Source organism: Agelaius tricolor, unplaced genomic scaffold (assembly GCF_023055355.1).
Source record: "Agelaius tricolor isolate 1412-34295 unplaced genomic scaffold, bAgeTri1.0.p SCAF_7, whole genome shotgun sequence".
Taxonomy (NCBI): Eukaryota; Metazoa; Chordata; class Aves; order Passeriformes; family Icteridae; genus Agelaius; species Agelaius tricolor.
This window is the reverse complement of record NW_027269267.1, coordinates 43,935,006-44,007,094: the sequence shown is the minus strand read 5'-3', so window position 1 is coordinate 44,007,094 and position 72,089 is coordinate 43,935,006.

Below are 72,089 nucleotides of genomic sequence, written 5' to 3'. Positions count from 1 at the left end.
CCTCTATTTCTATTAATATCACAGTGCTAGGCACAACATTTCCCTTTTCACACAGGCTGTTGATACTATTGTGGAAACACCCATTCAGTGTTCAGATTTTAATTTCTAAAGGCAACTTGTCATGTGGGACTGTTTCTATAGCCCAATACATTTCTCTAATATTGTTTAATTCCTATTAATTTTTGTTTTCCTAGGTTAGCTGCTTTATTTTCTTAGGTATTTCTGCAAAAAGAATTCTGTGATATTATGTGTATGCTATCCAGAACATAAGAAAACACTACAGATAGAAGGAACTTTATTTAGTTAAAATGTTGCACATAGTCTTAATTTAAAATGCTCCAAGAGGAACCCCAGCATGAATGCAAGTGCTCATTTGAAACATGATCATAGAAAGCAACAGAGAAAAATAATTTTATGATCATTATTTCCTCATCAATTAAAAAATGTGTTCCAAATAAATGTTATTACTACTAGACCTTCCCCTTACTAGAAATACATCTTTCTCCTAAAACACTTTCTGGTCTAATTCCTAAGAAATCCTGCTAGTGATTAGTAATAGCTGAAATTACAGAAATATCCTGTAAGGAATTATTATATTTCATTTCCCTTCTCTTTCCAATTCAAATGAAAAGATGGAATTTAAATAATTTCCTAGGAAATCGGACACTCAGGAAAATGCAGTCTGAAATTCTATGGAAATACATAATTTGAAAGTCAAAATTACAGAGATCAAAATGAAGTGATTTTGCTCTGCTGAAGTAAGTGCCCTAATTAGCTCACTTCCAGGAAAGGTTCTGGGAGTTGGGAGGGATGGTTGAGGGTTTTCTTGTCTCAACCAACAGGTCCTTTATGATAGAAAACTCTTCTAACAGGGATGATTTTTTTCTTATTTGTAGTTCTAACTATATTAGCCAGGACAAAGGGAAGAAATAAATGGACAGAACCAAAACATAAGTCTCTTTCAAATCTAAACACATTTTCACCTACCTCAGGGAACATTCCTACGCTGCTCCGATTCTATAGCTTCAGATCATTTCTATGGAGTTTATTTGTCGCTCACTATCAGCTAAACTTGACACAATCAGGAGAGTTTCCCTTAAAAAGAAATGTGTAGGATGGTATTATTCCCTCCTGGTGACTGCAAAGTTCTTCACAGAAACTTCCTTAGCTCTGAATGCCCAGACATTCCTCCTTGGAACACATTCATCATCAAATACTGTTGCATAAACAGAACATCGAAGTCATTCTCTGAATACATCATTTCTCACACTCATTATTGGTGAGTTAAAGGTTATCAATAACTCAAGGAAATACAATAAGTGACCTATCCTTTGTCAGACTGTTAGATATCCTTTGCACGTCCTGTAGTGGCAACAAATTTCTGAGACTTGCTTGCTGTGATCTTTTGTTATAACATTGCTACATACTGTACATAGAAAAAAAGGACTACAAACAGCCCAACTTCAGTCATGCCACTCTTCATAAAAAATAGCTAACCCCCACAATGACTTTTGATTTAAAAACAATAATTCTGAATTCTTATTTTTGCCAGATTTAAAAACGAGGGTTACTCTGTACATTAAATGTAAAGATGCCTATAGTGGATGCCTAATGTAAGCACATCATTGGAAGGAATACACACTCCTAAACTGTAGTCCAAGCATGCTGTGTTTGTGTTAGGAAGAGTTTCTTCACTGAAAGAGTGGTTAAGCATTGGAATGGGCTGCTTGGGGAAGCGGTGGAGTCACCATCCCTTGAAGTGTTCAATGAACGACATGGAAGCGGCACTTCGTGATATGGTTTAGTTATGGTGGTGGTAAAAGGTTGGACTTGAAGATCTTTTTCAACCATAATGATTCTGTGATTCAGAGGAGAGGAACCACATATCAGGCCTACCCTGTGCTCCTCAGGTTTACCCCTGGGAGGTCTGGCTTGAGGCAGCCCATGTCTAGTGAGATAAATCCCAGACAGGAAGTCAGTTCAAGCAGTAGGTGGAAGGAAAGTGAATCTCCCCTTTCAGAGCATCTTTCAATTAATATAACTTTTGCTGTATCGTATTCACTTAACAAAATAAAGCCTGGCATATTTTGAAAAGCTGCTTAGTGTTTCTTTCCTGTGGTATTATGTGGAATAAGCTCTTCTCAGAGACACTCATCTAGAATGATTTCTAGTTATTGCATGTGTCTTTCTTATCAGATCTCTCTATTCCTTTCTTTAGTACTTGCTTTGATATCAGAAGGGGATGGCAGTAGATGTTCCTTGAATGATGGAAGAAGAGGATATGATTTTATAGCTGCCTATGTTCATTCCAACAGGGAAAGCCTGGACATGTCTAACAAAGGCATTGTCTGCTGATGAGAGTTTTACTCTACTGAATCCTTTGAGAGCCTGCTGAAGTGCTAACATAGTAGTTCCTATGCACGGTGTCCCTGCATGCTTTGCCCTGTACATCTGTGGTTTGCAGAATTGGGCACACAGCATGTACCTTCAGCTGACCACATTCTGAGCTGAAATCACTAACCATCTCAGACTTTTCCCTGTGTCTCTTAGAAGAAAAGAAACATTTAAATCAAGGAGTAGGCACATGCAGTAAGGAGATGCATGTATTACAGAGGGGGAACAGAGACAGAGTAAAATCCCGCTGTGCTTGTCCTTTTTGTGGTACACGTGGAGAAGCAATGTTAAATCAGAAGAGTGAGGAATAATTAATGCTAGTTTGTAGGGAATAACTAAAGCAATATCACTGCAATCTCGAATTGCACAGAAAACCAACTGTGTAGTTGGGAGGTAAATAAATGTCTTCCTACACTCTTCTCAAAGAATAAAGCAGTTTTGACAACTCGTCCTCTCTTTCAAATGTCACTAATTATTAAGGTGAAGGGAATGTTTGTTTTTACGGACCAAGAAAACCTGCTTTGCAAGTCTTGGATGCTGGAAGCATTGTAAAAATGTGAATCCCACTTTATAATACATCAAAACATCCCTTCCAAAACATCGCTTCTTGTATTCGTGAGGGGTCTGCATCACATACATAATAACAGTTTTCTGAATATATCAGGTGGAATTGTTCCTCACAATTTCTGTTCCCAAAATTAATTTATATGTCTGTTTGTTGTATATATTTGAACACTTACCTTCCCTGGCAAAGACAGTCTTGTCTGATGAGTACCTCATATTTTGTCTCAGTCAAATTCTTTCCTCTTAAAACCAACTGTGAACCATCAAAAATGTTAATGTGGAAATCAGCAGTATTACACAAAATCATTGTTTCATAAGAGAAAAGAGAGATTAACTTTAATAATTTAAGACAGTCTCTAAATTAACAGAGAGGAAGTGGACAGTGTTACCATGCTGTACCTTGATGGATGCCTTTTTCCCCTTTTTTTGCTTTTCAGATTCATAGTGGTGTCTCTCAAGTTTCGAAATCCAGCATTACCAATTGCCATCATTGCACACAGCCCCACATGCCCAGAGCAAGACACTAAGGCTCATAGCTGCAGCTTTGAGGATGAAGAGCTTTTGTGTCAGACTACACCAGATAATTGGACCCCTGTACAACTCAGATCAAACCCTGACTTTTGGAAACTAATACAGTTTTAACCAGGAGTCTGGGGGTTGAGGAGGAATCCAGGTGATTACTAGGCACCAAATCTGAATATGGGTTTATTATCCTAATGAAACAAGGTAATAAAGAAGATCATCATCAGATGAAAATATTTTGGTAAGAGTCTGCTACTAACCCATCAACTTGCACAGCTCTATCCATACCTCCATACTTTCTCCAGGAAGTGCAAGGGTCTCGGCAGCAAAATACCATGACAGGGATCTTAGAATCACCCTGATTTTTCTTTTTTGTTAAGCAATTCATCTGTGAAGAAGCAGCAATATGGGAATGGGAAAGAATGGGAAATTACACAGTCAATGTATTACCTCAGTACTAAAAGAAGCTTTTAATTTGCTGTGTTAAAACACATTCTGAAAACTGATGTTTTCTTTTGAGTTGAAAAAGGCATTTGGGCTATTGACTATAGGGTGCATATACAGGTCAAAATTAATACTCCTTGAAAATAATACTGTTGCTGTACTGACAATAACTTGGCACTCCTGATTGATGGAGAAGATGCTCTAACATCACATTATAGTTCCTTTACCTAAGGGAAGCACAGGCTGCCTAGTGTTCGCTTGGAATATTTTTCCTAGAGATCGAGTCATAGAGATACAATTATAATGGCTCAGGAGAAAAAGAAGTATTTTGCCTTGTTCAAAAACATTATGGACCAGAGATTTGTTCTTGGAGAGGAAGATATGAATGGCTCACATTTTGGGGAGCCAGCCATATCCTCACTTTCAGAAAGAGAATCTCAGCGGTGACTGGCTGTCTGCTTCAAGAAACTAAACTTAGGAAATAGAGCTGGCAGGATGGCAGCCTCCCCTGATAGTTTTCTGCTCTTCAAGGACACGTACTTGGAAACTCTGAGGCAGTGAGCCAGTTTTCTGTTTCAGCTTTATGTGCTGCTCAATCGGTGCACATAGAGTTTTTAAACGGAGGTCTCCACCTTGTCTGAAGGGCAGTAATTAAGTGGGGTTTTGGTTGCCCCAGGCTGCCAGATAATAGGAACTTTCCTGTCCTGATGAGCAGTCCCAGAGGATCTGCTCTTTTGGTACCTCCTGATTTGACTGCTGCAATGCACTTGATATGGGCCAACCTTGCAAACTGCTCAGAAATGCCCGGTCTGTGGCAGGGGGTGGTCTGCTCGCTGAGCCCTGTGCCACGAGGAGGGGATTTCTGCTGGCTTTGGGCTGAGTTCTTCAAGTGACTTCCTGCATCTTTTGTCCCAGCAGCAGCAACTGGCAAAGGATGCTCCTAGCTGTCTTCAGGTTTGGCTTTAGAGGTGGTAAGTGCAAAACACATTTCTGTTGAGAGCTGGTTTGGGGCTGGTCCAGAGAGCTGAGATGTTGTATGATGATCATTATTGTATTGAGCTCATCATAGCTCAATAATTCCATCATTAGCACAATGTTTTAACGCCAGATTTCTAAAAGCAAGTTGTTTGGCAACTACACATTTACAAGGAGTAATTATTTTCTGTATTGATTTTTTTTTTTATTTTTAATTAAGTTAAATTGTGTTCGTTCACCCTGAAATTATGAGATTATACTAATTGCACAGTGCATTGTTACAATCAAAATCAAAAGTTCTAGTTTGAAAACCAGTGGAGAACACAGCTGGAAATAATGGTCAGTCAGCTTTGAGGAGGCACTGTCATGAAGAGGATTTGCTGATCTGTAAGGCTTATATTAGTTCAACTTTGTAATGCAGCGGGATCTTGCCTAAGAATCTTAAGTTAAAAAGAAATGGTAAAATAGTACTTTTAAAAATTATTTCTTCTTTGGCAAACTTAATCCAGCCTCTGATGTTAAACAAAACTTCATCTACATCAAGGTCTTCATCCCTCTCATGCTAGTGGTCTGACACAAATGGTAGGGTGATGAGAAGAAAGAGACATATCAATAATATTCAATACTTTATTAAATGCAAAATCTAGTTAATTTTTTCAGGAATAAAACCGAAACAGCATCTAGATGGTCAAAAGTTTGTCAGAGATTCCAGAATTACACATCTGCACAGATAATACTTAGGTGTTTTCAACAGGGATTGTGGTGAATTTGGAGATGCTACCATGAGAAACTGGCAGTCCTGATATTTTTTCATTGTAACATTTTTAAAAACCTGTTTCACTGAAACCTAAATATTTCACAGAAATTCTTGTCCAATAATTTCAGTGAGCAGTTTGAACTTTGTATTAAAACAAAAGGAAGGAACCTGAGTTCTCCAAGAAACAGAGACAGGAAAGACAGTTCTGTTCATTACCCAGCTTAATTTAGTTAATCTGGTTTCTTATCTAGAGGATTTTTCACTCTTTTTTAAAATAAAAAATGTCCAATTGCTTCCACTTCACAGTATGAACCCTCAAGATTTATTCACAAAGCACAAGAGATGTTTTCCACGTGGAGTTGCTTGAGGGATTATAGGGGAAAAAAATGGTACTTTACTCCAATTAAGCCAAGCAGAGCTGAAGATAAAGGACTTCTGAATATCTGACTTAGTGCCTCATACTTTTAAACAGTTTTTCTCAACAAGCTGCAAAGAGAAACTTTTACATGGTATAAATGTAAGACTTTCTAAAACCGAGTGAAACAGTCTGAAAATTCATAACTCAGCCTTTCATTTGTTGTAGAAACACTTTTTTTTTTCTTTTCCTAAAGAGCTCATATGTCAGGCATTACGATTTCAAAACAAAAATTTCAGGCTGTTTATTTCATATTTACAATCAAGTTTTATTTCACTTTTTCTTTTTTAGGTCTCTAATAGATCCAGTAATTGTGGAAATAGGTGTGTAGAGTTATTTTGCAAAACAACTTTTTAATACCTTAGTTCATTCTATCATAGAGTCATAGAATCATTTATGTTTGAAAAGGCCTTTAGGGTGCATCCTGCTCTTAACCCAAGTTAAGCATCCTGCTCTTAACCCAAGCACTGCCAAGTCCACCACTAAACCATATCCCCAAGGGCCCCATATATACCCCTAAATACCACCAGGGATGGTGACTTCCCAGGTCAGTCTGTCCCAGTCTTTGACAAACCTGCCAGTGAAATACTTTTCCTAATGCCCAGTTTAAACCTCTCCAGGTCCAACTTGAGATCACTTCGCCTTGTCCGATTGCTTGTTATCTGAGAGAAGAGACTGACCCCCACGTCACAACCACCTCCTATCAGGGAGCTGTAGAGAGTGATAAGGTTCCTAATGAGCCTCCTTTTCTCCAGGCAAAACTCCCCCAGCTCCCTCAGCTCCCTCATCAGACTTGTGCACCAGACCCTTCACCAGTTTCACTGCCTTTCTCTGGACTTGCTCCAGCACCTCCATGTCCTTCCTGAATTGAGGGGCCCAGAACTGAACACAGCACTTGAGGTGTGGCCTCCCCAGTGCCAGGTGAAGGGGGACAGTCACTGCCCTGGTCCTGCTGGCCACACCATTGCTGATACAGGCCAGGATGCCATTGGCCTTCTTGGCCACCTGGCCACACAGTTGGCTCTGTCCAGTACTTCAATCTGATCTAAGATCTAAAATAAATCACCTGTGCTTTCACCTGTTTTTTTTTTTCTCCAAGGTTAAATTTTGCATTTGAAGCTAGCTGAAGAATAAAAGTAAATTTTTACTGTCTCTCAGCATTCTATCAGCAGAGTGGGTAAAATACAGCATATACGTAGCTGCCAGCTGTTTTGATGGTTATGTTACCTAAAATTTCAACATTTAAATTTAAAATTAGGCCATGCGCTTTTAGTTCAGCAGAATAAAAAAAATGCTGACAAAATGTCTAATTCATTTACTTCTCCCTCCCTATTTTGACAAATAACTGCAGGAAAGAAAGTCAATACTAGAAATTCTTAGAAACATCTATTAAATAGTTTGGGGGGTGGGCAGGTTTAAAAGGGAACTTCTGTCTCCCTTGCATGTTTCTACACAAAACTGGAAGGTTCAGGGCTTATCATGATTTTCCCATCACAACATAGTGCAATATTATACAAAGCTAAAACCTGCTTACATGGATTATCTTTGTTTTATCTCTTCTTTTTTTTTTTTCTTAAAACTGAACCACATATCCCAAGAACTAGTGAAATGTGATTTGGATTCCCAGTGTAAACCCTCTCCAGTACTCTTTGCTTGTTTAATGTCTGTGATAGCAGTGTGCCAGGTGTGTGTCCAGTCTGTACAGAAAACAAAAGGCATTACGGGTGACCACTGCCTCTGGTACCTGCTAGCTAAGCAGAGAAAAAGCAAAACAGACATTCCTACAAAACCTTTGGATAACTTTCTCTCATTGCTATGAATACTGATAATAAATTACAATTATTTCCTACATTTAAAGGCCTTTCATTCCCAGATTTGGCTCCATGCTGAACTCAGTGCAGGGAAGTCCTCCAGCAGCAGTTCTCCTGTGCAGGTCTTACTGAAGCCAAGGAGGTTGCACAGAAATTTTGGGCCCCTGTGCTTCCTCTGTTGCCTTCTGTGCCCCTTGTGCTGCCCTTCCCCTGTGCCCAGAGGTGTGAGATCCCTGCCTGCTTTCAGCAGACCTGGGCTGTGCCAGAAAGAGTCAGTGAAAGGCACAGAAATATCTCTTGTTGATCTAGAGAGCCAATAATTAAATGAAAATGGTGACACTCAAAGAGCCGTTCCTCTAAATCTTCTAATGGATTAAAAAAAAAAAGAAAAGGAAAAATCTAGAGGAATGATCCAAAGTCGCCTTGCTTGTTGTAGATTAACTCTGTAAATGCATTATCATGTTGCACTTTCTTTCCTTTTAGATGGTTTCTGCTAAAGCATACAGGATCATCAAATTACAAAAGTGCAGTTAAAGAAATCAAATTCAGAGACAAAATGAAGTTGCCATTCCCTGCATTATATTCTTCTTACATAAAGGTAATACTTCATTGAAAGGCAATTTAAGAGTAAATTAAAAGATCCCTATTTCTGTAGGAAACAGACTGGGCCATTGAAGAGTCAGCTTCAATATTTTGTTTTTAAACAGCATACTTTATGTTACACTTCCAAAGGTAAGAGAAGAAAGAACTACAAATGCTTTTTGCATCTTAGTCATTGTAGGAAGAGATCAGGGGAAAATGTCAATGCAACTGATGACAAGTTTCAGGAATTGGTCCCTAAATTTTCTGGGAAAACATGAGACAGAAGGTAACAGGCTTGTTACCCCAAAGTGAGGCCTCTTAGTTTAACAGCATAGCATGGTCTATATATCACAAATTGCTTGGCACCTCCCTCAAGAAATACTCTTGAAATGTAAAAAGTGGAACAAATTAGTATCAAGTGACTCTAAGACTGCACCTAAGCACTCTGGGACAGCTGAGCAAAATTCCTACTGACCCCAGAGGTCCAGGATCAGGTCCATAATGACTGAAAGGCAGCATGACTCAGTTAACAATGCAAGACAAGGTTGATTATTTCGCTCTGCGACGAAAAATAGAGATGACTAACCTCCCTACTGAAAGTTAAGGGAAAAAAATCGCGTGGTGCGTTTGACGACTGACACTAAAACCTAAGTAGGTGGTACTGCTGAAGCTGCCGAGAGCCAAGAAGCGCCTTTGGCGGCGGTGTAACAAGGCTCCGGCAGGAGAGGCAGCCCCGTGCGGGGCCGGAGCGGCAGCTCCGAGCGCTCCGGCAGCATCCATCCCGGCCGTGCCGCTCCTCTCCGGCAGCATCCATCCCCGCCGTGCCGCTCAGGCTCCGGCAGCATCCATCCCCGCCGTGCCGCTCAGGCTCCGGCAGCATCCATCCCCGCCGTGCCGCTCAGGCTCCGGCTCCGGCAGCATCCATCCCGGCCTCATCCATCCCGGCCGCATCCATCCCGGCCGCATCCATCCCGGCCGTGCCGCTGCATCCGCGCAGGGACCGCGCCACCTCCCGGCGCCTCCGCTCGCGGCACCGGCCCGGCCAGAGCCTGATGCTGAACCTCCTTCCTCTCCAGGCCCGAAAAGTGCCCCGCTCTTTCCTTTCTCCTTCTCCGAAATGTTCTTCAGCAAATGCTTCCGACTAAATGCCTTCCCACACCGTGACGTAGAGGATAGTATAGTGTAAGGCATCTTGTCTCGGGCAAGGGACAAAGCAATGGGGTATTTTTTCCTCTGTTGGGGAAGTTTACTGCGCTGAACATTGGTCCAACATCTGTTTCTTATCTTCAAGTCAACTGAGCTGGAAGAACCTAGTGTGGCTCTTAATAACATGACAATCCTGCTGTGCTAATCCCTGGATAAATGCTAAATATACATTGCTCCTCAAATTCCAAGTCGGGTAAATTCCATTTGAGCTGCCCAATTTTCCATAGCTATTCTCTAGTGATCAGTATTGTTTTGTACAAACGGCAGGGAATAATAGATGCTGTGTTTTTTCCTAAAAAGAAATGCATTTTTTCCCATGGAGGCAAATTACTTTTAAAAATCACATCGGCTTCAATTATTGTTCTGGAAAGTAACCCTAAGACATGGTAGAATGTGGTACAGATTTTGTTCCCAAAGCAGAAATTCTAAGGCTGAATTATTTGGAAAATGTCTTAGGGACAAATGCTCTTTTTTTCTGATTCCAGTCGGGAGGATTATATGGCAAGAGAGATGATTTATGCATCATTTCAAATAGGAGCCAGACAGACCTAACATTTCTTTCTCTTGAGTTCCTTTTGTTTTCATGCTGCCAGGCTTCTCAAATTCTACTTATGCTTATATCAACCAATCAGTTTAAAAAAGTTCTTCTGTCGGTCTTGATCACCTTTCTCTGCTCTCATTGCTGCATTTTGAGATGTTAGGAAGCCCTGGGGAAACACAGTACCTGTGCATGTTGCCACTAATTGACTTCCACATCACTATCTAGTGGTGCTGCCTACCCTTATGTGTAAGGACTGCATGAATGGATTGTTATTAACTCTCCTCCTAGCCAATATAGGCAGGAGATCTAAATAAAACTCAAATATTTAAATCCACTTGGGTAATTTGGATTGCATACTCTCAGTGTAAGTTCCCAAAACACATCTTTGCAATACTTATTTCCCATTTGTTTACCATCCTTCTTCTTCAGACCTTAATGATGTAAGACAAACCATTGATCTGATTTGTACAGTCCTAAAAGGTAGCCATTGTTTTCAATTATTTTTCACATTTTTCTCTCCAATCATTTATTTCTTTTATGTTTAGTTATGCTAATTAGGTTAAAAACCTCTAGTTGTATGCTGTATTTTTCTTTCACAGTGCTTGAAAATTATTTTGTGTAGGCTGTGACGATCATATCTTTATAAATTAACAGGGTATAATATTCTAAATGGTCCAGCCAGCAGAGAATAAAACAATAATGGTAGGTATTTTTTGAATTTCATCTGAGTGGGGAAAAAAATCCTGTAAGGACAGAATGGAATTTGCATAACTAGCAATTAATTGAGTAGAGTAGCAAACTAAATATTGAAAAGATGTTTAAATAACACATCCCTTTCATGGACTGTCAAAATTGTTCTCACTGAGTCAAATAGAAATGAATGACTCTTTCAGCTGTTGCTCCAAAAATATATCTATGAATCCAGTTCTTATCAAAGTTTAGGTGATATTTGCATACAAAAAGACATTTCCTGCTCAGGAAAATGTTGGATCCAGTGTTGCACATACTAAATTGTAAAAAGTTTGATAACAGAGACAATTACATATGAATAATGGTAACTCAGTATTATGCATTTTTGTTGTGTCCTTAGCCAAGGCAGAGAGGTTTGCTGAGGTGACTGTATTGCTGCATAGGTGTATGCAATTCTAAATTGTTTTTAGAGCTCAGCCTTGCATTAATACAAAGCCAGGTCACTTGAAGATCCGCCTAGAATTTGCTTGAAACAGGAGTTAGTCTCCAAGGTCATTTAAGATGAAGAATCACAATGAAAGTCAGAACTTTCTAGCAAATAATCCTCTGTTATAATTTTGAATATGGAATCAGGCTTTTCAGACTTGCCCTGAAATGCTTTGTTTCCAGTTACCTGAGATCCTACAAAAGCTTGAGATGTCAATAGTTCTCCTAAACTCACCAGTATCATGGATCATATTATATCCACTTTTAAGACATGTAACAAGGGTAAAATGTAAAGAATAAAAGATAAACACAGGGACAAAATGTGTCAATTCTGCTCATGTAGAAAATCATTAGATCAAGTGTGTTAATTTAACCTCAACTTCTTAGATCTGCATCTTAAAAATATCAGTGAAGACCTGGTCTCTCTACAAGAAAAGAGTAAAATAAATTTAACTAAATCTTTGAAATTATTTAGTTTCTACTGTCCCCAGATTTTGGAATCTCAGACATCGTGTGCCTCTCCGTAGGATGCCGGTGGCTACAATTTTCACTTCCATTGGTACATCTCTCCTTGTACATGGGACTGCCTTTTTTATCCATACATACTTTGAAGTCCAAGTGTCCCTGAATGAAACTTCAAAGCCTTCCTGTGCCAAGTGGGTGAGGCTGGGTTGCACATTTGCTGGAGCTGATGGAAGACTGCCCAGTGGCGCTCATGATGCTGGAAGAAGGCCTTCAGCAATCTGCCTAAAGAAGAGCTGCAGGATGCATCTTCAAACATTGCAGGACTTCTCTTATGGTAAAGGGTAACATTTTTTCAGGGGGAAAGTGGGAAATCAGCTCATGAATCTTGGATCATCGAGGATACCACTGGAGGTGACAAAAGAACTCCATTCTCCCTGTTTAATCAGTCTTATATTTGTTAAATACACAGTGGAAAACAAATATAAAATCCCCAGCATGACAAAATGCTTTATCATGATTTTCCCAGCACAACATAGTGCAATATTATACAAAGCTAAAACATGCTTACATGGATTATCTTTGTTTTAGCTCTTTTTTGTTTTCTTAAAACAGAACCAGTTCACTTCCTCCCCCCCCCCCCCAATTAAAATAAAAGCCCCAACTCTGTCATGACTGTTAGATTTCCAGGTGATCTGTGACATTTGACAGAGCACTGTAAGAAAAGGCCAGAAAGCAGGCAGGGATTAATGACACTTTTGCCCAGTGATGAATTCTGCGGTCCTGGAAACCGGGCATTTTGCATTCTGTCAAGATCAGAGCCGTTTTAAGCTGTTTAAGTTGTGATTATTTTCTCACATCTGTTTCCTTGAAAACTAATTGTAGATCTGAAGTTGCCTTTTTTAAATAATTCATAAAAACATAAATCCAAAGGAGAGTGGCAAAGGTATACAGAAACCCAGTGAAGTACAAAGAAAAGGGTCAAGTCAGCTGTAGTCATCTGAGCACTTCTCGACTCCTGAAGTACTTAATTAGGCCCGTCTGACTGTTTGGCCCTGGGTTGATTTCTTCTTTCAAGAGAGCTGTTGACCTGATGGTATATTAAAACACACTCAGCTGTAGCTTCAAAATGGTTACAGAAAACATTTGTAAATGCTGCTGTTTTGGCAGTAGGGGGAAAAAATGTAGGCTAGCAAGTGAAACTCATGCATTTATAATTTTTTTTTTCATGTTACTGAATAGCCTTTTAGCTCTACCAATTACACAGATCAGCTAGACAACATCATTTAATGTAGGCAACAAAATGCCCAGAAGATCCTTATCTATGAAAACAAGAGCTTCCCCAAGTTTTGGAGGGTCTCCCAACCAGGCAATTAATTGAACTAATTCAAACAAGCCTGTATAAAGTTTATAGCTTCTGGAATTATTGCTGAGCTTACAGAAGCATTTTAAAGATTACATCCTCAAAACTTTTAGATCAATTATTTTACAGAAGGAGTAGATCTCTTGTTTTAAAATGCCTCTTTGTGCTGATCCATCATTTTTCCTAATATAGGCTATTTTTGCAGAACTAATTAGTAACTTGTGCCCTGGAGAAAATTCTGTCTGTTGGTTTGTCCTCTTCTTAGAAAAGAGAATTTTTATACTTTTATTCGTTGGAAGAAAATCCTCTTCTGTGAAGACAGAAGGAAGGAAGGAGATGTTAGAAAGAAGAATTAAAAAGAGAAAAAAACCCGCAAACCTAAAAAACAGCCAGACTCAGTAGAGCTGTCGCCACAGCTGTTTTCAGAGGAAAAAGAGTTTTCTCTTTTGCTTGTTTGCCAGTCCAAGGCTTCCCCACTAAGAGCTGTTCAAATGAGCAATCCTGTGATTACTAACACCCTCCTCTTAATAATTTGGATGTGACTTGTCCCTTCTCCCCCTCAGCGTGGTACCGAGCAGGCTCCCGGTTTATATTTTGTTGTTGAAAGGGAGGCTGTCAGGGTTGACATTCTGAAATATCCATCTGGCTCCTTAAATGCTATCATGTCTCTTTTGTTTTCCCAAGTCTCCGATGAGAAGATGTTTGTCACTTAATTGCTGCTGAGGATCACAGATGATGGTTTATAGGTTTAGGCAAATTGCAGGCAGCACTTTGTTAACAAACGGTGGAGCACAATGGTACTTCATAATTATCCTATAGAGCTCAATTGGCCCTTAACGGCACCTGCATGTACAGCATCAGGGAGCCTTGTTTCAACACAAAAGCTCCTTCTTGTTAATTAACCTGTGTGCACTTGTTACAAATGAAACCTATTTGTTTCCACTTAATATATTTGCAGCTAGTTTAAATATTCATTTATTATTATGCTTGTTAAGTGAGGAGTGGAGAAAAATAGTTTGGATCACTTTCATTAGTATGCATTGAGCTTAAAAGAGGTAGCAAATAGACCAATATGTCAAGTGTGTTCCTTTGTGCTTTCCTTCTTCCTGCTTTGTAGGTCCCCAAATTAGGCTAACAAAGATGTATATCCATTGCTGATTGAAATAATACAAAAGAAATAAAAAGTATAGGAGCCTCTGTGAAAAAATCAACAATTTCTCTGAAAAGGGCTTTGTACCAAATGACAAATACAACTCATTCTAGCTGAAAAATGCCTTTAATGGCATGTTTAAAATTTGTATGTGCACATACAGTTTTTATTTGTGTGTAAAAAGCTGTGAAATAAAACTGGATCCAGTATATTTAACTGTTATGCCTTTATTCATGCAGTTGTAGCACAGATGCCCTTTAATCTTTAACCAAAGAGGTTAGTTCTATATTATCCTTATAAGCAAAACAACCTTTTCTTTTTAACTGACAGAAATTAGAGAGAAACTGATAGAAAGGGTTGTGTGTTTATAGAGACTCTAAGTACTTCTAAAAGACCATTAATTCAAGTGCATAAAGAGATTAATAATCAGTGATTGCTGTTGTTACCTTGGATTTTTTTAAAGAACATGCCAGATGCTTTTATTCCTGTTACTGGCAAAACAAATACATTGATTTTGATAATTTGTTTCTGTTTTTGAGTAGCTTTGTGGTCTGAAGATTTTCAATGATTTTTTTAATGTGAGTAGTCACACAAATAGTACAGATTGCAGAGCAGATGCAGCTGAGCAGTCAGGAAAAGATTAAGTTTCCACATTCTTTTTGCTTGACTTTTTGAAATTATTGCTAAAGGATACCACTGCAAGGGAATCTTATCCAATACAGCAGAATTCCTTCTGAAAGGAAGAACAAAGGACAGTTGTCATTTCTTGATTAGCCAGTGTGAATCCTGAATAATCCTGTTTCCTTCTGAGTAATTTCCACTATCAGCACTGACAGTAGAATGAAGTCCAGAGAACTGGGATTTCTCTTTACATGTCAGTATCAGCAGATAAACATATAAAAGTTAGGTGGAGGAGCAAAATTTTGGCTGTAGATTAGCTTTTGTATCAGCACAATGAGCAATATAAAAAATACACTTATATATTGATGTGGGATACATTCTAACAGCTGCTGATCTATTGCTGTGATACTTCTGTTTAAAATGGGTCAAATAATGCATTTTAGAATGGGTTAGTACTGCCTCTTACCTAGAGTAATACATCTATCAGTTCATCATGATCATGTATTTTGGCCATTTTATTTAAAATTTCAACTTGCCAAGGGGAATTATTAACACAGAGAAAATTATAAGTTATGTGTATGCTGCACACAGTAGAGATAGGAGTAAATACAGCTCAATAATGCAACAACTAAATGGGGAAAATAAAACTATACATTTAGTTGTGTGTATCTGTGCATAGCTTTTTTATATGTATGTTTATATTTTAATTTATTTAGAAGGGAATTCAGTGTTTATATGACAGTTTGAGGATCAAAATGGTATAAATACTCTGTAATCACAGAATAAGCATGACGGATTTTATAGCAGAGGAAGTGTCAGCATCTCATCCTCTGAAACATATTCCTTTTTCCCATAGTGAGAATATATTTAAGATTCAAATGTTACTGTTCTCTTATTTTAATCATGCTTTCAACGCTGAGGCTTCCAGGATGTAAGTGCAGAAAAGGCCCCTGTGATGCATATGTGTCTTGTAGGCTATAGATGGCACTAAATCAGCAGCCACTTTTGGTTACCATTGATTTGCAGTGGATTTCAATAGTTGTTTAGAAGTGAAGGTGCTTATCAGGTCAATGAACGTGCAAAGCCCTAATGAACTCTCATTAAAACATCTTTCATCTTCCAGGGCCCCCAAATCTTTGCGAGTCTCCAGAATGACTTCAGTTATTTCCAAAGCAGGTGGGAAACCAAGGCATTATTTTTGCTGCTTCTGTGGTTTTGTGATATTCCCATGCCTCCTGGCAATTTGTACAGTTACAAAAGGATGGAAGCCGCTGCTGCTTCCAGCTTATATGGCATCTGTTCCTCTCAGGTCCACACCAGAATCTGAGAGAAGCAAAGCAGTAAAACTTTCAGCAGTTAAAAGTGTGTCTAGTGCTGTTACAGTGAGCAGTGTTTTAGACCCTTTTCATCTCTCCCAAATGCATCCAGCTAGTGAGAGCTTTCTCAGCCCCTCTTTAGATACACTTTTGCACAGTCTCTAGACTAGATCACTGGGCTACAACCCTCTGTTTTTCACCTGTGAAAAAGCAGCAAATCCAGCCATATTTGGTGCCTGCAAGGTTGCTTCTTCAAAACAGGGCATTATTTATTCATTGCAGAGTACACAGGTTTCTGAGAAGGGAGATAAAACAGTGGAAGGCCTATTTCTGAATCTTGCTTATTCCTGTGAGTTTAGTTAACTTTTTTTTTCATAGTGGACACACCTTTCCTAGCCTAGGAGATACAGGCAATTGCAGCATCCCCTACTTTCATTGCCTCTCTGCAGCATTTTCTTATAAATAAACACTCCCTTCTTTAGCCAGAGATTTATTTCTTTCTAAAAAATTTGGTTTTCTTTTTCTCTGAGGCTTTGGTCAGGCAAAACACACCTGTTAGCCTGGCTGGAGACTAGCAGGTGCCTGTCTCATAATAGTTCCCTGCCTTCTTCCTTGTCATGTGGCTTTTCTCTGGAGATAGCTCATCTCTGCTCTTGCTTTGTTTCTAGCTTGCTTTTACCCTAGAAGCCTCTTTGATTTAATTCTCTGTAGTCAGATGGAATAACACCAAGTCAGAAAATGTAGGTACCTGCTGCATTCAGAGAAAATAATACTTCTATGTCCCTCATTAATCTCAGAGGAGTTTATGACTCAGAAGATAAAAGAAGTGGAAAGCACTTATGATAAAGGCTGTGTTCCAGAAGGGGATTGTAAGGCAGGATTTTTGCTAAGGTGAGGACCTGCTCTCCCCTACATAGCTCCCCAGTAAGTTTTCCACTACCAATGGGGCATGAGAGTCTTATTCTTCATCTCTTTCTTGCTTCAGATTCTGCTCTCCTAAACCCCTCCTCAAATGTCCATACCAAGTTGTTTTCTACAGTGGTGGGTGGTATTTTGCTCACCTGCATGTTTTGTTTTCATACCTTCAACATGTGGAGCTGTTTACATCATTTTCAGTGCAGTAATCAGTGATAAAACCTGTCTAGGTGTCTCCATTCTGCCACAGCCAATCCTGACAAGTCCACAGTCTCATTTGTATGCTTCCTCTGTCCACCAACCTCGTTTTCACATTAGGAATGATGTGTTCTGCACTGTCTGTTTTAAGCATTTTCCAGCCTGTGAGGGCTGCCCATCTGACACTGACCAAGGAAGAATCTCATGACAGGTGATGATGCAGTGTTAGTCATTGAGAGGCTGGAAGGGACCTAAAATGCTGCATATCCTGTTATGTGCCAGCTTATTTTATGACATGCACAGCCCCTACCCTTGTTTGCTGCTGCATGTGTCCAGAAGTGTCTCCTGTAACAGCACACACCACTGAGCTGTGCAGTCACTGAGGTTAGAACCTGAGTGGGCACTGGGAAGTGTGCTCCACCTTCTTGCAGAACTTCTTGGAGTCACTTGACACTGGATGGAAACAGTGCCCCTTAGATTTTCTTCTGCTACCTCATGAACACAAACACAATTGTATTATCAAAATTGACATCTCTCTCTGCTCCAGATGGACTTTCTTTAATACAGGTCTGGCTGCTAAAATCTATGTATGTTCTGTTGGTATGGGCTGACCATTCACACACAATATATACAGAAAAAAAAGTGAGTGCTTCCACAGCTGGATTCACTGCTGGTGAGCTTTCCCATAGTTTAGAATTAATTTTGGAAATGTAAAATTCAGATATATAACAGCTTGAATTGAAATCCACAGAGTCGTCTTCTGGATTTAAACCCCTCCGAAGTAGCTGAACAATGTTAGATATTTCATGTCAACAGTATGATCAGAACATACCCCCCTCAGTTTACAGGGGATCACACTGCCCTGGCTGGCTAAACTGAAACATGTAGAAGAGAAATGTGGTTTATGTCCCAGAAGCTCAAGGTCCTGCTCAATGAAGAGCCACTATCAGCCTGAACTCATAAGATAACTGCATTATATCCCTTTCAAAAATCAGTCTTTCTTGCAAAAGGTATTCACTGTGCAGGTTTCCTGTTCAGTAGCTAGAAGACCCATTTTAAAGAAGATGTGGATTTAATTCCCCTTTCATTGGCAGAGGTTCAAACCCACCCTTCCCACCTCTCAAGGGACACCCTAATCAATGAGCAACCATCTGCTCAGGATAAGCAGGGGAGGGCTTCCTCCACTTCCCTTCCTGGTGTCCTCCCACCACAGTGGAAGAAGATGTCATGACTAATCGGGCTCAGTAGCTAAATCACCCACCTGAGAGCAGGGGAGATTCTGGTTCCTCCTCCTGGTTCAAAGGCTGATTCTGCAGTAAGCCAGATGCACTTCATGTGAATCAGTTTCCACATCTTTATGTACTTTAAGAGCTGTGAACAGAGTGGACTCTGGGTGAACACCCACAGATCCATATTAATGCATGCAAGGACATGTGTGTGTTTATATATATGTATAGACATGAAATTAGCACCCTTGAATCTTTTTACATATAGTAAATATGACAACAGAACCACTAGACAATAATCCTATTAAAAAATCCCAGTAAAAAGATTTGTGGCAAAAAAAAAAAAGGATTCTCTATTTTTTTAAGACATAACTTTTGCACAAAAAGAAATTACAGAAAAAAAAAAAAGTCAGGTTTTGATTATTAAGAACAAGAACTATTTCTTGTTTTTCAGCCGACATGACAAAAATTAAAAAAGGAATATTTTGAAAAAAGTAAATGAATGTATATTTTTTAAGGAAAAAGTGTGCATGGGTGCAGACTATATTTTTTGTTAGAAACAGCATTACTTATTGAAGGTAATGTTATGAAATTAACCGTGATGTTTCTTAGGGGAACATAGGAAATCTGACGTGCTAAAAGCTGGGATACGTTTTTCTCTGTGAGAGACAACTGCTGAGTTGTTGGTTTGCCTATAAAGTGCCAAAGATAAAACACTAGGAGTTGGACAGAATAGGCTTTAAGCCATGATATGTGATTTTACACTGTTGTGTAATTTGGTAATTTCCCTGTCCCCCACCCTCCCCCCAAAAAAAACACATAAGAGGTGAAAGGCTTTTGAAAGAATTTTGAAACAATTATATATATATTACAACTACAGGAAGTGGTTATAACTTTTCTAGTGTCTCTTGGTGATCACATACCTCATTTCTGTTTATTAACCTACCATAATGAGGTTTTGTTAACCCTTTGTACAGCTGATTACCATGACTTTTTACATATCAGCTTGGACTGTCACATGGTTGACTTAGCACCAGTGAACACTTCCCAACCACAGATTCATTTTCCTCAATTTGTTAAGTGGCTAATTATAAAGGTTCACAAAAGAATTGACACAAGGGAAGGAGACAGCCACACTTCTGTCAGCAGCCCCATGAGGCCCGTACAAGTGTCACTTGTGAAACAGAGCACAAATTAAACAATGGCTATAATAAGATCTAGGGGCTGGTGGATAATGAAAGAAAACTTCCTGTGTAGATGCAAAACAGACACTAAATGTTGTTTTTATGTTTGACAACAGGGCCCTTATGTAACTCTTCATGAATTCCGAGTCTGCCGTTAAGGTAATGTTCTTGGACTCGACTAGATGGTAACAAGCTAAATAAAATGACTACTATTTATTTTGTGTCTGTGGCTGTGATTTCCAATTTAATTTCCATATTGTAGTATATCACTAAGATTTTTTAAAGCAGAGTACAGTGCATGCACTCTTTCCCAAATAAGTAGATATTTAAGATTTTGCTAGCAGATATGACTGCAAAATGTACAGTGCTGTATTTTAAGAACAAATGCAATCAATGTGTTAACAAATCATTCACTCTATCTACACTCATCAGCTCCTTATTACAAATAGTTGAATTTAAGCTAAAGAATAAATTTAAGCAGCAACCTTTTCCTCAACTGCAAGATTTCTACACAGTGAATTTAACTTTATTTGGTTGGTTTAAGTATTTAATGAAATGGAATGAAAGTCTTTTTGTGCATGTGCTGTTTCTCCCTTCCAATATAATACTGCTACTCTCTATGCATAGTGTTTGCATCATTATGTAAGACATTTGCAAATATGGTATGGTATGTTTGCCTATGGGAAAACCCTCTCTTCTAATGTATTCATGAAAGATAAATTAACAGTGCTTTAGGTATGATAGAGAGATTCATAGTATAGTCTATTATAATGCTGATATTAAAAAGCAAGCTCATCATTTAATAAGAAAAATGTTAATCTTTCACAATCATGGCAATATGTTTTATTTCTGAGAATGTCTTCCCTCCACCATTGTCTTTTTATCAGTTATAATTTTAGTTTACCATTAGTATTAGGCTGATATCTAGATAATAGTCAGGACGCCATTATGCTGACACGGTACAATGACAGCATCCCTACCAGAAATATCTTTGCTTCTATTTTCTTTTTTCTTCTGAGTTTCTTTCTTCCCTTGATCTTCCCCTTTTTTTCACAGTATAGACCCCAAGCATATCTCCTCCAGGATGCTGATATGATACTTTTGCCAGTGTCAATTAAAAAAAAAACCCAAACCCAAAAAACTAACTCACAACAACAGCTATGAAGCAATTTTCTGCAGGATGATGCAGTTCCTGATTTTCTGCAGACCCTTGATTTTCAGGTGACAAAATGTAGGCATCCTCTGGCCACCTGGTCAGAGATGCTAGAAACCTGCCTGCAGGAAGCTGTGTGCCACAGTTACATCCTGCATTTATGCTTTTCTGGCAAATACACTGATTTCCTTGGCTCTGTCTGTGCTCTTGTATCAGCTGGGATCTCAAAGTTGCACCGTAGCCCAAACTACCCAGCTGTCACCACCACAGGATTCCTGTGCCCACCCTGGTCCAGAGCAGACCAACTGCCCTGTCCAGAAGGGATGCCCAGACACAAGCTCCCAAATGTTGCATTCAAAAAACCAGAAGCCATTAGTTTCAGCTACTTCACTCTGAAGAGTAGAAGCCCAGCACAGCAGAGCTATCAGACTACAACTTTTGCAGTTCATGGAGACACACAGTGGAACAAGGGAAAAGGACAACAAAGGAGGAGTATATTGGGCAAGGGCAAACAGAAATCCAAGAAATGGAGTCCTTTGTCTGTCCTTAGACATGTAGGGTTCCTATCTATTTATCTTTCTTTTTCTATAGGTATCTCACTGTCACCTTCTGAATGCTTGCTTGTACCACATCTCTATATCCATTCTGTCTCATACCAGCTCTCCATATTTCTCATTCACTTATTTTCAATTTCATGTAATCTGCACCAATTTCCTGAATGTAATCCCCTGGGTTATGTACAACAGTCAGCAGGAACATCCTCTGTGGAAGTGCCCTGCAGTTAAATACATTTTCTTGTAAAAGAAACAGAAAGATTTAGCAGAAACTGTTGGTATCCATGATATTTCTGTCATTAGTAGATTTGGGCTCACAGATTTGGGCTGAGGAGAGAACCAGATCCAGGACCCTGTACAGATACAGTCAGAGCAAACTGTTTCACCACGCATGCTTTGGAGGCAGCCTGTAGAAGGACCTAAGGTTTCTCATAGCAGAACAGGGCACTAGTGGGTTATTATACATCCTGACCTGGGAAGTGTACCAATTCAAAAATTTTTAAAATGTGAAGAACTTCAGCTTTTTTTGACTGAGATCCTGAACACCTTTTTAAGTGTGTTTTCTTCCTCATGATTTTTGTTTCAAAAACGGGAGTGTATCATGCTTCATAAGCACATTGGCCCAAACGTAGTTCTTCAGAAAATACAGAAAAACATAGCAAAGAGTCATTCTTCATTGATTTTTTTTTCCATCTTCATATTTTACCTGTTTCTTCCCATCTTCTGGTTCTTTTTCCTTGACTGTCTCAGACACAGCTTTCTCTTGCCAGTAACAATCCTGAGTAACAAAGACAGAAAATCCTTAGAGTTTCCCTTTTGGTTCCTCATCCTGTCACCTTTTCTGATGTCATACTGATGTCTTTTTGGACTTGTTTGGTAGACCCTCCTCCCTTGCCAAAAAAGGATGGCAAAAATCTGGGCAACCTAGTGTGTGAGTCTGATTTTTAAGGATCCAAGTCATCTTAACTCCTGCTAGAGCACGCTTCAAGGGAAGGTCATTTTTCCCTTAGAAGTCAAGGTCAACATGATAGCTGAGCCTGGGTTTAGATATAGCTAAAGTCTTAAATCTTTGGGTACAAGGAAGGTTTTTCACCTGATACTTTATCAAATATTGAAAGAGAGCTTTTTGAAATTATGGAATTATTGCCATAACCTAGTGTGGCAATTTTTGGTTTTATGCTAGGGTGAAAAGGGCTTAAGGAGAGTAGGATGATAGCAAGTCTTGATTAAATCCTCCACTAAAAAGTTTTCCAGATTTATTCTACAAATTAAAGTAATGATCAGTACGTTTTCTAAAAAATGGTACTAACCCTCAGCTTCTGATTTTTCAAGATAGATTCGTAATAACTGGAATTTTAATAAAATGTATGGTTGGATAGGTGTAGACTGCATGTAAATATACAGTTTTGATTTGTGCAATTAAAATTATTGTCAGGGGAAAGACAAATCTTTTATCATATAGAAAAACCTATATAATAAAATTCATGTTTGAATTTAAAAAAAATCTTTAAATATGATTTGGCATATAAACTGAACTGCAGTGAGACTAGAGTGTCACTGTACAGAACTGCAGGTGGAAGCACCTGGCATTCCACAGCTATCAAAGGATGTCATTCAGAACTTCATAGACAACCTCACTATCACAGTTTCATAAGCACACCTGATACATAGAACAGTTTAATATCTGCCTAACCATTTATAAGTGTGGTCACTTGCATGATCATCAACATGCATGATCACTCTAAATAGATGCACAAATAATTGCACAATCACTTCTGCATGTTGTCCTGAACCTTTATAACATTAGGAATCGGGACTATGTGTTTTTTGTCTAAGTGAATATTCACTGCCCTAAGTTACATGAATTCATTTCACCTTTTATATACATTCAAAATAAATGAATTTACATTTTTAAAAGGTAAAATATTCACCATCCAAATTAATAATATTTTCATTAAAAGTATATTCTAAATATTCTCTGGGTAGCATTTGAATTTGAAGCCATCATTAGTGGATTCTGTTTCAGCTTGGAGTCTTTTTTTTTTTTGTAATGTCTATCCTATTCATTTTAAATTTTGAGCATAAAAGCATTTCCCCCACTATTTGAACCAAGCTGTTATTAAGGGATTGAAGTTTTCTGGTGAATGAAGAAGTCCAACTGCTTTTCATGACAAAGTTGGTAATTAGAAGGCCAATTTAATGGTGAATCAGGCAGAAATATTCAAACCATGACAAATTACTTTAATAATACAGCTTGCAATGCTTGAACAGAAATAAATTTCACTTCTGAAACTCTCGCCTTTTTCTGCCTGCCTGGAAGATAAAACTGTCCATGAGGTATTTTGTACCCTTTATTCAGTAAAGCTTTTACTAGAACTTAAGCAGGCCAAATAGCTTGCAAATGCAAAAACATTATTCAAGTTCTTATGATTTTTTACCTGAAGGTAAGCTGTGTTAGGAATTCTGTATAACTCAAAGATTTATTTTTTTTACATCCTGCTTAAACACTGCAATAGTGTTTTGTTGTTTTATCTCTGACTTGCAGCATTAGCAATAGTCTACATGGGCTTCAAAACTGAAAGCTAATTTCAGTGTTTGTCATAAGTTTGTTAAGGCCGCATGCATTCCACGGTTTGAAAAATTTCATTATTCTGTCCATGCTGGGGCTTCGTAATTGGATAGTAAGGATGTTCAAAGACTAATTTAGTGAATTGCACAATATTTTAAATGGAATTATGCAGGTTTATGGGGCCTCAGGGGATTGAGCTAGGAGCCTCTTGAGAAAATCTGTTTATCAGTAAATGATATTAGCAGCTTTCACCTAGCTTTTGTCTTCATTAAATTGCTGCTCTTCCAATTGAGGGTCACATCTGAGGACTGCTTTGATAATTTGTCATTATTGTCTTGTTTATTGGAGCATAAAGTTGATACAGCAAAGGTTGTGCAGTTTATATACAATGTGCAAAGAAGTTTTACCCACCAGCCCTGCCAATCTTTTATCATAGCAAAACATTTCAGGACACAAGAAATTGTAACTTGTCCAGTGTTCTAATATATTCTAAATCAGCACATCCCCTCTATTTAATTTCCTAATATTTTCTAATTGTATGCAACTTTTTATACTCCAGGTTATATAAGATTGCGTTTTCTTTCCTTCTGTCATTTTTAACTGATGGTCTGAAATATTTCTTTTTTTAAAATGAAGAATTCTTTTTTCTTGTCCACTGCCCCTTACTTTGGATTTACCCTGGTGTAAATGTGACCAGGTTTTGTCCCCATCTATTGAATTTATTTTCCCATAAAATAGTGCAGGCAGCAGACTCGATCCATATTTTAAAGCACCAAGGCCACATTTACATTATTGTTTACAGAATAGAATTTCAGTAGAAAACCATTTCAACGTTTCTATTTGTGGGAAGAATAATTGTAGATACTGGCTGTATCATCCAATCATTTGTTTCCTTTCATGTTACCAACACCAAAGAAAAATTGTGATTTCTCTAACAGTAACTATAGGTGAAATGCATCAATCCTATAGTCTATGTAGATTGAGAGACTATTGCCCAGCCTTAGACATGTGTTTTCAGGCCCCCTGTCAGTGAATTATGTACCCTTTCAAATTTTATTTATGTGTAGAGATCATATACTTTTTATAACATGTATGAATTAGGCTTATTTAAAGCACTTGAAAAGGCTTGGCAGTATTGCTACATTTTTTATGATTAAATTATCCTGCAGCCTGATGTGGGAGTGCAAGAGCACTCTTCTTGTTATATTTCATACTAGTTTTCTGAGAAAGACTGAAACTTCTGAACTGAAAATTATGCAAGTTTCTACCTAAAGCACTTAAATGTGGGATAATTTGGAGGCTTTTTTGTTTGTTTCTAAGAACCAAACATAAAAAACCCCAAACAAATATATATATATAAAAAACGTATATATATATATTTTTTTTTTTTATTACAAAGACAATATGTTCTTGACAAGCACTAATCTTCATCAGTAGTTGCCTACAATCATGTCAAATGAAAAACCCTTCTTACAGAAATTTTTTTTTCTTAGCAACCTGTGGCTGGAAAGTGATTTCAATATCAAAACAGATTTTATTGACTTATGAGATTTCACTTTTCAACACAATTTTCAGTTTTACATTTTTGTGAAGGGGATTCAGATGCTGAAACTCAGGGCAAACCTTAGACCCTATTTATGATCCGAGTAGGTCTTCCAGCCTTAAAGGTTAAGCTTGGCTGGTCTGGAGACATTATGGCAAAATATCCCGTGAGATCTCCTAGACAGAGCATCCCAAACTACCACACCAGTCTGTAGGTCACTCTTGGTTGTTATACACAAGTGCTTTGTACACCCTGGCCACAAGCCACCAGTTCATCCTTTCTCTTTTTGCCTTATTTTTCCATGCTCTGTTTTGCTTCTCTGCAGCATCACTGTTCCTTGAGACACTCAGATTTGATATCCCCATTTACTCTCTCAAATCAACTCAATATGCTTTCCCAGTTTTATTTATCATATCTCTCAAGATTAATTTATCACACCTCTCAACACTCTGTTATCTTTGCCCTGTCAGTTCCCTTTTTCTGTCTACTCTGGATGTTGCCCAGAAAACCCAACAACTTCCGTGGAGTCCATATGCAAGTGAAGTGAAGATTGCAGCTCAATGGTTGGAGTAAATGATCTTAGAGGTTCTTTTCTAATCCTAATTATTCTATGATTCTGTGGAAGCCCTGCTGCCTGGATTATATCAGTAATTCAATGAATATTTTTAGTTGTTTTATGGGCTCCTGTGCAGAATTTTATGTCTTTAAATATTTGCTGGTTTTGGCTCCTTGCTTGATGTTTTCATGTCCTGTTCTTGTGCTGCTACAGAAGGAGCCTGAGAAAGTGAAGAGGCTATTTAAACCCAGCTACGAGGTGTATCTTACTTATTTTGAGTAGGAAAACCTCTTGTAATTGACAAAATATAAATAGCAATGGTAGTGTGAATGTGAGATCCTGAAGATGTAATCTTGTACAGATTCAATTAAAAAAAGCTTATGGAAAAATGCAATGGTTCCATTATTCCTTTATTTGGAGGAGAGTACAACCAGTTCAGGCAGCTCCCACTTTTGTGTTTTCAAAGAGAACTGTCTCTCTCCAGTGACTACAAGAGGAACTGCATTGCATGCACTTTTACTGAGTAGCAGCTATAAAACCTTTAGTAAGGGGTTAGCTGGTCATGTTTATTGTTTCTGCCTATTTTCCTTTCTTCTGAGACCGGAAGAGCTCCTTCTCTAATTTTCTGTCTTGGTGAGGTATCAACTTTAGAAAATGGGAAAACAAAATGGTCCTGTTGCCCAATGACTGTTTATGTGCTCTGCATCAAGAGTTGTGGTGTAAATGACTGCAGGAATGACAACCTAGAGAAAGGTAATCTTCTCCCTCCATTTAAGTTTGATTTTTGTTGTCACTGGCAACAGGTTTCTTCTGCCTTATGTCTGAAGTCCGATGTCATCAACTTTAAATGTTTCTGAATTTTTCACACTTGACTACAGCTGAGGAGGTAACAGAACCTGTTTGGTGTGAGTTCTCCAACCATCACAGGCTGAAGGTTCCTCCAGTTTGCTCTTAGAAGAAAAAAGACAGCCAGCTATTGTTCCCCTAAGGAATGGAATTCAGGGCAAGGAGTAAGGCCATGGTCTTAGGTAGTCTTGGTTAGCTCTTGGTGAAGATGCCTAACTCCAAGAAAGGACAGGAGCTCAAATATTTCTTTCCCTTTCATGCTTCCCATTGGCTATTTCAGGCATTGAACATTTTCCCTTTTTCCACTTACCAACATGCTGTTTCTTGTGCATCCTAATCTTAAACACTAAGCATTTCCCATCCCATGGTGGAAGAAACTTAGGACCATAATTTGATTTTGTGAGTATTATGCAGGGAGACAACATATGAAAAGTAAGGATGGCATCACTGAGCATCATGGCTTTGCAACTCTTTTCCAGGTCTGCTCCCCACTAAACTCACAGCATGGCAGTGACTCCCACAGATTCAGAGACTGAGTCAAATCTTTGTTACCACAAGGGATATTTGTCACCTCTGATGCTATAAATGACACCTAAGGCATCCATACCCCAACAAAATTCAGGACTAAAGTTACTGTAGGAACTCCCTGAGTTTCCCTTGAGAGACTGGCACTTATGCCAGGAGTCATGTAATTATGGCAGAAGGGAATCCAAATCGACCTGGGACAAATTCCTGGTTGTCCTGAGCTCTGTGGTGCTGCAGGCAACAATGCAAGCCTCTCTTGTTTGCCTGCAACTTTTATGAGAGGATGCTCACACAATTTTGATAATGCATATTCATGTATAACTTGTAAGGGTCAGAAAAACATCTGTGGGGCTTCAGTGCAAATAATTTTCTTGTCTTATTAGAGCTAAGCTACAGTATGCATGATGTTTGTTTTGCATGTGTGAAAACCATTCTGATATCTGGAATAAATATTTTTAATAAAAAGGAGAGAAATATTAGACTATCTACAAATATTCTGAGCACCTGAACATGAAGCATTGTAGTAATATGTTAGAAAAACCATAAAACTTCAACAATTGGTTTGAAAGAAAATTAAAATACTTAAAGAATTTAAATATGAAAGTGAGACTATTATGGGGTACAATGAAGAAGTATAAACCTATGGCTTCCAAGTGCAGTGAGGGCAGCTGAGCCATTGTGAATACAAGGACACACACTTGTTCTCTGTGTTAATCTGCTCTGTGTTTACATACGTGTTTTTGAATTCTGGTGGGATATCAAAATGGTAATGATTTTCTATTTTTGTAAACAAATGGAAATACAGCCTTTCATGACAGCTGTTACTTCAAAAATGATTTAAAATATTTATGCAAATTACAGATTTAAAAATCTTTTCAGTGAAGGTGCTTCCCATCCTTGAGAAAGATTCTGACGATCAAAAATAAAACCAAAAAAGTGTCAGAGCCATGCCTGTTATTGTTCAGTCCATAACAAAGACAGCTGTACATACCCTTACTGTGAGTAGCTTTTATCTGAGCAACCTTGCTTAGTAAAATTGGGCAATTTATCACCCCGGTGCCTGCAGCAGTGTGCACTACACACGAGTGATTAGTTTGCCACTTCAGCCACCAGCTTCGACACACCTCTGAGAAACTTGCAGTCTGAAAGAAAAGGTCAGCTTGGAGCTTAAACTAGCTCTCAGGCACCAGATGGCCAGGGGGACAAAGACTGGGCTGTGGTGTCTCCTGCCTGTCTCAGCCGGAGCTGAGGCCTGCAGCATCTGAAGGTTGCTCTGCCCAACAACCCAGAAGAGAGGTTCTGATGCACTCTGGCATAAAAGGTAGAAGATATGAAGTTAGGCACCTACATGAGATTCCAGATGCCCCACACAGTCCACTGACCTGCAATTTATCTGTTTTCCCCTCCTGTAACTGTGTAAACTGAAGAGAAGAGCCATGTCTCTTAGTTAAACACTAACACTGGAAAGAATGAATATGAGCTTCTGGCTGTGATTTCTACACCTAATCCCACAAACCCCAGGAATCTGATAGATCTGAAGACCACAGTTTCTTTTGAGTCTTGCCCACTGCTCAGGCTAGCTGGGCAAACTCGCACTTCCAGCACTTGCTGAGTCAATATGTGACCCAAAAATTTCAATCTCCCAGGCTTTCACACCGACCCAATGCAATTGCATAATGCAAAATTATGTGTAACTGTAATTTTAGGATGCAGACAATCTTAGCTGAATAAATTCTTTACAAGTCATTGTATTTTTAGAAGCCCAAGACAAAAGTTCAAAGAAGGCTTTGCTCTGCCAAAATACAAAAAAAGAAAAACCAAGAAAACTAGAATAATAGCTCTGGTTGCCTTTGAGGGGTAACAGTGGAAGGTCTCCTTGAATCTGATAGCACCAGTAGTTATACTGTACACAGCTGGAAAGAAAGAAAAATAGAATTTTGAGTACTGGTGTAATTTTGACCAGTGAGCCAATAGAAGTAAAGGGGAACTTCACTTTATTTGAAACTGTGATAGGCTTAGAGTTAACAACCATTTAATCTCAATTAAAAAAAAAACAAAAAACCCCACCAAACAAACACACACACAAAAAAAAAAAAACAGCAAAAGAGAAAATTTTTGGCTGTAGCCTGAATGCTTATCCAACATGCTGTATCCACCCCTGTATTTCACTGGCAGCATAGGAAACTTGGACTTGGATCTTCAGATGGTTCTGCTGGGCTCCTGTATTCTGGGCACTGCTCAGATGTTTGATTGGCACCTTGTGACAGCTTCCTGCCTATTCATGAAGTTTCACAGCTGCTCTGAGTTTCACAGCACTGTTCTTACAGACACAGTTTCAGCGAGGGGGGGTCCCAGCTGCTCACTGCAAGGTGCTTTGCAGCTTAGATTTCAGTTTGCAAGGGCACTGCTTTCTGGTTTTGGTGTGTGCACATGTTGCTTAATTTGATTTCTTTCCATAGCAACTGCCTGGATAAGTTTTGGATAGTAAGCTAATAGTGCAGGTTTGAATTTAGCCAGAACATTCTGATACTGAAAGCTTTAAATATTTTTTTTTTGTCATCCTAAACAATAAATCTTGCAACAAGTTTCCTTAGATCCAAAGTTTCTTTGTGAGATGTTATATGTAAAATACTTGATTCTGTTGCAGATCTTTAATGTTTCCATACTTAATTTCATTACAGCAGGAAATTTCTTTTGAATTCTGCTCTTTAGAAAAAGGAAGTTTTAGCCCCTTGAAGACCCAATAAATTACTAAAACAGGGCAATTTATGATCTTCATGCATCTCTGCAAAGAAAATTCTCCCTCCAGGTAGACTCAGTCTGTCTAAGATTCAAAGATATTAGAGGCAATTTTATGAAAGGGATCATTAATTATAAGACATGAAATTTTAATAGGAGGCTTCTTTTTCCTGATATCTTGCATGAGCCAAGATCAAAGTAACTCCTGTATGTTGACCTAGTAAGCATGATAACTGAGCAGATCAGCTTCTCTGTCTGTCCTTTTTAACCTCAGAAAAATCACAGAAGGGATGTGTTTCAGGAGAAAGTGCATTTCAGTGTCATATATGTAACCACAGGAGATGGAAAAATGCTGCTGCATATTCCAGACAGGAGAGAGCTAGGTCCAAGCAGGGATGTTTAAGTGCACTTGTCAGGACCAGGATGAGTGTTCTGGGTGCCCTATCAAAGATGACCAAGACTTGCATGATCAGCTTGACAAGATGCCCATCTGTACCTACTCCTTTATAACAGGGTCATTGGGACTGTTTTCCTTCCACATAACATCAGATAGAAACCATGCTCCAGCCTTTCATTAACCCCATTGTGATCATCCAAACTCAGCTGCTTTTTCTGAATCCTCGTGCTCAAATGCATGCAGTTTTTTTACATTAAGGCTGAGACCAGAAGGGATTCATATCATTCTGCATCAGTGATCTTTTCTCTACATTATTGGCTGCTCCTTCCATCTTTATGTCATCTGAAAACTTTATTAGTGATGATTTAATATTTAATTCCGGTTCATTGATAAAAATGTTAAGTAGAAATAAACCCACTGGAACTTAGCTAAAAATGCACCTGGTCAACAATGATTAGTCATTTACAATTACATCTGGTGAGCTATCAATTAAACTGGTTTTAATCTATTTAAATGGTGCTATATAACATATTGTTCTAATTTCATAATCAAAATGTCACAAGTCACCAAGTCAAATGTCTCACAGGAGTTTTAGTGTATTATATTCACCCAATTACCTTTAGTAGCTAAACTTCTAATCACATTACAGAATCAAGACCAAATTTCCAAGAGCCCATATTGATTTGCATTAATTGTATTATTGTGCTTTAGTGCTTTTCTAATGAAGTTGAATATAATTTGTGACTTTGCACAGAACAATAAGTCTATTATTATCTTAGCCTTTTATTTTAGGTTTTCTTCTATGAATTTTGATCTTCAATGTAGTTTAGAGATATTGAAAAGAAAGCAACTACAGCTCAGGGAGATGCTCTTTTAGAAATATTCTGTTTTTTGCATGCCAGTCACCTGTTGATTTATTGTTGATTAATACTGGTATCTGTGTTCTATCTGACTTGCTTTAGCACTTGAAGGTGTTTCATCACCCTTTAAAGAGACTCTATCACCTGGTTTTTTTTCTCATTTATTTCTCATGCTTGTTTAACATTTCTGCCTTTTCAGTGTTACTACTCAGATTGTATAGTACCAATCAAGTAATCTTTTAGGGTTTCTTTTGTTGGTTCACTTCAAAAATTCCTTTCTGTTACATTTAATTCTACTTGTCACAGTTTCTCATTGTGTCTTTTTACTTTCCTTATCCAGTTTCTTCTGTTTCTAAATTTTCATGTACATTCAGCTCATATCAAATTCTTTTTACTTGTGTTACATAGTGATAATCTGTACTTTGAAGTTAGTGTATCTCAAAAGCACCTAATACTTTGATACTAAACAACATAACTTTGATAGTAAACAAACATAAGTTTGTGGAGAAACACTAATTTATCCATATTTAAAATTGTAACTCATTTCCAGCATGGATGTCTGATTTTGGTATTCATCTTCAAATGTAAAATAAATGTATATTTTTATACATACATATGCTTCCTAGTGCTGTATGCAGTCCTCATCTGAGGTAGAATTTCCTATCAGATTTTAAGAAAAATAAACACATGGTTAATAAATTATGAGATCTTAAATATCTATGTCTTCTTCAGAATAATAATAAAAAGGCTAAGATTTACTTTTGCTTAGCAGAAAAAGAATGGGAAAGAGAGAGAATACAGGATTCATATGTATGATATTAAAGCCCAGAAGTGATATTCCTCTGAAGAAATGTTGACTTGCCTCACTATATTGGCAGTTCATCAGGACACAGAAGTCTTCACTTGTTGAGGTCTACATGAGGTAAAGGAAACCAAAACATTAAAGGCAGCACTTCAGGGATCAATTTATTTTGGAATGAGTATCTGGATTGATAGTATGGAGATGGGACTGGGCAGGCTGAGTTGCAGCCTGGGGAGGGCTTGCAAGGATGCAGGAGCTGAGTACTAGAAGGTGAAAATCATTTTGCTTCTGCATCACAATCCACCTGTACTCCACTACTGGTCAGGGCAGCTGCTGTCATGCATGTGATCCCATGTTCCAGATGGCAATAAGGGGCAAGACAAAAGCAAGGACACTTAGATCTATTTTAGTTGTTTACCTCTGAAAGTGATTTATTTCTTCAACAGCAATGATCCCTCAAATATATGGGGGATATTCTCAAATGAGAATATCAGGATAAACTGTTTTGCAGAGATATAGCCAAAAACTCCACAACTTTTGTGAAAGTTGTAAAGCTGGTATGTTTATTACAGCGCTGGATGCATGTGGGAATTGTTCCCCTAAAATGACATGTGTACCTCTGGGAACTTCAGGTCCCTTTTTATCCCCCTCTCAGATACATATGCATACAATTTCACAATAGGTTCATACATATTCATTTTTACGAATTTCACATGACATTTGCCGCTAGTTCTTCTTTATCAGAAAGAATTCCTAGGTCATGTTGACTTGCTCTCACAGCAGTCTCTGTCTCTCTCTATCACCCTCTGTCTCCCCCCCTTATCTCTGTCCTTCACTGAAGCAACTTCACTGAGCCTGGGTTCTGCAGTCAGGCTAAAGAGCTATGGTTTCTAACCACAGACTCAACTCAAAAATGTACATTTCACCTAAATCAAAATGGATTTCTACCATGGAAAATTTCCACTTTGCCTCAAAACTCAGGAACAGGCTTGCAGGTGAGAAGTTACTCAGGCTAGAACTGCCTCAGTTTGCCCAGCCTGATAACTCTCTCTTGCTTAGCCTAACTGGTATAAAGAGAGTAGGAGTGACATCGCCTTGGAAGTGCATCCTCCAGGAGGATGAAATTTTGCTCCTTTTGTTGCTTTTCTACAGAACACTGAACACTTCCAGCAGAGTGGCACAGGTTCAGCAGTGCATGTGAAAGAGGCCAGTGGTCTCCCTTCCCACGTGTGCCTCACACATACAGGGTGTGAGGCTGCATGCCATAAGGCCAAAGAGGTTAAATCATGATCTCCCAGTTTCTGAACTACTACTGTAAGAAATCATTAATTAATTAGAGGGATAAATTAGTTTTTATGAAAGATAATGACTGTGGATTTCAGTGTTGCTGCTGCAACAGATCAGATGTGACCCTGTATCTAACAGGTCAAGCTTAGCATGGGACTTAAGCAGAGGAAACTCAGCTGGTGATGTCTCAATGGGTTTATGATGGCTGGAGATGCAGCCATCATCAGGCAACAGACCTTAGTCACTCAAATAAATTTTATAGCCAAACCAGAAGCATGCTTAATGTCTTAGATATTTCTGTGGTGTCTGCAGGCTTTCATGCATCATGCTCCACTTCTGGGACCAGGTACCCAAGCCTTTATTTGTCCTCCAGTGCTGCTAATACTGCATCCACTGTATCCCCAGCCACACTCAGCACGAGCTCTAACAGAAAAGCTGCCAGCATTTGCTCAGCAGATGCTTTTGCTGAGTCTGCTGTAACTGGGTCCTCCAGAGTATTGTACAGCTCTTTCCAAGTGTAATAATTAGGATTCTTTGGACCAGTAGGACAAGCTGATTGCCATTAGCAGTGCCTTTTTCTCCCTATTACCACATGTGCACTAGTGTTTGTTTTTGTTATTGTAAAAGTAAAGTATGAATGCATTTTCCTCTTTTCCTTTTGATCCTAATGTTCAGTTTGCCCCTGAACTTGTGATATCCCCCCTCCATTTCACAGTGTTTGATCTAGCTATCTAAAATGTGGGAACAGATGAGGTCTCAGCATCCAGAGCTCCATGTTATGAATCTAAATTGGAGAGCAGACTTCTCCTTTGCCTCAGTTTTATCACTTCAGCAGAAGGACAAGTGAGTTCATAGTGAAGGATGTGATTCAAGCTATAGCACAGCTTAGTTTCCATACATCTCTTATGGTCCGTTTCTGTAGCTGCCCAGTCTTGTGCTGCATTTCCATCCCTTGGAAGCAAAAGTTCAATTGAGGCTGCTGTAGATCCTCAGGCTTCCTTTGATACACAGCAGTGCTACACAGCCAGGTGTACAGCCAGAATCCTTGGGAACCAATTTTTACAACCTTTACCATGGATGTAAGCTCACCTGAAGATACCCCATGCTTTCATGAGATCTATATTTATGCACAAATCACATAGGAACTAGAGTAAAAGATTACTCTGTAGTCTTCTCATCTAACTGGCAGCATGATGCACAATTCATCACCACAGCATCCTCCTCCTGCTGCCCCATTCTGTGTTTAGAAAGTGCTTGAAGGACTTTAATGTCTAGGTGACTTAATATGATATTGATTTCTATTTTTCATAGAGCTTACTAAACTTATTGTTGTTTTTCTTTGTCAGTGTTATTAGCAACAACAAGGGAATGTGTCACCTGCTGGTTACCATCAGTCATGGAAAATAAGCTATTCATACTTGTTAAGCATGACATGTTTCTAATATTTTTAAAAAGTATTCTTGTATGTCTGGTTTTGTTTCTGTTCTATATTTCCAGAACATCCACCCTTCCCCCTTCCCCATTCTTTATATTTTGGTATCTTTTCATGCGTATGTTTTTACAGCAAATGAGTTCTTTATAATCAGAAGAACTTGCACCAAGTAAAAGATAAACTGCTATAAATTTTCTAGTCAAATAAAACTCCTGAAATCAACATTACACTAATCAAAAGAGGTGAGTAAACAGATAATTTTGTTAGATGGTCAAAAAGATGTGTTTTAGTAAGCACTAGGGAAAGAACAATTAGCATCTCTCTAGACATCTTTGAAGAGAGCTAAATTAAGAAATTTCCTTCTTATAAAGAAAATTTTTAAAAAGGATGGATTTAATAAAATGCTAGTAAGTGCAAGTATGATTAAAATTATATAAACTGTAAATGATGACAAAACCAATTACCTAATTCCCAAAGCAATAGTCATCACTATATTGAAACTTTTCTTATATATATTCTTATATGAATATATCTCAAAGACCAGCAAAATTAACACTGAAGAATGTGAATCCCCCAAAAAAATTCACTGGTGTCTATTTTACGCACTTTTTTCTTTTTCAGAAAAATCCTATTTTTCCTCTTAATTGTTAATATTTTAGGTAGATGAGTAACAACATGAGGGAAAACTGAACGGTGAAGTAGAAATAAAAATTACGAGATATATAGTAATATTTTTAAACTACATAAAGATGTTGAAAGAGGTCAGGATTAATGGGCTTAAATTAATGGGATTCCAGTTAGACATCTGGGAAACATTTCTAGCAATAAAGTGGTAGATTAAGTTGCTTGGGGAGGCCACAAGAGCTCCATCAATGGAAGTTTTTAAGAACAGGTTTAGCAAACCTCTGCCAAGATTGGTTCTCTTATAAGTGAACCTGCCCTGAGGAGTCTATTAAATTTGCATGAATTATGGTCACCACTCACAAGAGTTATATTAATACCACAAGAGTGCCATGATGCAAAAGACACACAGCAGAAGGCAACTGAGACTCATCACGAGGTGATACTACTGCACTGCTGAAGGAAGGCTTTGCTTTCTCCTCCTGGCCTTCCGCCCACCTTCTCACTTTTCCCAAGAAGATGTGGCAGGGCAGTAGCACTCCTGAGAGCATGGGATTGGAGAGGAGGTTAAGGAGGGATGTGCTGCCCAGAAGGGTAAGGGATGGTGCTCCTTGGTGTTTTGCACATACTCTTCCTTACTGACTTTCTTCTTCCCCATGGTTCACTCTGGCCATATTTCAGACAGGAGGCTTGGGAAATGACTTATTTCCAGACACAGATGCATGCTCCAGCCAAATCCTTTATTCACTGACAGGATGAGAACTTTTCTATCTCTGCCCCAGGAATCCTGAGCCTAAGGTTTACAAGAAAGACTGAGTCTTTCAGAAACTTCCTCTCTCTGAACACAGATGGTACCAGGATCTCAGTACCCTTCAGAAGAATCCTTACTTCTTGTTTCCTCCTCCCTCCCATCTGATTTTCACTCCTTCAGGTCTTTTCTTGATTCACTTCTTCTTCCCTTCCTTCTCCTTGTTTACCTCCTCATTTGCCAGTTACAGTTTTTCTTGATCCATTTTTCTTCTTATATCCAAAGACAGTTTTTTTTCTACTTTTATGTTTCCTCTTTGAGAAATAAATTCTCTCATTCTGCATTAGACTAGTCCAGAATAATTGAATTAAAGTAAGATGTGTGTAAATATAGAACTGCACAGTTTTACTGTTATTTATAACAATAATTAAGAAAAAATGAGAAGGATATTTGACTGAATTAAATATGGGTCACTCAAACCATCTTGTTCCTCTGTCTACCATATCACTCTGTGACAAAAACTAACAGATTTCATGTTTGCTTGTGTCATTTTGAAGTTCTAAAGCTGTCTTAGCTTTTTTCTAGGAAAACCTTTTCTTTCTAAGTATGGAATATGCTTAGTTCAATATCTGCCACCTCTATGGGACACCAGTATGGGACAATTAGTTTATAATCAGAACATGCATATCTAGGCCAAAATCTTATTTCTGTAAATATGTAGAAATATATATATATAATATAAAATATATATTTCCTTTGTAGAAAATATCTAGCTTCATCGTCTTGTAAATTATTTCACAGAACATGAAAGAAATGATGCACAGATAGACAAATGCATAACACATACATTTGTATAATCCTTTTAATAAATGTACCTGTAGCTTGATGACTATCTAGAAGAGACAGAAGAAAAAACTAATGGCAAACACATATTAAGAGAAAATACTGCAAGGTGGTCAGCTATCTCTGGAACTGTAAAACTGAGAGAAGGGGTAAATTAAATAGTGTGGAACCCAGGGATACTTATTAGGCCATCAGCAGGGAGCAAGATGGTGATGTCACACTTAGCAGAAGGAGGAAGACTCATGTAAAGTTGGATGAGATCCAGTTTGTGCTGTAGATTTATGCAGTTAATTTTGTCCCTTGGCTGCATTCTGATGAGCATTTCTCCCTGACATACACCAAGAAAATTGCTTGATTATAGCTGTGTTAATGGTAATAAGCATGCTAATGAGCACCAGAAGGTCGTTACAGAAAAGAGAGGTTCAAAGATGTATAACCTAGAGGAGAAGATGAGGTAAATCTTCAGGGAATGCAAGTGTCTTGTTTGTAGGTCATAGATTATTTGTTTTGGTCATTGTTGAGCACAGGGAGTTTAATTTAAGGACATAAAAGGATTAAGCTTTTAGAATTTTAGGAGCAGCATAACTTAATTAAATATATGCCTATGAAGTAGACAGCAAACAGCGCTGGATTGTTTTTGTTCTATTCTAACATGTTCCTTGATAGAGATTATACAAGTGTAGTTTATGTCTTTCATGATGTGAATCTAACATTTATTCATGCTTAATATAAAAATTGGAATAACGCTTACAGCATTTTGTATTTTGCTAATGAAACAGAGTAAAAGAGGAAAGGTTTTTCAGGAAGAAATCCAGAGCAAGCATGTCAAAATATAAAGTGAACATTAAAAGGCAGTGAAATCAGAGGAAAATGAAAATCTATCAATGTGTAAGAGATGCCAGTGAGATAAAAGAAACCATGCAAAATAGCAGTTATAAAATTAGTAAAAAAAGTTGAATATCAGTTACATAAATATCATAGGGAGCATGTAAAATGCTAAGCTGGTAAATATCTTCCTATTTAATTCAAGTTTCTAGTTCTGTTTCAAAAGGTTAATGTGCTCCCTGTTAGAAAAGAACATTTGGATGGTTTTTCCAGAGAGAAAATGGCACTGAATAAGGATTACATCTGCTTTAGGGGAAGCCTCAGGAAGAGGGAAATCTTACAGAAATACTGAAAGAATAGGTTTAGGAGGTTTAACACCTCCTAAGTTCTAGGCAGCCCAGATTTAGATGGAGATATTAAAAAAAAAAACCAAAAACAACGAACAAAACAAAACAAACCAAGCAAAACAAAAGAAAAAGAATCCCAAAACAGCTACTCTCCATATTAGCAAGTATTTGAAGCTCAAAGGAGAACTGCACCTCTCAGCTCCAGCAGGAAAAATAGGAACAAAGGTTTTGAAAGGACACTTGCATGTAGGTGGTTGAACAGGACACACTAAGCTTTTCTGGACCTCTAGAAGCTAGAAAATCAGAGAGCAGAAGGAAAGAAAATACCAAGCAAGCACTCCCACCCCACCTTTTCTTGTTTTGTTGGGGTTTCTTTGGTCCCTTTACTTATGGCTCTCAGAAGGAAAAGATTAATTATATGTTGAATCACAAATCAATCCTATCTTGATCTGTAGGGAAAATGGCCAAAGAAATTGGTAAGGTGTTTTGGACAGCTAGAAACTGACCACACCTCCTCAGAGGATCTGCATCTCTAACATTCAATGCCTGAAGCTCAGATGCTACAACAAAAAGGCTTTAATCCCTTCCAAGACTCATGTGTGGTGTAAAGGATGTAAAATAATTATAATACTTATTCTAAAGATTATATCTGACTTGAAGTTTTATGCGTATATATGCCACTAGTTAAAGTGGCATAGAGTTGATATGTGTGATATCACTAGAGTTGATAGTGTGATATCACTAGAGTTGATATGTCAACTCTACTAGATTATACCATTTCAAAGACCTGATGTGATTATTTAGGCCTCCTTAAAATAAACAAAGAATAAATGGTACTTCCAGGGGGCGGGCTTGCCCTAAAGTAGACACAGATGACACAACAAGGTTCCCAACACATGCAATCCATGTTTGCGATGCTCAGAGTCACCTGCACCAGGTTGGTAAAATAGGAAATAAAGGAGGTACCAGTCCTTCTGAAATGCTACCTAGAGGTCTGGTGAGAACTCCTGGGGACCTGTTTTTTGAAGTGCAGCTGCTCAAGACAAGCTGTCTTCTAGGAACACCTATCTCCAATTTGAAATTGTAGAAGGGGTTTTGCACTAGCTCTTTTTTTTACCTCTTAGGCCATTTAAAATAAAAGGAAAATACCTGGAGTGTATGTTGTTTAAAAAAAAATTCTTCTCCATAGTACTCTGGGCTCTGTTCCTGCAAGTACTTTTCAAAACTGTGAGAAGGCTGTTTAAGAAGACACATTCTTCCTATGTATCTTCTTAAAATGCTTCCCTTCTGCTCAGACAAGAGCAAAAATGGTGCGAGGAAACATTGCTCCAAAAACCATGCAATACCCACTGTGGCATTTGTATGTGAAACAGCAATGCCATTGATGGCAAAATCTACAAAGAAGTGTAGATGGCAAAACAATGCAAGAAATTATGAGACCAAAGCCAGAGAACAGAGATCAAATAGGGGGTGATGGATACGGCATGTGGCTTGATCCCCAGACTGTTCTCTGAGAAAGGAACAAACAAAAAATGTGAATAAATATAGAGTGTGCCAAACAACCAGAAAGTTGCACAAAGTCAGGATGACTGATTGCAGTAATTGTTGGAGGACACTCACACTGCCTTGGGGGAAGTGCCTGTGTCAAAGAGCTCACTAAGGACAGACAACACAGAGGTGGATTCAGGTGCATAAACTCAATCTGCTGGTGGTATTTTAGCTCTCTTAGGGTATTTATGCCACTGCACCTATTGTAGTTGACAGATATGGCATGACAACTGTGGCAAAGGTAACTCTGACTGAGGTGCAGGTGAGGTGGTGATACATGACTGTGTTTCAACTGTTGTACCTCATCCTGCAGAATAATGAATATTTTTGAGAAGGTGGAAGTCTGGCACAAAGAACAGCTAGGGGCTTGGAGAAACTAAAACCACACAGCATCTTATGAAGTTAAACCACAAATCTCAAAAGGTGGATTACTTAAATTTCATGGGTTTATACATGCAGACTACACAGAAAAACCCAAGCATCAGATCTCCCAACACAGGCATTTCAGGGAAGTATCTGCATTTATAATTTTTTTTAATTGTTCTGAACATAGCCAGGCCTAAAAAAAGGCCAAGGAATTGAATTATTTATTTAACAACTTTCTCTGATAATTTTCCTTTTTTACCCATAGTGTGTCCCCAAAGAAAAGTGTGAAGTTGAAATGTTGCACCTTCCTTGTAAAGATGGAATAGTGCTTGAGCTGTTAAGGTTTACTTTCTTCAGGAAACTGGACATGCTGATAGGATTTTGCAATTTTCCACAGACACAGGAAAAACCTAATGCTGCCTTTTTACAGCTGCCTTTTGGAATATAAAATAATCAGTTCCTGAAGTATTCCATCATGCTCTGAATGCCTTATTAAGGGGTCTTCCAGAAAGGAAAATATCCAAAGGCAGAGAATTTGCAACAGGCAAAGTACTATTCTCTGAGTGATCATGGAGAATGCTACATGACATAAATAAGAGTTCAAAAGAAAATTAAAGTGTGAAACTTTTTATGGGACTCTCTAATTCATTATGCATTACAAATAAAAAAATATGAATACAAATTCAAAATTCAGTTTCTTTTCTCACTAGTCCCTAAGGAATTAGATAAAAACTTTGAGCTAATGACCAAATTATTATTATTATTTAAGCTGAAATTATATAGCTAACAGAAGCAGTCTACAAAAAATCCCAAACTTGTCAAATATAAAGTTCAGTCAAAACACCTGAAAGATACATTGCATTTTAAAACACAAGAATATTGAATCACTAAGAACTTACAAATCTAAATGGACTGTTGAAATAGTTCCCAGAAGGAATATTTCCTTCCAGATTATGCATATCAAAGCCATGATTGTTTTTTACAATAAAGAAGGATAAAAATAGAAATGAAAACCTTAAAGACCAAGCTGCCACTGGACATTGAAAAAACATTAACAATAGAATGAAATACCTGTGTGTACATATTCTTCATCTAGACAGTGCAGGCTGAGTATTATGAGATACTGTTTAAAGTAATTATTAAGGCATTTCATGCTTCCCACAAAAAACCCCAACTTCACCCACTGTGATCTTCACTATATTTTGATCAATTTCTCATAAAGATTTTATGGTCAGCTTCTTGCATTTATAGTCATGAAGAGAAGGAAGCAGAAGATTAACATTTCTGATGGCAAAGAAGTTAGCAGAATTCTATGCTGAGGAGAAAAGCATGTAGGAAGGAAATTAAATTAAATTGAATTAAATTAAAACGCTCAGAATTTGCCTGATTTTAAATTAGGGCATGGGATTCTGGGCTCAGTTTAGTTGTCAATACACTGACATTCAATGATGTTTGAGAGACTCAAGCTGCTGCTCCAGAGGAGTATACACCTACTGCCAAGATTGTCACATCTGCCAGGACTATGCAGACATGTGAGATATATTTTTGACATCCAAAATACAGACAGATAGGTTCCTGTGAGATAGCAACTGCTTTTAACCTCTATATTTCAGATTCAGTTGCTTAAAGAAAGACACCTATTGTCATTTGAAGTGCTCCTATGTAACTTATCCAACCTCCAAGTTCCTACATGGGCATTCTATAAGTCCTTGGTCAAATCTACCAATCCTGTGTTGACAGGAAGTTTTTGGAAGCAGCAGAAGGTAGGACCTTAGAAAAGGTTCAGAAAAGGACCTTTTGATGATAAGAACTTGGGGGAAAAAAGGTGTAAATATGTAAATTATTATTTAAGAAAGATGAGATTATGGAAATAAAAGCCAATAAAATAAGGAAAGGTAGAGAGAAAAAACGTGGTCCATATCTGTTTGCTCAATGTCATAATGCAAGTGATGGTCAAAAGCTTTTATAGGCATAGACTCCAAAATCTGACAGGAGGAGATGTACTTGAAGAAACATTGTCCAGAAAGTAACACTGCTCAGGAGGGGACTGGATATCAAAAATACTTGGACTTTGCACAGTAAAAATAGAAAAAAACCTCAGCTTGATGTAAATTCTGGGGGTTCGGGTGTTCTCCTCCACTCATCAAATATAAGTTTGTAAACTTATTTATTAACTTTTTCCTCCTCCAGACATACTGTCCATGTTCCTTCACAGAATTGTTATCTGGCAGTATAAGGTCAGCAGTTATCTCTTTTATCACATTTCTCAGGGAGGGTCATCAGCCACTCTCATATTTCTTCCTTTATTGGCTGTTCTTACAGAACAAGTGTGGGAATAGGTGTGCATTTAGCCTCACAGAGTGTAGAATTGACTGCAACAAGCTGTTTGTATTTGATGTCATGTTTAGAAGTAATATTTTTGTGTCATTCTATACCACTGTTATTATATTATTATATTGCTGTGTTATCAAATGTAGTAAATGTTGTATAAATATGGCATGTTGCCTAGTAAAAACATTATTATTGACCAAATATCCAACTTGAGCAGAAATGTTGGTCTGTGCTGCAGGTTGTGCAGTGAAATATTCATTTTCCTGCTCTTATGCATCAGTCAGTTTCCTCCCAAGTTTAAGTCTTTTGTTAGCAAGCCCCAAGTGTTGCATATACAGTGTTACTCTATTCCATTTCCAAGTTTCCTGGGAACTTAGCAGCAAGTACATTCTCTGGTAGGGTTTATGCATGGCATGGGAAAAACTGCCCTTTCTTCCAATAAATATGATCTTTTCCTTTCCTTTTGTGCACTTCTTTCACACATTGTGGAAGTATGAACTTAAAGAAGAAAAATTGACCTAGATTCTGAAATTTTGACCTCCATTTGCTACTTGTTTTCGGTCTTTCAATGACAATAATTCACTTCATTGGTGAATCCCAATTCAGAAAAGCACATGCAAGCCCTCTCCTGCTCCATGCAAATACCTAACCTAAGAATTGAGAAGTCACTGTGAAACAGGGCTCAGAACTGCAATAGAAGTTTTCACCATCTAGCAAGTGGTGCCAGGTTTTCTCTTCTGTTTTGGTTCCAGCCTTTCACTCTAAGAAGACAATTTACCCATTTCTTTGATCAAACATCCCCAAGAATTCCAGGAACATCACAGACTTTATTTCCACACAACTACAAAAAGCATAAGGTTCTAGTTTACTGCAAATCCAAGAAAATAAAGTATAACCAGGAGCAGTTTTCTCCTTTCTTATTCTTTCATTGTGTGCAATGCCCTTAGGTTTTTTATCACTATATATGTAGATGTGGAAAGAAAATCAGCTACTTTTGCACAGGTTCGGAGACCAGTTAAATTAAAATGGTTAAGGGTAATTTGCTGATCTTTTTTACATAGTGTTTATATACTAGAAGCATCACCTCAGATCAGCTATTTTAACATAATGTAATTTTGCAAAATATTGGTTTAGTCACAAAAAAAATCTATAGAAGGAAGCATATTGGATAAAGTATTGCTCATGGTGTAATTTTAATTCTGAAATACCTTGCTAAGAGGGCTTATTTAAATAGGTTCTCTCTGAAATGAATATTTAGAAAAAATTCCTACAGGATGATTTATAGAAAAATTATATGAACAGAATGAAGGACAGAAGAATTTTATTAGAAAAGAGACTCATTTCCACAAAATATAAATTATACCTTTTAGAAACTATATTGAATTTTATTAATATTCTGCAGACAGCCTGCAGTGTTAATCTCCACCCCTACCTATAAGATTTTCATTATGAGGTACAAAGTGTATTTTCCCTTTAACCAAATAATTTTTGAGTTCTTCAGTGCAGCCTTCACTGCAGTTTACATATCTTACAAAATATTTTCCTTTTGGAAACAGCTTATTTTGGGGCTTTATTCTACATAAAATCTTTGGTGAAACATTTACATGTGTGTGAATATATCTAAGGTGTTACACATATGCATATATGTAAATATAGGGTTTATACTTATTGGTATTCAATATACACAGATCTCATATTTCCACCACAGGTATAAATTTTAGTGTTTGTACATTGCACATAGGATCTTTGGCAATTTTATATATATATTTTCTGGCCTCAATTATTTAACCAGGCTGCCTGACACTGAATTCCTTTCTGCCAACAAATCATTAAGTAGAGAGATTTGGTTAATCAGTAATTTGTTTACAATTATTTACTCTTATTACTTTTTTTCCCCACAGAACTCCTCCTTCCTTTGAAGCACAAGAAATATTTTTTTTTTGTACATGAGGCAAATCTCTGCATCAGTCATTCCAGAAATATGAAGATGTGTTGTTTGCAAGGAAAAATAAGAGGTAGGGAGTTCCAATTACATGTTCTGGGAGATTTCTTAGAAACAGTGTTCTACAGCTGTAACCATGTGAATGCAGAATACAGTGCCAACTCGACAAAAGTCAGAAACTTTACATTTTTCTTCTAGAAAGCTTTCTTCTAAAAACTAAATATTTAGAACTCATGTTTCAATTGGAACTAATTTTTCAAAACTCCAGAGCAAAACAAAACAAAATTAATGGTGTGTGAAAATTGAATCAAATACAGAATGTGTCAGAAACTATTTTGTTTTGTCGACGTAATAAATTTAACTGTGACTAATAAAATCTCTCTCTGGAAAAATATAGCATAAATATACCTATAAAGTTCTAGATTGTTGCAGTGTGATGCCATTTCCTGTTTCACCTATCCCAACCCCCCAGCTGTGCCAACCTCTCCTTTCCCCTGCCCCTGTCCCCGGGCTTAAAAGGAGACGGGACCATGCAGTCGGGATTCTGTTGGGAGCTGTTACAACATTCAGAGGTCTGTCATCCTGGAATAAAACTCTGGATTAAAACTCTATGATAGAATCCTCTCCTTTCTCTCTTCACTGTCACCTGAACCTTTTCCACCAGAGGTAAACTGAGTTCCTACTTTGCCTGGATTTGTTCCGAGTGCCAGCTGCAGCACCCAGCCAGCCAAAGGTGTCTTTGAGGTGAAACATCACAGCTGCCACCTTTGGTCCAGCAGCAAGGGTCAGATGAGGCCAGGCACATCCCACCCGGAAATATTTGGATTATTATTCCATACTAGATATACCTCCTTGATGTCTTACATAAATTATTTTCCTGCCCTCCTCAACATATATATTTCATTATAGCATCCATAATCAGCCCATTATATCAACATGTATACATTGATTTTCTGTACATTATAACTGGCTTCTAGCTCTCTAGAACTGCTTTGTCCTATTATGTTGAAGGGATTTGTTCAGTTTTGTATGCTGTTAGCCATAAATATATGACTAACAGTATTAATCCTGAAAAGAGAATCCTTGCAATAAACCATGAATCATTTAATAGCCCTGTTTGTGGTACAGTGAGGATCTGATTCTGGTTTCAGTGCCAAGCTTGAGTAAATCAGATTTGCTCAAGGGAGTTCTGGAGACAACAGAGCACTACAAAATTGTCCTCTCCTGGACCATGACCTCCTTGGAGGTCTCAACTAGTCCTTAGAACAAAAGGAGTTGATGTGGTTATTGACCTACATGCTTCATGTGGTTTGTTTTGGTGTTCATCCTCTCAAAACCACCAACAGTGTCAAACACAGTGTGAAAGATTTTATGCCAGTCCCTCTGGAAGTTAGCTCTACAATACAGAAAAGCACAATTTCCCTCTTGCCATATTGTCCCTGTATTGCACTCCTGTGGCCACTGAGACTGTTCCCAGATAGGGAGATCAATACAGTGTTTTCCTGCAGAAAAATCAACCAGATGTTATTGTCCTCACATGTCTCCTTGCTGTCCTTGAGATCTCAGCCCAACAGCTCCTCCACCAAATCTAACTGCAGTTGAAACAAATTATTTCTGTGAGTCCCTTCCAGGCTGACTGATCTATTCTGTAGTATTCTATACTCCCACTCTAGACCCACAAACTTAGTTTTCCCAAATTTTAATTCCTGAGCTGGGTTCTAACAGTGATTGTAGTCAGGGACTGTTGACCCTAAAATGGGAAATTTACTTTGCATTTCTTGCAAAGGCTCATTCCTTTTTAGCAAAGCATTTATGAGTATTTCACTGTTCACTCACTGTTTAGCCTAATGTGTTGGTAAGGAGTGAACAGATTTAGACTGAGCCCAGAGCTGTGTTGGTTTTTGGCTGGCTGGTTGCTTTTTTTGCTGAAGGCTTTATGAGTTTCTAAAAGCACAGCTAGGAAAGTTACATTTTTTAGGCAATGTTAATGAGCTTTTGGTTGCCTTTGTGAGCATCTATTCCCATCTAGGCATTTTATAAACTTTTTGGAAAGCTGCAATATAAATTCCCAGCTCAGACCTCTTCAGAGTTTGAGGACCTCCTAACAGTGGAGCAAGCTCTGCTAGCATGCACCAAACAAAGGAAGCAGAAGTTATAAAGAGTTGCTTCCCAAATTTACTCAGGAGCTGGATGAGTGAAGCTGAGGCTGTTCAGGCAAACCATCCAGAACATTTACAGGAAACCAAAGTGTCAAAACAAAGGGATGTATGTAATCAGGATGGCTGAGAGCTGGAGACAGGTGAAAGCTGATAAACTGGGGAGGATGAGTGGAACAAATGGAGTGTGGGAGTGCATTTGAGAAGGAGCCAGCACCCCCAGACTCGACTGGGGAAAGTGACAGAGAAAAGAAACTGAGGAAAGGGATGCTGAAGTTTGGGCAAAAATATGAAGAAGGCATTAAAGGTTCTGCAGTAAGAAAAAGAGAAAAGGAAAGGAAAATGATATGTATAACATCAGATTATTCACTGATACAATTAAATACCATTGTGTTTACAAAATGCAACATGGTAAAAGGTTAAATATTTAAAACAGAAGATCCTAGGCATCTCAGATTATTGGAAAATTAATCATGTCTCCCCTGGTAAAACATTTCTCAATTATGATAAATATTGAAAATAAAAAATAAAATTTTCAAAGTGTGCTACCATGTGTCGATAAGCAACATAGAAAAGTCTACAAGAAAATTTGGAACATTATCTTCTGAGCTCTGGTTGTGGTATAAGGAGAAGTACCAACCAGAGGTTCATTAGTGGTGAATTGTTACACTGCGCACAGGATGAGTCCAGGTTTCTTGGAAAATGATGTTAATGATCAGATTATGATCAGTTAATGATCAGATCCTTAAGCCTGCCTTGTTTAAAAATATGCACAAGTGAATGAAATGACATTGTGTGGGCCAATAGCTCTCAGGTGTTTGCAAAATCTATCAAGTTTTCTTTTGTGATCTTCATAGTAAGGAAGATTTTCCATGTAATCACACCTTATTTTTCTCTGTGGTAACCTCACAGAACCTTTTCATGACTTCTAAACCCCAACATAGCAGACAAGGTATATGGAAGATATATGAGATTTTGCCCTTCCCAGCAAATTTATTTCATGTTTAGCACAGAGAAAAAAAAGATCCATCTGCAAAGGGAAAACACATAATTCACTTTTCATAAATTGAAATAGTAGATTTGGCTCAACATCACATTTGGATCTGCATGTACCAAAGCAGTGTTACAAGGCAAAAAGGAGATGAAGAATGAGACAAAAAGTAGCCTTGAAAAGATAGAACACAAATACTGACTCATGAAAGAAAGCAATAGAATTGTTTTGGAAATCTGAATGTTCAAGATAGACAAGCCCCCAGGCAGAGCTGACTTTCATAATGGAACCTTACTGAATTTGGCAGATACAGAAAACAAGTGTGACAGTCCTACACCTAAGAGTTTTACCAGACTGAATCATTCTTCAGCAGTCACTCTGGTGTACTGAACTAGGCACAAACAAGTGTTCCTCCTGCCTCCAGTGAGCATGTTTCTCTTATTAGCCAGCATTTCTGTCTCTCAGGCATGGAAATGAATGTTACTGATTTTGGCAAGTGAGGATCCTCTGTGGGTTTCTTTCCAGACCTCTCAAAAGTATATGTTGGCATTATCAGAAGATCAAAGAAAGACAAGATTTATCTTGCCAAAGACAGTCATTTAGTGCAATCTAATTTGAAGAATTTCTTTACTTTAGAACTGACAGTTTTTCATCATGTCAAGGAATATTTTTATACTGTGATTGAAAACACTTGAGTGCACCGTTTTTATTAATGGTGTCCATGTGGTCTAAATGACTTTTGAGCTCCTTCCTTCTCTTATTATTGTATTTAATAACATTTAGCTACTTTTTGCAAGGTACTTTAAGACCTTGGTGATTTTATTCTATTAATTTCTTAAATAAAGGGAGTTATGAGCTCAAAAGTGGATTGTAATTTTGAATCATATGGTCTGTAGCTTTTTAGATTAAAACATTGATAAAGATAGTCCAATTAGACAGATATTTGTCCATCAGTTAGCTGGTCTAAAAGTCTCATAATAATTGTCAAAGTTTCTGGAAATTTTGTGACACTACATCTAAGAGAGAAAAAGCTACACCATGCACTAATACTAATTATTGAGTAAACTTTCTAAAGATTTTGCATGTTCCATACTGAGAGTAGATTCTTTATCTGAGGACAAACTACAGAGCAGAGGTCAGGGGCTCTTCTGCAGAAATAAGCTGTTCTTCTCACTAAATATATTTTCCATTCAGCTATGTAGTTCTCATATGTATTTGTAAATTAAATCTCTTGATGAAGTACCTCAGAATACCCTTAGTATACCTATGTGTTGATTATCATTATAGCATTAAGTGAATCATGACCTTACAAATACCTTGGAAATTTAGTTGTGGCTTCACTAACTTAAGAGCAGTTTATGTGACACATGGTTCTGCTATCTAGCAACATTTCAAGCCTATTTATAATACATAGTTTATGTCTCTTACTGCCCTATTAACAGCACTGTTTTGTGTTTTTTAAATTCTAATGAATTTTGACAGGTTTATTTCATTCTTATGCCCAAGTTCCAGATACTCTTATACACACAACAGGTGCAATCAAAACTTTCAGTAAACCTCTACCAAACCTCTGTTTATATGTGCCATTGCAAAATGCCACAGTAAAAGTAACAAATATCCCAATATAATCAGCAAGCCTGTTTTTCCTACTTCTGCCTGGTTTTTCTCACATTTAATGAACAACTGGAGCTGCCAAATGCTAATCTTGACATTTTACTTTTCCCTTCACCCTGGTGGATTTTAAATCTCAGTAGTGATGTTCTGAACTCTGGTCCCAGGGCATCATCCACTACTACATGCAGAAAGCCCAAAGCATTAAGTTCTGGCAGGAACTCTTTGTGCTAAGCCATTTATAAGGTGGGATAAAAGCAGCAGAACAGGTTTTGTGCCTACTAGGGAGATCTGACCAATTGCTTTTCTTTTGTACTACATGAGTACATGAATGGCATAGGGAAGCATCTTTTCAAAAGAAGCAATTTAAAGCTCTGTAGAGAAGATGTTGGCTTTTGTTGTGTTTTGTTGTGTTTTTACAGACAAAACACAAAGCCTACAGTGTTCTCTGACGCTGTGTATCATTTAAGCCATGAGCTAGAAAGAAAACATTCAACACTGGCATCTCTCAGAAACATTTCATTTTAATGGCAATGGTGTTAAAAAGTCAAATCAAAAAAGAATATTGAAAATATTTGAAAATGTTTTTGGTTTTATTTTCCTATCCCTATGAGAAAGACTTCAGCATAGGAGAGGTTAGATTCCCGGGCTGGGAAGTAACATGGTTTGGGAAATAAGGAATTTTGTTACTCTTACAGTACCAGACAACCCCAATGACAGCTGGACCTGGGAGCAAGGTGAAAGAATTGGCATTTCCACCAGTCACCTCTCGCCAGGACCTCACTTCAAGGAGTGGGGGTTCCCCCCAAACAGGGCTTAGCTCCCTTCTCAACCACTTTTTCTTTGCTGAAATTAGGCTGATGATATTTTTGGGAAAATGTTGTGCTTCCATTTAAAAACTGTTTGCTAACCTCTGATGGACCCCAAAAGTAATACAAAGTCAATTTCCCATGCATCTGCCATAGCCACTCTTCGTTACACCTCTTCCAGCTTGAATTTACTTTTTCCAGAAAATGAATAATGAAACCAGCCCAGGCTACTGCAGACAAAATTTAACTTACCTTTTGTACAGAGGCATTGATGCCCTTTTATCTGTATTGAGGAATACCACAACAGACATACCTAAGGACTGCACTTTTTCATGGCCACATCATCTTTGCAGCTCAGAGTTCCCTCAGATGAAATTAATCTCACATGGATATATATCTAAGTAGGCAACATAGGGTTCTGTTCTGGCCAATTCACAGAAATAGGCACTAAGGGATCACTAATCTTGCCAAATTTCTATTTTAGAGGGAAATGGACTGTGCCATGAAAGTGCTGCCTGTTTCTTTCAGCTGATTTAATGGTATACATCTGTCTTTGGTCAAATTAGTTTCCTTTCTTGAAATCAGTAATTAGGTTTTTTCCTATCTCTGTCATACCTAGTGAATAAGCTCTAGGAAAAATTCTCCTTATACATCTTTAGTCTGTGTGATTAAATTTTATCTGATTTTTCTTCCTTCAGTTCTCAATGCCTCCTCATTCTCCCTTTTTGATATCCCTGTTCAAACTTTTTGAAGTAAATCTTTCCTGTGTATGTCTGTTCATTTATAAATTGGTCAGATAACTGTCCACTAATAAAGGTCAGTATTCCCTATCAGAAATGTAGGCCAAAATCCTGTCTCATTTCCAGCATATTTGTGGACCAACCTTTGAAAATTAAAAGCCATATTCAAGTCAAATGCCTAAACAAATCTGAAGCCTTTATATCCAGGAAAATTATTCTGACGCTAACTGAAAAATCTCTTTCAAAATGTGTAACTTTTCAACAAATTAATTGTTGCACCTTTCTTTCAGAAAAATATGTTTTGGGTTTTTTTCCCTACATCTACTTTGATCTACTACTTAAGTTTTCAAAAATATAAATTTACTGTGCATCATTGATTATACAATCATTTACCACAGCCCACAAAAAACTAAAAAAATAAATATAACATACCCAAAAAAAGAATTATCTTTATGAGACTTGTTTTTATCCTGGCAATGATCTTAGAAATAAATGTTACTTTTGTCAAAAATGATATTTCAGGACTCTGGAGAACAATCATATTGTAGTAAATTTAAAATTTCATGGAGAAGAAAGGTCTACTGAAAAAAACATCCATACAGGAATAAAAATAAATAAATAAAGTAAGTTAACTGGAAAATGCACATTTGTTCTAAATATTTTTTTTTCCTATATATAAAATACTATCAATTTTAACCCTTGAGACATTATACTGAGGCATCTTTCAGAAGAATAGATGTATGTTAAAGCTTTACACATCTAGTGACAATAGATTGAGTATTGTTTAAATTATCTCTGATTTAATTGTGTCCCTTAGTAAGTAAAACACCTAAATTTGTAATCATCTACCTTTAAACAAGAGATTATTTCAAAATTATTGAAAAAATGTATTAGTTTTTTCTGTATCAGGAACAGCATGCTCTATATTTTGTAAAACTGAACTTTTAATCAAGTAAAAATCTGTGACATTTAGTTTCTTTCTTGAATTTATTTTGCAAATGAAACCCAGGATCAACATTATTTAACCTAGGTTTGATGAGACAACACCCAAAAATCATAGAAAGAAGGTACACACTTAATGTGTTGCAAATCTTTTCATTATTTAATGAAAAAAATGTAGACAAAGTTGTGACACCTGTTTTCATATAATATTGGTTGTTTCTTACATCTGAAAATTAAAAAGGTTAGCCATAAACTAGAATGGATTTTGAAACCAAAATTTAAACTTGTCTTGTTCTCTTTTTTTTAATGCTAGAGGTACTCTATTGAAAAAATGGGCAAATATCTTAAAAATAAAAAGTCTAAATATCTCTTCAGTGTAAGTCCAAAGGCATAGACTGAGATCAACCATTTCAACCAGTCTGAATCACGTCCAGGAGTTCCACTGATTTATCCTTCCATTGGCCCTTCTAGGAAAGTATCTTTTTTTTCCTTTTGCCCCCTGTCTTCTATATTTCATTTCATGTGTCTATCGAGGCTATGAAAGATAAAGCTATCTGCTTTCTCCTGTAGTAAAGAACTATATGGAATCAGTTCACCTGTCTGTCACTCCTCATTAAATTCTTACCCTCTTCATTCACATTCTGATCATTGCAAATGAACATTTGCTTAATAAATGTTCCCAAGACTAACAGTGCAGAGTGAAAATCCCACACAGCAGTAAATTATTAACTCAGTCACAGGGGGAGTGCCATATATGACTTTTCAGAATGAGTTATTATGTGGATCATCATGTAATTATGAATTTTTCAAGCCATGATAGAGGAAAATTGAATATTTAATATTTTATGGACATATTCTGCACTGAGGACATCTTTCAAAATTTTATGATAATTTTTGGAGTGAGCAAAGAGCAGAACAAAAGTTACAAAATAATTACAAAGTGGAATATTTAATCACCATGGACATTGTTGGCGATTTTTCAAATTGGGTAATATAATCAAGGTCATGAACTTTTAATCACGATGTATTCAAATGGAAAAAATATATGCATTAAATTTGATCTACAAGTATGTTTTGATTGTTTAAGAAATGAGAATATGAGGCTTCATGCTTTATTGTACGACGGATAGAACGACATAAATATTCATGACTATTCAAACGCTCCTGATCATTCGTGGCTTGCCCCTACATGGGGCATTTAGAAGTACAGAAACATGAACATAAACCTGAGCTGCTTGCTCCAGGAATGCTTGCAGAGAGCAGGGAGCATGAGGAAGAGCAGCATGGGCAGCTCAGCACCATCGTTCCATACAGTTTAAAACATCCTGGTGTATTCACAGCATCTGCATGAGCCTGGGAAAGACAACACAAGATCTGTGGGAGACCAGAGCCCTGCTGAAGCTGCAGCTGGATGCCAGGCAGGTTATCCTCAGGCATCTAAATGGTATTAGGCACCTATGTTTAGGCTTTTGAATCATACCCTAGGAAGCTGAAACCAAGTGAGTTTTAAGCGGCACTAAATACCCACATATGTGAAACAGACTTGAGCTGTGAATTGGAAGTGCAAGAATCACCTAGGAGAGGAAAATATTTACTTTGTCTTCTGATAACGAAGAAGCTGAACAGAAAAGACATGTTTCTAAAGCAGTGTTTCCACAAGAATAGCAAAAGTTTATCAAGCACTTGATAGAAAGCCAAATCAGATCCTGTTTGATAATCATTCAACTTAGTGCAAATCTAGGAAAAGAAAACCCAAATAAATAGTGCTCTTTTCCTTAACAGTCATTTACCCTCCCAGAAAACCTAATGAAAAGCAAGGCAGGGGAAGTTTAAAGGACTGAGGAACCACAGAGCAAAACCATGCATATACAGAAAGTACACATTATTTTTGGTCTGGAACTCTGATCTCCCATGTATATATACAAATTCCTTAATTTTATTTAATTTGCATGGCCATTACTGAAAAGTATCTTGATACCACACATAAAGTAATTCACAGATACTCTCCTATTCCAAATGCCAAGGCATCAGCCTGACTTCATTTGCCCAGAGGAGCAAATGATGGAAATTAAAAGGTTTGGACCAGAAATTAAACCAACCCTTGGACCAGGTGTGCTCAAGCCTCAGTCACAAAAGGCATACTAAAAAGCACATAAGAGAAGGGGACCAGTGGGCACCATCCAGGTGCAGGGGAGTCCAAAACACCCAATATTGAGAAGAAATATTTTGCTTTCTTTTACAGAGAAACATTGCATTGCCTTGATTCATGATTGCCTGCTTCAAGAAAAAACTGCTTTGTGTCCTTGAAAAGTGACTGGATGAAGGTGGGTCCAGCAAAGTGGTGGTCTGAGAATAGCTACTCAAATAATTTAATGTTGTATATCTTAATAACATTGTAATATCTCTTTTGGGTTGTATATGGACCTGTATATACATTTATATACAGTGTATAATATAATTTTCAATATATAATTTTCAATACTATTGAACTGTAACCTGGCCAGTGCTGTGTTCCTTACTACAAGGACATCTCTCAATGCCCTTCAGAATGAGACACTTCTAAAATTTAATCATATTTTGATTTTGGAAGAAAGTTAAATGTGTCTATGTCCAGGTGAAAAATAAAACATTTTTCTGTTAAGGAACAAATAAACCTAGATTTTATAAAATGCTAGGACCCAAATACTGAATTTCAAGTGCACCATACCATAAGAAGAATTTTTTTTCTTTTACTTGCAGCAACACCACTGATAAATGATCTGGCTCAAATCCTAGGGTGATAGCAAAAACGAATAACAATCTCAGTCCTGGTAATTATAGTTTTTCCACCTGGGGTTACAGTGGCAGCTTCAAATGTGGGTATCCCTTTAGCTGTTTCTAGTTTCAGTTATGTGTTTGGGTTACTACATGAAGTAATTGTTCTCTCCCAGACACAACAGACCATCAGAGACAAGTTAAATGTATGAAGGACTTGGGAAGGAGTGACATGTAGAAGTGTGATTTCTATTAACACTTTTAAATAGTGTATGCTTGCTTAATGTTTACCAAAGAAACTTTTTCATATCTTTGCTCACTAAATAAAGTAACTGGTTTTGGGGTCAGAAAAGCATGTCATTTATCTACTACCCAGCGCAGGATTTTCATGCCTGTCCCAGTGATACTACTTAGACATTTCTATCTTCATGTTGACCTACAAAATAAGTGTCTTGACATTCATCTCTTCAATTTCTTTGCAGAAGTTCAGGTTTTCTCCCTGTCAGTATTCTCTGGCCCTGACAGTCCTGGTGTGGACATTTGGTAGGTCACACTGACACCCTGCCCCACACATGAATGTCACAGAGCCATAATTGTCATTTCAGTCGAACATTGGGGACTTTCAGATGTTACTGAGCATTTCTAACTATAATGACAGAACAGCAATCACAGACAAATGCCCAGGTGGATTTTCTTGCTTGCCTAGGCATCTCTCTTCATGATTTTATATAGCGAAACATGATGTACTTTTCAGGATGCCTCTGGTAATAAGTCTTGTGCAATCTGTTCAGGAATGTAGATTCCATGAGCCTAGGAAGTGTGAAGAGGCTCCTATTGAGATCAAAGCAAAAAACATTTACTGGAGATGTAAAACACCAGCACTGGGTCCCAAGCCTGTCTCAGATCACCAAAGGAAATGGTGTGCACTAAATTAAAGAGCATTGTAGAGTACCACATAAAATACTGTAGAAAAAGGATAACCTGAGTAAGTGGGATCTGACTGGGAGTCATTTAGAAACAAAGAAAGATAGATGTCCTAATTTTGCAAATGCACAAAACCCAAAAGCATTATTTTTAGTTTTAAAACCCACTGCTCCCAATCACAATGTACAGAACAAAGTTCTGAGTGACAAGGGACATCCACAGTGCCCCCCACTACATCAGTGTTTTCTATGAATAGTAAACAAAAGCCGTATTTAGCACTTCCATAGCACTTTATATACTCAAAGGACTTCACTAACCATTACTGGCATATCTAGATGCTTCTTATATGCAAATGAATGCAAATATGAGAGTAGGCATTAGGAGGCAGGATATTAGAATACATTAGCAAACGGACAATAGAAAACAGCTGGTTTGACTGAGTGTGGAGATGTGAGTAGGGATAGCACAATTCTCTGCTCAGAATTACGGAAAGAATTGTGCTGATTGCCATCATGGCTTAGAAACTCATCACTTAATTAACAATATAAATATTTTAAAAATTAACATTTCATAAAACCACAATAAGAGGCTCCATTGTGAGAATGGGAAAGGATTAATTCACAGTTGGCTGGACCGATGGCACCCAGCCCTCATCCTCTTGGCTTCCGACAACACGCTCGGCGAGAATTAATACAACACAATTCATGCCCTGTCATGTCTTATTACTTAATTATGAAATGTCTGCAGTACTTTGGACATTACTGAGCCTGTTTGATTTGCTGTGGCTGATGTCATACCCACTTCAATACTAGCCAGAACATGCATGGATAGGCCTGTCCTCCTCCTCACCATTTTCCTTCTTTCTATTCATGAATTCTATTTCATAACAGTAATAATATACTCCAGGCGGTGCATTTCCAGGGAATTATTGCATTTCTCAAGTGGGTAAAGTCATTTGGCCTTTCAGCCTTATGCCTTGCAACACCTTCCCAGGCATGTTATAATTGCACAGAAATACTCTGTACCTTGTGTATTACGATTCTTACATGCCACTCTTGCTTTTTCAGTTGACTAGCCCAAATATAATCCAATAGGAAAAGAGTAGTTGTCAGGTGTATTTTTTTTCAAATGAGTCTCTCAGACATATTTGCAAGGCTTTGAGTGTCTCATGCACATACAATTTAAATGCATTAATTTACAAATATTAATCATTTAGCATGCGGTATAAAATATAATGGCCACATTCTCATGTCCCTTGACAATTCCAGAGCAGTGCCTCCTGTGTCTCCTAAGGTGGCAGGAGCACAAGATGACACACTTGATTTAATAAGAGTACAGAGCTGCATACACTGATACAATAGAATACTGAGATATTTTTAAGCGAGATGGTGGAGTAAATGTTTATGAAAGCTTAAAAGGAGTCATTCTTGTAGAGCAATCTTTGAGTCTAATGATTGAAGAGAGTAGAGTACAAGGCATTATTCTCAGCTTATGGTAAACTACTGAAGTCAGAACTTGCTTTAGGTAGGAAGAGAAAATAATTTAGGCATCAAAAATATTCTCAGATTTAAACAAATGAAAAAAATACAAGATATTTCTACTTCCTACAGCACAGAAGATTAACATGCACACTTATAGATAGAAGTGGGCTGAAATCTGAGTCAACTCTGACTTACAAAAGCTCACTTCTGAAGATGTGATCCAGCCTGCCATGACTGCTTTTTATTCCTGAAGTAATTTTCAACCAAATATCTCTAATAACTCAATGAGCTTTAATGAATCAAGCCTTCTGGCAAAGTCCAAAAGGAAGGTCAATTTAGTAGAAACTAGATTAAGGGAGCTTGCAGTGTTAGCACTTTTTATAACTGCAATTATATAATGGGAAACCACATTCTTACCAGAGTGAAATATTCTTCCAGTATTTCCATCCTTACCTTACTTTTTGCTTCCTCTGGAGGTGACACCTCTCAGTGCCTGAACTAGGGTTGCCCTCGACTTAGCCATAGCAAATGTGAGGGTGGTGAGGGACTGGGACCAGTTGCACAGAAAAGATGTGATGCCCCACCCCTGGCACTGTCCAAGACCAGACTGGATGGGGCTCTGAGCAACCTGGTCCAGTGTCAGCTGTTCCTGCCCATGGCAGAAGGGTTGGAAATGGGTGATAAAGATACCTTCCAAACAAGCCATTCTTTGATTCAATAAATGTAAGACTGGAGGATTACTGAGTAGCAATGCCTCATCCTGGCCTGTATTTCCCATGCCTGTTACAGCCATATTTCAGATGTGAAACAGTCCTGCACACAGTGCCTTCTCTGAAACAGCCAACTAGAGGTGGTGACTTTCTCTCTACCAGAGTGAGGTGATAAATAAAATGAAGGCCATGGTCAAAACTGAACATATTTCATCAGGTGGAAAGAGCATGCATTTGTGTCATCTATGGCAAAGGGCTGTTAAAACCCTGAAGAGAGTGTTCTCAAAATAACTGGGGCAAGAACAAGCTAGAGATTTTAATTTTGCATGATGTGTAATGTCAAGTTTATAATTAAATAACAAATGGGAGTTTCCCATGGTTCTCCTCTTCAGTTTCGGTGTACCTGCTGTAGACCAACACAGTCATAGAGAAAAAAAGGTGAAAGGCTAGCCAAGTTTACAGCCCTACTTTGTGGGAAATAAACAAGTGGAAGTGAACTAGGATAGAAAAGTGGGATGCCTTACACAACAATTTTTCTTCATTCTATATATTTAAGACCTATTAAAAATGGCAATGAGTCAAAGGTAGAGGTGAAGATGGGTCCAAACCACATTGTCAAATCCTATGTGCCTCTTAAAAGAAGGAAAAGAGAAAAAAAGGTATGCATTAAATTTCAGAATAATTGTGGGCTTAGGAAGACTGACATTTCAATCACCCACAATCTCTAACCTAGCAGCTTCTTCTGTAGGCAATTATTTCAACACCATTTATCAGAAAAACAGAAAGTCTTAGTCCACAGTGGTGTCTTTTCTCCTCTTACAGGTATTAAGTTTGTCTCAGATACTTGAAAGACTTAATATCCTTTGGGACCAGCTCCTGAGTGATTGGAGCATTAACAGCACTGAGTTAAGCTTCCCTGCCCTCTGCCCCAGGGACAGTAATCCATGCCTCCCACCTGCATGAAGTATGCCTTCATAAGCAAACAACAGTAGTCTGGAGCTGGAAGCTCTCAGTCTTCTTGCTAAGCCATTTCCCTTTGTATAAAACAAACACTCTTTCAACACAGAGGGGGAACAAGTACTGCCTTCTGCCTGAGTTTCCCAACTATTCATCTGTACATCCATCTTCATTTGCTTTCTGAGAAAACAGGATCCTCTGCAACAGGACAGCCTCCATCTGACAAAACTGTGGTGAAGCCATGAGAGGAAAAGGTAGAAAAGTTCTTCCTCATCTTTGTGGATGTGGTGGGGTCAGAGGGTTAGCTGGGTACTCAGGCACTTCAAGCAAGGAAACTCTTTTTTTATGTCTCCCAGAAGGGCCTAATTAGGAAGCTGAAAGAAAGGGACCAGTACAGCATGAAAGTGCCCAGGCTTATGCAAATGGATATATCTGGAGACAGAATATTCCGTTTTCTTTGCTTTTAGGATCAGGCCTGAGTGTCATTATTGGCAGTGCTCTCCCACACTGGATTTAAACTCTTGAAATGGCATGTGAGTGCCTCATTTTACCTCAAGAATCTGAACTTTAATGTAGAGTGTGTTAAACTGCAAAGCAGCTGGGATTGTTTCCATGTGGGTAACAAATACTAGCTCTGATGTGGCACACATCCCTAGAATTCAGCAGTGACTGACGCCACTCACTCTCAGTCACTGCCATGCAGGGCTACAAGTGAGCAGTACTGGCCTCTAGGATCATTTTACCATTTTCCTTAAATTTATCAAACAGGCTTTGAAAAGGTTATATGAACATCTGGTTTCAAATATAGAGATTTTCTAACAATTGCTATCAATTAAACCCTGGAAAGCTACTAAGGCACAATAATAAGGAAAAAAGCAACCAAGTATGAGGTCATAGTAGATTATTTTTTGGTAGTGAAGAAAGGTTTGACCAGTAAAGGTAGCTATTTTAATATCCAAAAGCATCTGTAACCTTCCTCTATAATACAAATTCCTCTATAATACAAATTCTCTCTCTTCAGAATTATGCTTACACTTTTGCTCTCATTTGTTTTCAAAGTCTCACCTGAGAAAACAACAGTATATCAATGACTGTTCACACAGCAGTATGAATAAATAAGGAGTGACAAAATCATAGGTGAATGTATTTTGTAAAATACCAATGAAATTACAAATTTCAAGAAATTTTCAGAGTAATTGCTGCAGATAAATACTTCTGTAAAATTACAAGCAGCTTTAAAAACTATTGTGTGAAACGTCAGTTATCCAACATAATTTATAAAATTAATTTTACTACAAATAATGTTGTAATAATTATAAAAATACAACTCAAGGAATGCATTGTGCATTGCAAGTCATTGAAATGCTATTGGTGCACTCAAGGCAAGTTAAAATGTTAACAGGATAATGAATAGAATAGAAATGCAAAATATATTATATTTTGTATCATATTTTACATTATATATTATATTCATGCTTTGTTTTTCAGGAAGAGCTCATGGATCCATTTTCTCATCAAGGAGTAAAAGTTTCATTACTTTGTGAATTTGAAGACATGATCACTTTAATGACAATATCGCTTTTTGAAAAGACTGAGGTGATGTTAAACAATTACTCAAATAAGGAATACTGCCATGTAAGTATCAAAATTTGATAAGTATTTTTTGCCTACAATGATAATAGGGCCATGAGTTATATGAATTTAGAGAAGACACAATCTATTTCTGTTGAAGACAACTACTTTCACTGCTGGCACATACATTTGCAGTAGCAACATCGTTTATGTTTACCAGAAGAGCTGTCATTTAACTGACAGATGGCTCCAGTGGATGGATGGAAAACAACTCACTGAAATTGTTCAGCAATTCCCAAACAACTTTAACAGTAGTATTCCAAATTCCCATCCTTATATGCAAAGCTATAATTTATTTATTGGTGCCACTTCTTATACAACCCCTATCATTCTAGCCTGAGTACCTCCCAGTATTATAAAACATATATAGAAGATATATTATTTCTCCCTCTCCCTCTTCTTTCCAGTCAGCTGACATTTCAGAATTATTTTATTTTACCATATATCTATATCTCTGTCTATTTGGAAGAAAGAACAAATCTCACTTCTCCATCATGACTTTTACCATATGTGCACACACATACACATGTATAAAAAATTAAATATCCCTTTTATATACACATATATCATATTTATACCACATACATACTTAAATGGTAGAAGTTGTGATGGGGGAGTGGGATTTGTTCTTCCTTCACAAATAGATAGATTTCATTTCCTGGGAAGACTTAATTTGCTTTTCTAGCCCCATTACAGTCAATATTTTCTTCCAGAGAAACCTCTGTATGAGAGAGGTTTTGGATTGCCTGTCTTGTTCTCTGTGTGTGCATGGAAGGTTAACTTTGAAAAGTCACATCTTGTCCTCAGTACCAGTGCTGCATCTTGAGGCAAGGCCCATATCAGTGTTGTACATTTTATTTCCAAAGTGCTGAATATGCCCCCAAATCATCTCTTTGTTCTAGGGGTCTCTGATTTCAAATTACAACAGGCATCAGGGAAGAACGGCTTGGATTATTTTGAAATCCAAATTCTCACCTCATCTTGGTGGTATCCTTTTCAGTATTGTTATTTACTTGGAATACTTGAGCCAGATAAAACCCAGACAGGAATTGTTCTGTACTTTTTGAACTCAAGTTCATTCCTCACCAGAAATGAAGATGAGTTTGAAGTCTGAGATAATTTTGCAAAAATCCTTTTATAGGAAGAGAATAACTATGCAATTGGCAGAGGGATTTCTGAGCTGGAAAAACCATCCTGTTGGGCTTCCTTCTGGGGAGTCAACATCTATATCCAACCACACAGAAAACTAGATAGAATCATAGAATGATGTGGATTGGAAGGGACCTTATTTATCATCTAATACCAAGCCCAGTGTCATGGACAGGGGCACCTTCCACCAAACCAGGTTGCTCAGAGCCCCAACCAACCTGGACATGAGCACATCCAGGAAGGAGGCACCCACAACTTCTCTGGTCACACAGCACACTGACGTTCTCAGTCTAAAACTGGTGCCAAACCTGTATGCTTTGCTCTGTTTCACCTTCAGTCAGCTTACCTGATCATGCCACAGGGAAGAGAGAAGAAAAAACAGAGAAGCCCTTGATCAGAAGGCACTGTTCCATGCAAAGAAACATCCCCTCCCAGCCCAGGAGGTGGATCTTCCCAGCTCAGCTGTGGAGCTGTAGGAGCCTGTGCCAGTTTTCTACCAAAATATGTCAGTAATCGAGGACTGACAGAGCCAGGAGATTAATAAATTATGTTGGTCTTGTGGGACATGGATTATTCCCACAGGGCAGATGACAGTTGTGGGGTAATCCAGAAGTGTCTGTGTAGTGTTTCATGTTTGTGAACCAGAACTAATCAGAGTTCTTAAGGCACTGGCAGATATCATAGCAGGACCCCTCAATCATCTACCAGAGGTCTTGGGAGTCTGGGGAGGTCCTTACTGACTGGAAACTGGCCAGTGTTGTTCCCATATACAAAAGGGTATGAGGACAGACCCAAGGAAATGCAGATCTGTTAGTCTAGCCTCAATTTCTGGAAAAAAAGTATAATATTGTACCTGGTACTACTGGAAGGCTTTTTAAAAATATGATCATCAGACACAGTCAACATGGGCTCACAAAGGGTAAGCCATGTTTAATTAGCTTGATGTCCTCTAATAAGGAGGAGTTTTGATAACTGCAGCAGTGGGCTATGATTAAAAGGATTAAATTGATCAAGTCCAAATACTGGATTCTGCACTGGGATGGAGTTAACACCAAGCACAAGGACAATTTGGAAGAGTGGCTGGAGAGCAAGCAAGAAAAGAGTCCAGGGGTGCTGTTGACAGCAGGTTCAGTGGGAGCCAGCTGTGCCCCCTGGTAGCCAAGAGAGTAAACTGCATCCTGGGATGCATCAAACAGCATCACCAGCCAGTCAAAACAGGTGATTATCCCATTGTATTCAGCATTGGTGCAGCCTCACCTGGAATACGGTGTGCAGTTCTGGTCCCCACACCTTGGGAAGGATGGGGAGGCCCTAGAATTCATCCAGAGGAGACCAACAGGCTGGTGAGCAGGCCACAAGGAATGTCCTATGAGGAAGAACTAAGGACTTTGGGCTAGTCTTAACTGGAAAAAAATGATGCTGAGGGATGGCTCCATTGCCCTCTGTATCTTCTTAAGGAGGGGAAGAAAAGAGGGAGGTGCTAATCTCTTCCCCCTGATAGCCAACTGTAGGATGCATGGGAGCAGGTCAAAGTTTGTCAGGGGAGGTTTAGAGTGGGTGTAAGGAAGCATTCCTTTGCCAGGAGGGTGGTCAAACCCTGAAACAGACTTCCCAGAGAGGTGGTCTGTGTTTAGGAAGGATTTGGACAATGCTCTTAACAACATGCTTTAGCTTTTGGTCGGCCCTAGATTGGTCAATCAGTGGTACCAAATGATCCTTTTAGGCCCCTTCCAACTGAAATTCTTCTTTTTTATTCTAGGTTATGTAGAATGACACATCAATACAACCACTCATTAAAAGAAGCATTATTTAATGCTATCTGGAGCCCATGATGTCCAAGCAAGAACCGTGTTCCTGCCAGTCAGGAGATGCATGACTTTGGGTAAGCCAGCTTCCTGGGCTTCCTACATCCACAGAGGCTATGATGTATGACAGAGGCTACTCTTAGGTCAAAACATTGCAATGAAAAGAAATCACCATTTCAAAGTCCTGTGGGACAATGAACAAGAGAGATTATATAACTGAAATGAAAGCATTAATTTTATTTTTTTAAATTATGAGTCATACTCTCTTATCAAGTTCATTAGGATTATTTTCACATTCATTTAAGCTTATGTAGGCTGAAGTGATGGAATATTGCTGGACTGTTTCCATACCACAAAGAGGAATTTACTCTCCCTGCACCTTATATTTACATTAGAGACACAACTGCTCAACAGCTGCAATCCATTTTTCTTTTATTTTTATATTAACACAAATTGCAACAAATTTGGTTTCCACTGACCATTTGTTTAAGAGATGTGCTTTTACTGATCTTGCAAGCACTAACATTCATGGCCAAGCTTGAATTATTCAAGCCCACTTTGCTTAAAAACAATTTATGAAGCTCCATAAATGTATGGAGTCATTAGCAACAAATTGTAATATAGCTTGTCTGACTTGGAGACCTAACCCTGTTAGATGAGATAATTAACAACAAAATCAAGTATATAAATATGGCCTTAATTTTTTCAGACATATAAACTTACTTTCATGCTTTCTGAATATGGGTACTTTCCCAAAAAAGGAATTCTCTCAGCAGTAGAGTTGGTGGAAGGATTTTTCTCTGCATAAAAATTCTATACCATGGGACAGGACTAAACACTAAAATGTATTAATTTTCTGACAAGAAAAAACTTGTAAAAAAAAAAATTAAAGTTGAGTTTTCCCCAGTAATTTCTACAATTTTTTGCAGCCTGTAAAACCAATTTAAAGACATATGTGTGTATGTGTTTGTATTGAAATCACAAACTTTTTAAACAACAGAAAAATTGTTCTATAACAGGAAAGAAATAATCAACAGTTTATTTCATGCATATTTAGATATACAGAGAAGTTTGTTACTGGATGAGTGAGCATGATGAACATCTAACAATGAGACCTTTACTCTTTTCTGTAGAAGACAGTGGAAAGTCAGAAAAGATGTTATCAGGGAAGAGTTTGAAGAAATCAAAAGAGCTGTGCAAAATGTAGAGCCATGTCTTTGTGAAGGTAGGAAAGCACTGATTAAAGTTAGCATAAAAACATTTTCTTTTACAGTTGCAAAGGAAAATTTAATCTGTTTGTCTTTTACATTGCATCCTAAATAATTCTGCTGCTTTTCCATCATAATTATTTAACTTCATTTTCCACAAGGTTTCCCACATGATCTGTGTGCAAACCTACATTTTCAGGGTACAGCTGTATAGTGCAGCTTGTGCACATTGGCTTCCTCTCTCTGCTGATCAAGAACTACAGGAACAGGTTTTTAGGGTGAATCATTGAAACCTTGATATTTGTACTGCATATTTCAGGGGTCACCTCAGACTCCTTTCAAAACTTCAGTTTGATTCATCCAAGAACACAGTCCATGTGCTCTAAGTTTTTCCTGTAAAGTGAAAAAAAGCATGCTATGTGGGAATGACTGGAAAATTTCCTGCAGTACGTTTGCAATTCAGACTAAAATTATAATACAAGCACACCTTTCAGAGGTCAGAGGATGGGGGGCTAGTTCCCCACTTTTGTGTTGGATGGCATTGTCTGCAAAGAGGAGTCTTTAACTAATAAGAAAATAAGCTACAAGGTTTCTCATGTGGATCACAGACAGGAAAGGAAAAAGGAAATTCTGAAAATGAACACCTTTTTTTAGGAAAAAAGTAATCAGATATTTGTAAACCTTGTTATTCCATTGTATCTCAAAAATATCTTAATATGAAATAGTAATGTAAATATTTCTAGTACCAAAAGAAATGTAAAACCTTTTCCTCAATTAATTTTCTGGTCTTCAAATATAGTTTAGTTGCTTCTGCTTGCAGGATTCTTTGATTTGATGACATAACAACATCTCTCAAAACAAGGAATCATTCAGACATGAATACATGACTGGCAAGGGAATGGGGATGCACATCATTGGGAGAACATCAACTTGAAGGCATATTTTGAAGCTCTGAACAAAACAAGCACAATGTTTGTAAAAGAATATTTATGAAATTTTTACAACCAGACATTCATGTCACCAAATTAAACTCTGAAAGGCCAAAAAACTGCCCTATATAAAATTTTTATAAAACTGTCCCATCACATCCTCTAATAGGCCTCATTTCAGAGGGCAGTAGTGAATAGAGAGTTGAGCAGTCAGAATGGAGAAGTAGTAATTGAAAACTTTTTGTTCCTGCTTCTCTAATGACAGGAGCTTCTCACTGATGAGAGCTGAAATAAGAACTGCAGAATTGATCTTCACCTTAAAATCACCCTCATCAGAAAACTAAACAGCCTGTCTTCTCTTTTTTCAGGAATTTTATTCATAGTCATTGACAGAACTGAAAGCCAGAAGCTTTATTAGACCTCCAGACTGAAAAATTGGCTTCTTTTAATTTGTCTCAAAGCCCAGAGCTGTCAGCAAGTACCTTACTGTCTGAAGAGGTAGCCTTAGGACATGTTTTGTCTGGGCAGTTAGGAGGATATGCATGTATCAGGAAGAATGCACATGTACATAAGGAGGGCACAGTACATGCCTTATCTTGGATTATATAAATCCTCTCGTTTAAGATGATATAGGAACTATATGAAATCTGAATCCCTCCATAGGGCAAATTTTCCCTTACAAATTTTCCCTTGCAATAGAAATGTGGGGGGAAGACAATAAAATTGCCTGGTTTTATTTGGAGAAAAGAAAAAAACCTTATAAGTTTTAAGAATATTTCTACTGGGCTCTTTAAACTATAATTTTAAGGGGGGGTGGGGGTGGGAGGGTGGGGGTGTGTTCCAGATAACGTGTAGAGATTGCAAGTTCACTACTGTGTCTAAACTTCTCAAGTTTTTATTCTTCAGTTTTTAAAGCACAGCCATCCCCCAAAGTTTCCATTTTTCCAGTTTTCAAGGAATCTCACATTGAGTTCTCTACAATTTTCCTTTTCTGACAGTCTTTGTTTAGAAGACGGGAGTGATAAATTTCTTTCAACTTGGTTTTCAAAGATCTGTAGTCAGGATGGTCCTCATTCTGCTGAAACATAAAGGTTGAAGAACCATCTCACTTCTGTCATATTTGAAGCTTGTCCAGTTCTTATAAGGAATAAATCTGGTCAGAATAATTAGAAATGAGCAGACACAAATTTCTGCCAATTTCAGAAATCTTGGTTTTGTGACAGGATGCATGTTGACTGGTAGAAACATCTAATGTAGATTAGACACAGCCTGGGAATTCAGAGCACCTAAGCAAGGTGCCTCCATTCTTGTAAGTTGAATAGACTGGAAGAGGTGTTTGTGGATATTGTCCAAAAAGTATTCCCTTTTGTTTCTTTTTGTCTCATTCCATATATAGTTCTGCATTCTGGTATACAGTTTGGACTGTATTTAAACTCCTGTCCCCTTCTCAAAATAGAACAGGCAGTTCTGGATCTTTTATTTGCACAATACTCAGCAAACCAAACCATACTCAGACTGCTGGTTCTTCTTCCATGACCAAAGAGGATGACAGAACATACTCAGGAGAAGTTTCAGAGCTGCAGATGACACATGGGGCCTGAGTGAGATGCACAGCTCAAGGACAAGACCACTCGTGGCATCTGCTGGGACCTCTACCCAGGGGAGCTGAGATCCTGTGCAAACAGGTGTGCATAGAAGAGACAAACATCTAGAGGAAGCCTGATTCTGTCATTCACTTCCTTAGATATGTCTGAAGATCATCTTTACCTTCTCCCAGTGCTGTTTATGCATTTTCCCTGATGATTCTGCAATGCAAGAAGAAGGATTTGACCTCTAGCAACAGAGTGCTGTTGTCATAGGGCCACAGAAGCTTGAGATGTTCACCTCTGACATAACTATTTCCTATCTTCATACCCTTCTGCTGGGTAGTTCCATTGGTAGCCTACATAGTATAGCTGATTGTAAAATCTGTGCATTCAATTTACCACACATGTGTTTTAATACTAATCCATCACAGAAAATGAGGCATTTGCAAAAATATTTGCAATGTATGACAAAAAAGATTGAACAGACATAACTATAGACAAAGACTGGAAAGAGGATCTAGGATTTTATGTTCTTCATCTTGGAAGAAAAATGTGTTTTACTCAAAACTAATTAAAAATCTCTACTGCAAGAAGTGACATATTTCATCACCACTCAAATGCAACTCTAGCCTTTGCTTTTAAACTTACACTGGCAGCTGCTTCCTAGAGACCTTTTATGAAAGGTTTTGAGGTACCCTGCAAATTTTCAAAGGATCTAACATCTGCTACAGTTTCATAGAAATAATAATAGAAGTCTATGCAATAGTTCTTTTTTTTTTTTTTTTTTGGTGCACGATGTATTCAGATATGCTATTAATATTCTGAAAATACAAGCTGATTCATGCTTTCAAAATATTTAGGACACCTAACTCCATTCAAAGTGCTATTCCACTGTAAAACAGCATATCTTTCGTGTGAAGAGCATGTCTTAGGTTAAGTATAGTTCTGAAATAATGTTATCTCACATCATAACAGGAATTGAGTCATACCTGAGACTGCCAACATGGAAAAACTCCAAGAGTTATGGAGCTGAGACTCAGTAGAGTAGACAGAGGTCTTTCTTAGTATCTAATATGACATTGAAATTGACTCTGGCAGATTTCAAAACAGAGTCATTCTTAAACAGCATTAATTGGTAGGAAATACACCCTTGACTACAACCAAGGAAATTCTGTTTCCTGAAATTCTAGTCTCACTTCTACTCAATTAGTAACTCAGTTTCAAGACAATTTAACAGAACCAACTACCTGATTTTGTGTGTGTCTGTCCATATACATCAATATTTATTATAAGAAAAAAGCTATTGTGAGTTTAATTATTGCCATTAATTGTGATGTTTCCCATGAATGCATTTCTTTCAATGATGTAAAATTTTCTAGCACCTCAACCTCCACAGAGGAAAAGAGTATCTCTCTTTTAAAAATGCTGCAACCACCATGCTTTATTCAAGACATGTCAACAGCCCTTCTTGAGACTGGCTTTTTGTACCACATCAGAAAGTCTAAAGAGATTTCTTGATGCCATAATTTTTCATCCATTGCTTTATGTCCATTTTGCTATAGAGGAAAAACTCAGTTTCTTACTTGGCTCTCCATCACCCCATTGAGAAGAATACCTGATACAGGATGAGCATGCAGGATATAAAGACACTGTAGGCAAAATCACAGGTTATCTTTGTTCTGTTGACTTGTAGTTCTTGAGGTCTCCTCCAATTTTTGAGGAATTTCTTGGATTTCCTCATCCAGCCCTTGTTTGTTGTTTTTTGTTGGGATTTTTTTTCCAATCAAAAGAAAATAGCAGAATATGCCAAGATCCTCCTATCAAAATATGCATCTTTGATAAGATTAATATTTTTGTCTTACCAGAACAGCATATAGGGGACATGGAGAAAAGTTCATCTGAATAGAGGGCTTTGACTTTGAGATTTTTATTGGAGTGAAATTCAGATGCAAGACCAGCTTAACCCCCTAGTAGAAGCTGCTTCAGGAGAGAAAAAAAATCTGATTAGACAGAAATAGAAAGACAGACCACTCCTGTCAGTCTATTCCTATTTGAAAATACCCAAATGTTTGTGGGAAGACTGAATATTTCTCATGTCTTTGACCAAAGTCCATACAGTGTATTTAGATATGGAGAAATTATTTCATTCATGTAGTGATCTCTCTAATCTCTCTATTTATCCATATTCTCTGGTACCCTGAAAATATTGAATGAAAAAAATGGTTTAGAAAGCTGAGAAAATCAGCAGCTTTTGTTCACACAGCTTGTATGATGTATAAAAGACTGTAGATGAATCCATAAAAAATCATAGTCTGAGAATGGACAGACTAAGAAGAGAGGATTTTCCCTCCTAAGAAGGGACCATGCCTGTTTTCCTTTCTAACAAGCCTGGATCTAGAGTTTGGAGGCTGAGGCTAAAGCCTGCAACAAACTTGAAACATTGCAAAGTGAAATAAATGGGTCTCTTCCAAATGAATCCCAGATGATGCCAAGTGGAGGAAGATTTATGTATATGTTGTATGAATATTTAATGATATGGCCAAAAACCTACTGCCACTTAGCAAAAAGACATTTGTCATTCCTGTGAATTATGAATTTTTGGCCAATGAGACTAAAGTATGTTAATGACCTTAAGTGAATTGTGTTGTTATTCATTAAACATTTTCTGACTTCTGATTTGCTGAGTTACCTCTGAGATCATAGTCCTATCATCAGCCATAAGTTATTCTGTAACAGCCAAGAAATAGGTCTGAAATAATTTTTTGATGTATAAAATTTACTATAGACATGAAGCAGAGCAAAGGTGTATTTTACGCGTGAATTTCAGAAGAGCTATTCTCTTGAAGTTTTGCAGAAAGCAAAAGACTGCTTCATATAGCTGTGTGGGAACTTAACAGAAAACTTCACAAACACTCTGGGACTGAAGTTTGAAGAAAATTCCAATTTATTTTCTGTTTAAAAAGTAATTTTTTTTCTGAACTGACCTTAGCCTTATAACATGTTAAACTGTTGATAAATGTTCTCTTTATAAAGTGTTTGATTTCAATGCCTTTTCAGGTCCATTGAAATCTGTGAATAATGTATAAGTCTCTAAATGAGAAGAAAATACGTGTAAGCCTCTAAATGGGAAAAAAATACAACAATTTAGTTAAATCCATGCAGTTAGAGTGGACAAGTTGTGTCCTCTAAATTGCAACTTAGAGCTGAAATTACTTCTAGTGATTCAGCTGGTTCCTCAAATACTAAATTATGCAAAGTCCCCTACCTGTACTGACTTGGTTTTGTTGGGGTGTATATTCAAGGCATGTGGTAAAGCAGGGGAAAGGACTCTGTAGTTTCCCATCTTCTGAATGGGCAATGCAGACACATCAACCTCAGCATCACTAAGCCCCACTGGGCAGAGACTGGTGATACCTGGTGGTTTCTTGTGTACTGTGTGGTGCTGAGTCCATCAGGGCTCTGGCCCAGCTTGCTGCACTCAGCGCAGATTCCCTCATCTTGTTCAGGATGCTGTGTTCTCCTCCTCGCCCTTTTCCACATCCTACATGACAGGCAGCATCAGATAATTTGTCCCAGGGAAAACCAAGTAAAATACTAGAGTACTGCTGGAATTCCTCGGGCTTGGATCTTCTCGTTCCTGAGCTGCACTTTTCCATAATGTATTTCTATAATACAAATACAGACCTTTGTCAAAAGAAGTAGGTGACACCTTAATATGCCATGTGATTTTGTGGTCTGTCCTTCAGAAAGGTCTACTTTCTTCTGTTAACTTTCCAGCTCATTGCCAGTGAACATCAGACAATAGATTGGATTGCAAGTTGCCTCAAACACTCGGGACATTAACAAATTCTAATTGGCTATGTAATAGGAGCAGACAGCATGTTCAATGTTAAACCACTTCTGAACCACCTATTTTCTGTATGCAAATCAGACAGAAACAAATGTTTGGCCCCAGCTGGGTGAAATGTCCCATTTAGAATTCTTTTCCTCTTCTTTGTTCTTTGATGTTCTGCAAATGAGCTTTAGAACTCCGCTCTTCACACAATTCAATTTTACAGGCCCATTATCTGAGATATAATGTGGAGGTTAAATATATCAGGGCAGCCATTATGTGAAAATAATTAACAGTAATGAATAATGCACTAATTCCACTGATGAGAGATGGTTATATGTGTAATGAAGTGTTGGGGCAGCCCTGACAAATGAAATTAAAATATTTAAACACTGTTTTATGATATTACTTTGCTCATATAATTTCCTTTACCTACAATGAGCCACTTCGATTATCGTCATTATCTTGACAGCTCTGAAGGATGAAATAGTGCAGGTTAATGTGACAGCGATTAGTCAGAGAGAAAATCCATCACATAAAGCAGAACAGAGTGAGGGAGAAAGGTCTCTATACTTCCCCGTTTCAAACATGAGAAGAATGATACTATCAACATCACTTCAATATTAAATGGATAGAATTATCTTGTCATTCATTTACAGCCTCTGAAGAACTACCTATTTGTACCTGCAAAGGAAAGGTCAGCCTTTCTTAATCATCCATAAAAATATGTTGATGGATTCCTTATATCAATAATAGTGACAGAAGCAGATGCAGGAAACAAGCTAGGAAATTTAAAAGGAAAGCACTCTGCATCCTGTATTAAAATATTTGCATGGTTTTGTATTTTTAAGTTTTGCTTCACATACTGGTTTGATATTCAAAAAAGGCATAGTATGACATAAAGTGAGACCACTGTCATACATTTTGTGGAAGTTGCTTCAAATGCTGTTTAAATAGCAAAAAGTCCTGCCTATTGTGCAGGATGCCAAAAGTTAGGGTCAAGTCAGATTCAGTGCTAGAGTCACCTTATTTACAAAAGTACTGAGCACATGGCATTCTTCCAGATGCATTGATAGAGCAGTAGACAAGTCAGTCAGAAAAAAGTTTAATTTTATGCATCATCCAGACAGGTGGGCAGTTAGAGACACATCAAGGATCCTCAGAATAAAAATGAGCAGAAAGATGTCCAATCTAACCTGGAAGAAGTGTAGAATGTA